We start from the raw sequence: 72089 nt of genomic DNA, 5'->3' as shown, positions 1-72089 counted from the left end.
ACAAGTCTACTGACAGATGGTCAGGGGTTGAAAGACAAGTCTACTGGAGGATGGTCGGGGTTAAAAGACAAGTCTACTGACAGATGGTCAGGGGTTAAAAGACAAGTCTACTGACAGATGGTCGGGGGTTAAAAGACAAGTCTACTGACAGATGGTCAGGGGTTTGAAAGACAAGTCTACTGACAGATGGTCAGGGGTTAAAAGACAAGTCTACTGGCAGATGGTGAGGGGGTTAAAAGACAAGTCTACTGACAGATGGTCGGGGGTTAAAAGACAAGTCTACTGACAGATGGTCAGGGGTTTGAAAGACAAGTCTACTGACAGATGGTCAGGGGTTAAAAGACAAGTCTACTGGCAGATGGTGAGGGGGTTAAAAGACAAGTCTACTGACAGATGGTCGGGGGTTTAAAGACAAGTCTACTGACAGATGGTCAGGGGTTAAAAGACAAGTCTACTGACAGATGGTCGGGGGTTAAAAGACAAGTCTACTGACAGGTGGTCGGGGGTTTAAAGACAAGTCTACTGGCAGATTGTCGGGGCTTAAAAGACAAGTCTAATGGCAGATGGTCGGGGCTTAAAAGACAAGTCTACTGACAGATGGTCGGGGTTTAAAGACAAGTCTACTGACAGATGGTCAGGGGTTGAAAGACAAGTCTAATGGCAGATGGTGAGGGGGTTAAAAGACAAGTCTAATGACAGATGGTGAGGGGGTTAACAGACAAGTCTACTGACAGATGGTGAGGGGGTTAAAAGACAAGTCTACTGACAGATGGTCGAGGGTTAAAAGACAAGTCTACTGACATATGGTCAGGGGTTAAAAGACAAGTCTACTGACAGATGGTCAGGGGTTGAAAGACAAGTCTACTGGCAGATGGTCGGGGGTTAAAAGACAAGTCTACTGGCAGATGGTCAGGGGTTAAAAGACAAGTCTACTGACAGATGGTCGGGGGTTAAAAGACAAGTCTACTGACAGATGGTCAGGGGGTTGAAAGACAAGTCTACTGACAGATGGTCAGGGGTTAAAAGATAAGTCTACTGACAGATGGTCGGGGGTTAAAAGACAAGTCTACTGACAGATGGCCGGGGGTTGAAAGACAAGTCTAATGGCAGATGGTCAGGGGTTAAAAGACAAGTCTACTGACAGATGGTCGGGGGTTAAAAGACAAGTCTACTGACAGATGGTCAGGGGTTAAAAGACAAGTCTACTGGCTAATGGTCGGGGGTTAAATGACAAGTCTACTGGCAGATGGTGAGGGGGTTAAAAGACAAGTCTACTGGCAGATGGTCGGGGGTTAAAAGACAAGTCTAATGGCAGATGGCCGGGGGTTAAAAGACAAGTCTAATGGCAGATGGTCTGGGGTTAAAAGACAAGTCTAATGGCAGATGGTCAAGGGTTAAAAGACAAGTCTACTGACAGATGGTCGGGGGTTAAAATATAAGTCTAATGGCAGATGGTCAGGGGTTAAAAGATCGGTCTACTGACAGATGGTCGGAGGTTAAAAGACAAGTCTACTGGCAGATGGTCAGGGGTTAAAAGACAAGTCTACTGGCAGATGGTCAGGGGTTAAAAGACAAGTCTACTGGCAGATGGTCAGGGGTTAAAAGACAAGTCTACTGGCAGATGGTCAGGGGTTAAAAGACAAGTCTACTGACAGATGGTCAGGGGTTAAAAGACAAGTCTACTGACAGATGGTCAGGGGTTGAAAGACAAGTCTACTGACAGATGGTCGGGGGTTAAAAGACAAGTCTAATGGCAGATGGTGAGGGGGTTAAAAGACAAGTCTACTGACAGATGGTCAGGGGGTTAAAAGACAAGTCTACTGACAGATGGTGAGGGGGTTAAAAGACAAGTCTACTGACAGATGGTGAGGGGGTTAAAAGACAAGTCTACTGACAGATGGTGAGGGGGTTAAAAGACAAGTAAACTGACAGATGGTCGGGGGTTAAAAGACAAGTCTACTTACAGATGGCCGGGGGTTAAAAGACAAGTCTACTGACAGATGGTCAGGGGTTAAAAGACAAGTCTACTGACAGATGGTCAGGGGTTAAAAGACAAGTCTACCGTCAGATGGTCAGGGGTTGAAAGACAAGTCTAATGACAGATGGTCGGGGGTTAAAAGACAAGTCTAATGACAGATGGTCGGGGGTTAAAAGACAAGTCTAATGACAGATGGTCGGGGGTTAAAAGACAAGTCTACTGACAGATGGTCAGGGGTTAAAAGACAAGTCTACTGACAGATGGTCGGGGGTTAAAAGACAAGTCTACTGACAGATGGTCAGGGGTTAAAAGACAAGTCTACTGACAGATGGTCGGGGGTTTAAAGACAAGTCTACTGACAGATGGTCTGGGGTTAAAAGACAAGTCTACTGACAGATGGTCGGGGGTTAAAAGACAAGTCTACTGGCAGATGGTCAGGGGTTAAAAGACAAGTCTAATGGCAGATGGTCGGGGGTTAAAAGACAAGTCTACTGGCAGATGGTCAGGGGTTAAAAGAGAAGTCTACTGACAGATGGTCGGGGGTTTAAAGACAAGTCTACTGGCAGATTGTCGGGGCTTAAAGGACAAGTCTAATGGCAGATGGTCGGGGCTTAAAATACAAGTCTACTGACAGATGGTCGGGGTTTAAAGACAAGTCTACTGACAGATGGTCGGGGGTTTAAAGACAAGTCTACTGACAGATGGTCAGGGGTTGAAAGACAAGTCTAATGGCAGATGGTGAGGGGGTTAAAAGACAAGTCTAATGACAGATGGTGAGGGGGTTAACAGACAAGTCTACTGACAGATGGTGAGGGGGTTAAAAGACAAGTCTACTGACAGATGGTCGGGGGTTAAAAGACAAGTCTACTGACAGATGGCCGGGGGTTAAAAGACAAGTCTACTGAAAGATGGTCGGGGTTAAAAGACAAGTCTACTGACATATGGTCAGGGGTTAAAAGACAAGTCTACTGACAGATGGTCAGGGGTTGAAAGACAAGTCTACTGGCAGATGGTCGGGGGTTAAAAGACAAGTCTACTGGCAGATGGTCAGGGGTTAAAAGACAAGTCTACTGACAGATGGTCGGGGGTTAAAAGACAAGTCTACTGACAGATGGTCAGGGGGTTGAAAGACAAGTCTACTGACAGATGGTCAGGGGTTAAAAGATAAGTCTACTGACAGATGGTCGGGGGTTAAAAGACAAGTCTACTGACAGATGGCCGGGGGTTGAAAGACAAGTCTAATGGCAGATGGTCAGGGGTTAAAAGACAAGTCTACTGACAGATGGTCGGGGGTTAAAAGACAAGTCTACTGACAGATGGTCAGGGGTTAAAAGACAAGTCTACTGGCTAATGGTCGGGGGTTAAATGACAAGTCTACTGGCAGATGGTGAGGGGGTTAAAAGACAAGTCTACTGGCAGATGGTCGGGGGTTAAAAGACAAGTCTAATGGCAGATGGCCGGGGGTTAAAAGACAAGTCTAATGGCAGATGGTCTGGGGTTAAAAGACAAGTCTAATGGCAGATGGTCAGGGGTTAAAAGACAAGTCTACTGACAGATGGTCGGGGGTTAAAATATAAGTCTAATGGCAGATGGTCAGGGGTTAAAAGACAAGTCTAATGGCAGATGGTCAGGGGTTAAAAGACAAGTCTAATGGCAGATGGTAAGGGGTTAAAAGACAAGTCTAATGGCAGATGGTCAGGGGTTAAAAGACAAGTCTACTGACAGATGGTCAGGGGTTAAAAGACAAGTCTACTGGCAGATGGTGTGGAGTTAAAAGACAAGTCTACTGACAGATGGTCGGGGGTTTAAAGACAAGTCTACTGGCAGATTGTCGGGGGTTAAAAGACAAGTCTAATGGCAGATGGTCGGGGCTTAAAAGACAAGTCTAATGGCAGATGGTCGGGGGTTAAAAGACAAGTCTAATGGCAGATGGTCGAGGGTTAAAAGACAAGTCTACTGACAGATGGTCGGGGGTTATAAGACAAGTCTACTGACAGATGGTCGGGGGTTAAAACACAAGTCTACTGACAGATGGTCAGGGGTTAAAAGACAAGTCTACTGACAGATGGTCAGGGGTTAAAAGACAAGTCTACTGGCAGATGGTCAGGGGTTGAAAGACAAGTCTAATGACAGATGGTCGGGGGTTAAAAGACAAGTCTAATGACAGATGGTCGGGGGTTAAAAGACAAGTCTAATGACAGATGGTCGGGGGTTAAAAGACAAGTCTACTGACAGATGGTCAGGGGTTAAAAGACAAGTCTACTGACAGATGGTCGGGGGTTAAAAGACAAGTCTACTGACAGATGGTCAGGGGTTAAAAGACAAGTCTACTGACAGATGGTCGGGGGTTAAAAGACAAGTCTACTGGCAGATGGTCAGGGGTTAAAAGACAAGTCTACTGACAGATGGTCGGGGGTTAAAAGACAAGTCTACTGACAGATGGTCAGGGGGTTGAAAGACAAGTCTACTGACAGATGGTCAGGGGTTAAAAGATAAGTCTACTGAAAGATGGTCGGGGGTTAAAAGACAAGTCTACTGACAGATGGTCGGGGGTTAAAAGACAAGTCTAATGACAGATGGTCGGGGGTTAAAAGACAAGTCTACTGACAGATGGTCGGGGGTTAAAAGACAAGTCTACTGACAGATGGTCGGGGGTTAAAAGACAAGTCTACTGACAGATGGTCGGGGTTAAAAGACAAGTCTACTGACAGATGGTCGGGGGTTAAAAGACAAGTCTACTGACAGATGGTCAGGGGTTAAAAGACAAGTCTACTGACAGATGGTCGGGGGTTTAAAGACAAGTCTACTGACAGATGGTCTGGGGTTAAAAGACAAGTCTACTGACAGATGGTCGGGGGTTAAAAGACAATTCTACTGGCAGATGGTCGGGGGTTAAAAGACAAGTCTAATGGCAGATGGTCGGGGGTTAAAAGACAAGTCTACTGGCAGATGGTCAGGGGTTAAAAGAGAAGTCTACTGACAGATGGTCGGGGGTTAAAAGACAAGTCTAATGGCAGATGGTCTGGGGTTAAAAGACAAGTCTACTGACAGATGGTCGGGGGTTAAAAGACAAGTCTACCGACAGATGGTCGGGGGTTAAAAGACAAGTCTAATGGCAGATGGTCGGGGCTTAAAAGACAAGTCTAATGGCAGATGGTCGGGGGTTAAAAGACAAGTCTAATCAGATGGTCTGGGGTTAAAAGACAAGTCTACTGGCAGATGGTCTGGGGTTAAAAGACAAGTCTACTGACAGATGGTCAGGGGTTAAAAGACAAGTCTACTGGCAGAAGGTGTGGAGTTAAAAGACAAGTCTACTGACAGATGGTCGGGGGTTTAAAGACAAGTCTACTGGCAGATGGTCGGGGGTTAAAAGACAAGTCTAATGGCAGATGGTCGGGGCTTAAAAGACAAGTCTAATGGCAGATGGTCGGGGGTTAAAAGACAAGTCTAATGGCAGATGGTCGGGGGTTAAAAGACAAGTCTTCTGACAGATGGTCGGGGGTTAAAAGACAAGTCTACTGACAGATGGTCGGGGGTTAAAAGACAAGTCTACTGACAGATGGTCGGGGGTTAAAACACAAGTCTACTGACAGATGGTCAGGGGTTAAAAGACAAGTCTACTGGCAGATGGTCAGGGGTTAAAAGACAAGTCTACTGGGAGATGGTCGGGGGTTAAAAGACAAGTCTACTGACCTTTTGGTCAGGGGTTAAAAGACAAGTCTACTGGCAGATGGTCGTGGGTTAAAAGACAAGTCTAATGGCAGATGGTCGGGGGTTAAAAGACAAGTGTACTGGCAGATGGTCGGGGGTTAAAAGACAAGTCTACTGACAGATGGCCGGGGGTTAAAAGACAAGTCTACTGAAAGATGGTCGGGGTTAAAAGACAAGTCTACTGACATATGGTCAGGGGTTAAAAGACAAGTCTACTGACAGATGGTCAGGGGTTGAAAGACAAGTCTACTGGCTGATGGTCGGGGGTTAAAAGACAAGTCTACTGGCAGATGGTCAGGGGTTAAAAGACAAGTCTACTGACAGATGGTCGGGGGTTAAAAGACAAGTCTACTGACAGATGGTCAGGGGGTTGAAAGACAAGTCTACTGACAGATGGTCAGGGGTTAAAAGATAAGTCTACTGACAGATGGTCGGGGGTTAAAAGACAAGTCTAATGGCAGATGGCCGGGGGTTAAAAGACAAGTCTAATGGCAGATGGTCTGGGGTTAAAAGACAAGTCTAATGGCAGATGGTCAGGGGTTAAAAGACAAGTCTACTGACAGATGGTCGGGGGTTAAAATATAAGTCTAATGGCAGATGGTCAGGGGTTAAAAGACAAGTCTAATGGCAGATGGTCAGGGGTTAAAAGACAAGTCTAATGGCAGATGGTAAGGGGTTAAAAGACAAGTCTAATGGCAGATGGTCAGGGGTTAAAAGACAAGTCTACTGACAGATGGTCGGAGGTTAAAAAACAAGTCTACTGGCAGATGGTCAGGGGTTAAAAGACAAGTCTACTGGCAGATGGTCAGGGGTTAAAAGACAAGTCTACTGACAGATGGTCAGGGGTTAAAAGACAAGTCTACTGGCAGATGGTCAGGGGTTAAAAGACAAGTCTACTGACAGATGGTCGGGGGTTAAAAGACAAGTCTACTGACAGATGGTCGGGGGTTAAAAGACAAGTCTAATGACAGATGGTCGGGGGTTAAAAGACAAGTCTACTGACAGATGGTCAGGGGTTAAAAGACAAGTCTACTGACAGATGGTCGGGGGTTAAAAGACAAGTCTACTGACAGATGGTCAGGGGTTAAAAGACAAGTCTACTGACAGATGGTCGGGGGTTTAAAGACAAGTCTACTGACAGATGGTCTGGGGTTAAAAGACAAGTCTACTGACAGATGGTCGGGGGTTAAAAGACAAGTCTACTGGCAGATGGTCGGGGGTTAAAAGACAAGTCTAATGGCAGATGGTCGGGGGTTAAAAGACAAGTCTACTGGCAGATGGTCAAGGGGTTAAAAGAGAAGTCTACTGACAGATGGTCGGGGGTTAAAAGACAAGTCTAATGGCAGATGGTCTGGGGTTAAAAGACAAGTCTAATGGCAGATGGTCTGGGGTTAAAAGACAAGTCTACTGACAGATGGTCGGGGGTTAAAAGACAAGTCTACCGACAGATGGTCTGGGGTTAAAAGACAAGTCTACTGGCAGATGGTCTGGGGTTAAAAGACAAGTCTAATGGCAGATGGTCAGGGGTTAAAAGACAAGTCTACTGACAGATGGTCAGGGGTTAAAAGACAAGTCTACTGGCAGAAGGTGTGGAGTTAAAAGACAAGTCTACTGACAGATGGTCGGGGGTTTAAAGACAAGTCTACTGGCAGATGGTCGGGGGTTAAAAGACAAGTCTAATGGCAGATGGTCGGGGCTTAAAAGACAAGTCTAATGGCAGATGGTCGGGGGTTAAAAGACAAGTCTGATGGCAGATGGTCGGGGGTTAAAAGACAAGTCTTCTGACCTTTTGGTCAGGGGTTAAAAGACAAGTCTACTGGCAGATGGTCAGGGGTTAAAAGACAAGTCTACTGACAGATGGTCAGGGGTTAAAAGACAAGTCTACTGACAGATGGTCAGGGGTTGAAAGACAAGTCTACTGACAGATGGTGAGGGGGTTAAAAGACAAGTCTACTGGCAGATGGTGAGGGGGTTAAAAGACAAGTCTACTGGCAGATGGTGAGGGGGTTAAAAGACAAGTCTACTGACAGATGGCCGGGGGTTAAAAGACAAGTCTACTGACAGATGGTCGGGGGTTAAAAGACAAGTCTACTGACAGATGGTCGGGGGTTAAAAGACAAGTCTACTGACAGATGGTCGGGGGTTAAAAGACAAGTCTACTGACAGATGGCCGGGGGTTAAAAGACAAGTCTACTGACAGATGGTCGGGGGTTAAAAGACAAGTCTACTGACAGATGGTCGGGGGTTAAAAGACAAGTCTACTGACAGATGGTCAGGGGTTTAAAGACAAGTCTACTCACAGATGGTCGGGGGTTTAAAGACAAGTCTACTGACAGATGGTCTGGGGTTAAAAGACAAGTCTACTGACAGATGGTCGGGGGTTAAAAGACAAGTCTACTGACAGATGGTCAGGGGTTAAAAGACAAGTCTACTGACAGATGGTCAGGGGTTAAAAGACAAGTCTACTGACAGATGGTCTGGGGTTAAAAGACAAGTCTAATGGCAGATGGTCGGGGGTTAAAAGACATGTCTACTGGCAGATGGTCGGGGGTTAAAAGACAAGTCTACTGGCAAATGGTCGGGGGTTAAAAGACAAGTCTACTGGCAGATGGTCAGGGGTTAAAAGAGAAGTCTACTGACAGATGGTCGGGGGTTAAAAGACAAGTCTAATGGCAGATGGTCTGGGGTAAAAAGACAAGTCTAATGGCAGATGGTCTGGGGTTAAAAGATCGGTCTACTGACAGATGGTCGGGGGTTAAAAGACAAGTCTACTGGCAGATGGTGAGGGGGTTAAAAGACAAGTCTACTGGCAGATGGTCTGGGGTTAAAAGACAAGTCTAATGGCAGATGGTCAGGGGTTAAAAGACAAGTCTAATGGCAGATGGTCAGGGGTTAAAAGACAAGTCTACTGACAGATGGTCAGGGGTTAAAAGACCAGTCTACTGGCAGATGGTCTGGGGTTAAAAGACAAGTCTACTGACAGATGGTCGGGGGTTTAAAGACAAGTCTACTGGCAGATGGTCGGGGCTTAAAAGACAAGTCTACTGGCAGATGGTCGGGGCTTAAAAGACAAGTCTACTGACAGATGGTCGGGGGTTTAAAGACAAGTCTACTGACAGATGGTCAGGGGTTGAAAGACAAGTCTACTGACAGATGGTCAGGGGTTGAAAGACAAGTCTAATGGCAGATGGTGAGGGGGTTAAAAGACAAGTCTAATGACAGATGATGAGGGGGTTAAAAGACAAGTCTACTGGCAAATGGTCGGGGGTTAAAAGACAAGTCTACTGGCAGATGGTCAGGGGTTAAAAGAGAAGTCTACTGACAGATGGTCGGGGGTTAAAAGACAAGTCTAATGGCAGATGGTCTGGGGTAAAAAGACAAGTCTAATGGCAGATGGTCTGGGGTTAAAAGATCGGTCTACTGACAGATGGTCGGGGGTTAAAAGACAAGTCTACTGGCAGATGGTGAGGGGGTTAAAAGACAAGTCTACTGGCAGATGGTCTGGGGTTAAAAGACAAGTCTAATGGCAGATGGTCAGGGGTTAAAAGACAAGTCTAATGGCAGATGGTCAGGGGTTAAAAGACAAGTCTACTGACAGATGGTCAGGGGTTAAAAGACCAGTCTACTGGCAGATGGTCTGGGGTTAAAAGACAAGTCTACTGACAGATGGTCGGGGGTTTAAAGACAAGTCTACTGGCAGATGGTCGGGGCTTAAAAGACAAGTCTAATGGCAGATGGTCGGGGCTTAAAAGACAAGTCTACTGACAGATGGTCGGGGGTTTAAAGACAAGTCTACTGACAGATGGTCAGGGGTTGAAAGACAAGTCTACTGACAGATGGTCAGGGGTTGAAAGACAAGTCTAATGGCAGATGGTGAGGGGGTTAAAAGACAAGTCTAATGACAGATGATGAGGGGGTTAAAAGACAAGTCTACTGACAGATGGTGAGGAGGTTAAAAGACAAGTCTACTGACAGATGGTGAGGGGGTTAACAGACAAGTCTACTGACAGATGGTGAGGGGGTTAAAAGACAAGTCTACTGACAGATGGTCGGGGGTTAAAAGACAAGTCTACTGACAGATGGCCGGGGGTTAAAAGACAAGTCTACTGAAAGATGGCCGGGGGTTAAAAGACAAGTCTACTGACATATGGTCGGGGGTTAAAAGACAAGTCTACTGACATATGGTCAGGGGTTAAAAGACAAATCTACTGACAGATGGTCAGGGGTTGAAAGACAAGTCTACTGGCAGATGGTCGGGGGTTAAAAGACAAGTCTACTGGCAGATGGTCAGGGGTTAAAAGACAAGTCTACTGACAGATGGTCGGGGGTTAAAAGACAAGTCTACTGACAGATGGTCAGGGGGTTGAAAGACAAGTCTACTGACAGATGGCCGGGGGTTGAAAGACAAGTCTAATGGCAGATGGTCAGGGGTTAAAAGACAAGTCTACTGGCAGATGGTCGGGGGTTAAAAGACAAGTCTAATGGCAGATGGCCGGGGGTTAAAAGACAAGTCTAATGGCAGATGGTCTGGGGTTAAAAGACAAGTGTAATGGCAGATGGTCAGGGGTTAAAAGACAAGTCTACTGACAGATGGTCGGGGGTTAAAATATAAGTCTAATGGCAGATGGTCAGGGGTTAAAAGACAAGTCTAATGGCAGATGGTCAGGGGTTAAAAGACAAGTCTAATGGCAGATGGTCAGGGGTTAAAAGACAAGTCTAATGGCAGATGGTCAGGGGTTAAAAGACAAGTCTACTGACAGATGGTCGGAGGTTAAAAGACAAGTCTACTGACAGATGGTCGGAGGTTAAAAGACAAGTCTACTGGCAGATGGTCAGGGGTTAAAAGACAAGTCTACTGGCAGATGGTCAGGGGTTAAAAGACAAGTCTACTGGCAGATGGTCAGGGGTTAAAAGACAAGTCTACTGGCAGATGGTCAGGGGTTAAAAGACAAGTCTACTGGCAGATGGTCAGGGGTTAAAAGACAAGTCTACTGACAGATGGTCAGGGGTTAAAAGACAAGTCTACTGACAGATGGTCAGGGGTTGAAAGACAAGTCTACTGACAGATGGTCGGGGGTTAAAGGACAAGTCTAATGGCAGATGGTGAGGGGGTTAAAAGACAAGTCTACTGACAGATGGTCAGGGGGTTAAAAGACAAGTCTACTGACAGATGGTGAGGGGGTTAAAAGACAAGTCTACTGACAGATGGTGAGGGGGTTAAAAGACAAGTCTACTGACAGATGGTGAGGGGGTTAAAAGACAAGTAAACTGACAGATGGTCGGGGGTTAAAAGACAAGTCTACTTACAGATGGCCGGGGGTTAAAAGACAAGTCTACTGACAGATGGTCAGGGGTTAAAAGACAAGTGTACTGACAGATGGTCAGGGGTTAAAAGACAAGTCTACTGACAGATGGTCTGGGGTTAAAAGACAAGTCTAATGACAGATGGTCGGGGGTTAAAAGACAAGTCTACTGGCAGATGGTCAGGGGTTAAAAGAGAAGTCTACTGACAGATGGTCGGGGGTTAAAAGACAAGTCTAATGGCAGATGGTCTGGGGTTAAAAGACAAGTCTAATGGCAGATGGTCTGGGGTTAAAAGACAAGTCTACTGACAGATGGTCGGGGGTTAAAAGACAAGTCTACCGACAGATGGTCGGGGGTTAAAAGACAAGTCTACTGGCAGATGGTCTGGGGTTAAAAGACAAGTGTACTGGCAGATGGTCTGGGGTTAAAAGACAAGTCTAATGGCAGATGGTCAGGGGTTAAAAGACAAGTCTACTGACAGATGGTCAGGGGTTAAAAGACAAGTCTACTGGCAGATGGTGTGGAGTTAAAAGACAAGTCTACTGACAGATGGTCGGGGGTTTAAAGACAAGTCTACTGGCAGATTGTCGGGGGTTAAAAGACAAGTCTAATGGCAGATGGTCGGGGCTTAAAAGACAAGTCTAATGGCAGATGGTCGGGGGTTAAAAGACAAGTCTAATGGCAGATGGTCGGGGGTTATAAGACAAGTCTACTGACAGATGGTCGGGGGTTAAAACACAAGTCTACTGACAGATGGTCAGGGGTTAAAAGACAAGTCTACTGGCAGATGGTCAGGGGTTAAAAGACAAGTCTACTGGGAGATGGTCGGGGGTTAAAAGACAAGTCTACTGACCTTTTGGTCAGGGGTTAAAAGACAAGTCTACTGGCAGATGGTCAGGGGTTAAAAGACAAGTCTACTGACAGATGGTCAGGGGTTAAAAGACAAGTCTACTGACAGATGGTCAGGGGTTGAAAGACAAGTCTACTGACAGATGGTCGGGGGTTAAAAGACAAGTCTACTGGCAGATGGTGAGGGGGTTAAAAGACAAGTCTACTGACAGATGGTGAGGGGGTTAAAAGACAAGTCTACTGACAGATGGACGGGGGTTAAAAGACAAGTCTACTGACAGATGGCCGGGGGTTAAAAGACAAGTCTACTGACAGATGGTCGGGGGTTAAAAGACAAGTCTACTGACAGATGGTCAGGGGTTAAAAGACAAGTCTACTGACAGATGGCCGGGGGTTAAAAGACAAGTCTACTGACAGATGGCCGGGGGTTAAAAGACAAGTCTACTGACAGATGGTCGGGGGTTAAAAGACAAGTCTACTGACGGATTGTCAGGGGTTGAAAGACAAGTCTACTGGAGGATGGTCGGGGTTAAAAGACAAGTCTACTGACAGATGGTCAGGGGTTAAAAGACAAGTCTACTGACAGATGGTCGGGGGTTAAAAGACAAGTCTACTGACAGATGGTCAGGGGTTTGAAAGACAAGTCTACTGACAGATGGTCGGGGGTTAAAAGACAAGTCTAATGGCAGATGGCCGGGGGTTAAAAGACAAGTCTAATGGCAGATGGTCAGGGGTTAAAAGACAAGTCTAATGGCAGATGGTCAGGGGTTAAAAGACAAGTCTACTGACAGATGGTCGGGGGTTAAAAGATAAGTCTAATGGCAGATGGTCAGGGGTTAAAAGACAAGTCTAATGGCAGATGGTCAGGGGTTAAAAGACAAGTCTAATGGCAGATGGTCGGGGGTTAAAAGACAAGTCTAATGGCAGATGGCCGGGGGTTAAAAGACAAGTCTACTGACAGATGGTCGGGGGTTAAAAGACAAGTCTACTGGCAGATGGTCAGGGGTTAAAAGACAAGTCTACTGACAGATGGTCAGGGGCTAAAAGACAAGTCTACTGACAGATGGTCAGGGGTTGAAAGACAAGTCTACTGACAGATGGTCAGGGGTTGAAAGACAAGTCTAATGGCAGATGGTGAGGGGGTTAAAAGACAAGTCTACTGACAGATGGTCTGGGGTTAAAAGACAAGTCTACTGACAGATGGTGAGGGGGTTAAAAGACAAGTCTACTGACAGATGGTGAGGGGGTTAAAAGACAAGTCTACTGACAGATGGTCGGGGGTTAAAAGACAAGTCTACTGACAGATGTCCGGGGGTTAAAAGACAAGTCTACTGACAGATGGCCGGGGGTTAAAAGACAAGTCTACTGACAGATGGTCGGGGGTTAAAAGACAAATCTACTGACAGATGGTCGGGGGTTAAAAGACAAGTCTACTGACAGATGGTCGGGGGTTGAAAGACAAGTCTACTGGCAGATGGTCGGGGGTTAAAAGACAAGTCTACTGGCAGATGGTCAGGTGTTAAAAGACAAGTCTACTGACAGATGGTCTGGGGTTAAAAGACAAGTCTACTGACAGATGGTCAGGGGGTTGAAAGACAAGTTTACTGACAGATGGTCAGGGGGTTGAAAGACAAGTCTACTGACAGATGGTCAGGGGTTAAAAGACAAGTCTACTGACAGATGGTCAGGGGTTAAAAGACAAGTCTACTGACAGATGGTCAGGGGTTAAAAGACAAGTCTAATGGCAGATGGTCAGGGGTTAAAAGACAAGTCTACTGACAGATGGTCGGGGGTTAAAAGACAAGTCTACTGGCAGATGGTCAGGGGTTAAAAGACAAGTCTAATGGCAGATGGTCAGGGGTTGAAAGACAAGTCTACTGACAGATGGTCGGGGGTTAAAAGACAAGTCTACTGACAGATGGTCGGGGGTTAAAAGACAAGTCTAATGGCAGATGGTCAGGGGTTAAAAGACAAGTCTAATGGCAGATGGTCAGGGGTTAAAAGACAAGTCTAATGGCAGATGGTCAGGGGTTAAAAGACAAGTCTACTGACAGATGGTCAGGGGTTAAAAGACAAGTCTACTGACAGATGATCAGGGGTTAAAAGACAAGTCTACTGACAGATGGTCGGGGGTTAAAAGACAAGTCTAATGGCAGATGGTCAGGGGTTAAAAGACAAGTCTAATGGCAGATGGTCAGGGGTTAAAAGACAAGTCTAATGGCAGATGGTCAGGGGTTAAAAGACAAGTCTACTGGCAGATGGTCGGGGGGTTAAAAGATCAAGGTCAGGGTCAAATTCATGAAATCCCAGAAACATATTGACAGAACAAAAGTTGATGTCAATACTCTTAATGATGTGATGCCCTTTTTTCCTTCAAATGAGAACCTTAATTAATGCCATGTTATTGCTTACTAACTAATGTACATTAGTATTAGCTGTATGACTGGAGACAGCCTAAATGACCAATCAGGTTGGAATCCCTGTCCTTATAACTTTCTCCGTACTTAGGCTAGGGAACTAAGTGGTAACTACTTCTTCTACAGCCAGGCAACCCCCTATACACTGACTACAGTAGAAACCGCTCCATCTGTTAACACAGGGCTCTATTCTGGTCTGGTTGTTTACACTACCGTTATTTCTGTCTCTTTTGTAAAGTCTGTTTGCTCTTCTGCTAAGTCTATGCATGACAGACCACTATGATAGCCTACTTGAGGTTACTCATAGAGATGGATAGAGGACTCGCTTGGCCCAAAACCTGTTATAGCATGGGCAGGGCTAATCGTCATTGAGCGCTTTCACCATTTCGAAGTAGTCAACTTCCAATAGGTTAGGAAAAGGACACAGAGAGCCTATACAATGTGTAATATGTTGTAATATATTCTAAACGTTCTATGTAAATCTATGTGGAAGGGTCACAGAAGCGTCCATTTTGAAGATAGAAGAGCTCTCTAGTCTATCTCTATGAGGTTAGCTTCACAAAGGAGTACGCCCATCTAAGTGCCTGTGGCCAAGCAGCAGCATTAGGAGGCTCAGATGGTGCTCAGGTCTAATCTGGGATTAACGGTGGCCGGCTCTATCTCTATCTGCAGATTGGCCAGGGATTTCTCAGGTCTCGCTCAGCTAACTGGGGGCGCTTGGCTTATGTCAGGTCAGGTGTTACTTTGTGTAACGGGCCGTGTGTCCTGTGTCCTAATCACCTGGATCGCTGGTTCATCAAATATCAGGCTGCCGACCCAGAACTGTTGTGATAGTTACAGGAATGTTGAGAGTTTACAACGTATACAGATGACCCTATTGACAGAGCGCATGTCAGATGTTACAGTAGAGGGGCTGTCGTCCATCTATACAGCTGAAGCGTTACAGACTCAGCTATAGACATTTAAAGGTAATTTCTGATTGAGCTGACATAAGCAGTGTTTACTGTGAATGCAGTCTCCGCTAAAGAAGGAAACATTACCTTTAAATTCAATCACGCTGTAAAGCTGAACTTCCGTGATGTGGATTGAATAGAGCCCGAGGTCTAGAGATGTCCAGTATTTAGTTATGTACAGTGTAGCGTGGTTTCTTCTTTTGGCTCTATACTCCAAAAGTTTGGATGTTAAATCAAACAATGACTATGACGTTAAAGTGCAGACTATCAGCTTTAATTTGAGGGTATTTTGTGAACCGTTTAGAAATTACAGCACTTTTTGTACAAAGTGCCTCCATTTTAGGGAACCAAAAGTATTGGGACAAATTCACACGTGTATTAAAGTAGTAAAAGTGAAGTATTTGGTCCCATATTCATAGCATGGAATGACTACATCAAGCTTGTGACTACAAATTTGTTGGAAGCATTTTCTGTTTGTTTTGGTTGTTTCAGATTATTTTGTGCCCAATAGAAATTCATGGTAAATAATGTACTGTGTCATTTTGGAGTCCCTTTATTTGTAAATAAGAACACAATATGTTTGTAAACACTTCCACATTCATGTGGACGCTACCATGGTAACGGATCATCTTGAATGAATCTGAAACACAACCAAAACAAACAGCAAATGCATCCAACAAATCTGTAGTCACAAGCTTGATCTAGTGTCACGCCCTGACCATAGAGAGCCATTGTTTCTCTATGGTGTAGTAGATCAGGGCGTGACTACGGGTGTTCTAGTCTATTATTTCTATGTGGTGTTCTAGTTTATTATTTCTATGTGGCATTCTAGTTTTCATATTTCTATGTTGGTGTGCTTGATATGGTTCCCAATTAGAGGCAGCTGGTAATCGTTGTCTCTAATTGGGGATCATATTTAGGTAACCTTTTTTCACATGTGTTTTGTGGGATATTGAATTTTGTGTTTTGAGTTAGTGCACGCAGCACCTCTGTAGTCACGTTTCGTTTTATTGTTTTGTTAAGTTTCACTTTCTAATAAATTATGTGGAACTCAACATCCGCTGCGCCTTGGTCCGATAATTATTCCAGCGAACGTGACATGTAGTCATTTCATGCTTTGAATAGGGGACCAAATACTTCACTATTTATTACTTTAAAACACATACAGTACCAGTCAAACGTTTGGACACACCTACTCATTCAAGGTTTTTTCTTTATTTTTACTATTTTCTACATTGTAGAATAATAGTGAAGTCATCAAAACTATGAAATAACACATATGGAATCATGTAGTAACCAAAAAAGTGTTAATCAAAATATATTTTAGATTCTTCAAAGTAGCCACCCTTTGCCTTGATGACAGCTTTGCAAACTCTTGGTGTTCTCTCAACCAGTTTCACCTGGAATGTTTTTCCAATAGTCTTGAAGGAGTTCCCACATATGCTGAGCACTTGTTGGCTACTTTTCCTTCACTCTGCGGTCCAACTCATCCCAAACCATCTTAATTGGGTTGAGGTCGGGTGATCGTGGAGGCCAGGTCATCTTTTTTTTATTTTTTTATTTTACCTTTATTTAACCATGCAAGTAAGTTAAGAACACATTCTTATTTACAACTGTGACCTGGCCAAGATAAAGCAAAGCATTGTGACACAAACAACACAGAGTTACATGCGGGATAAACAAACGTACAGTCAATAACACAATGGAAAAATATATATACAGTGTTTGCAAATGTAGTGAGATTAGGGAGGTAAGGCAATAAATAGGCCATAGTGGTGAAATAATTACAATTTAGCAATTTAACACTGGAGTGATAGATGTGCAGAAGATGAATATGCAAGTAGAGATACTGGGGTGCAAAGGAGAAAAAAATGAATAACAATATGGGAATGAGGTAGTTGGGTGGGCTATTTACAGATGGGCTATGTACAGGTGCAATGATCTGTGAGCTGCTCTGACAGCTGATGCTGTCACGCCCTGACCATAGAGAGCCATTGTTTCTCTATGGTGTAGTAGATCAGGGCGTGCCTGGGGGTGATCTAGTATATCTATGTCTATGTTGTGTTCTAGTTTCTTTTTCTATGTTGGTGTTTTGTATGATTCCCAATTAGAGGCAGCTGGTAATCGTTGTCTCTTATTGGGGATCATATTTAACTAGTTATTTTTCCCACCTGTGTTTGTGGGATCTTGTTTATGTGTAGGTGCCTGTGAGCACTCCATTGTCGTCACGTTTCGCTCATTCTTTATTGTTTTTGTGCATTTCAGTCATTAAACATGTGGAAACTATAGCACACTGCACCTTGGTCCGATAATTCTTACGACGAACGTGACAGATGCTTAAAGTTAGAGAGGGAGATATAAGACTCCAGCTTCAGTGATTTCTGCAATTCATTCCAGTCATTGGCAGCAGAGAACTGGAAGGAAAGGCGGCCAAAGGAGGAGTTGGCTTTGGGGATGATCAGTGAAATATACCTGCTGGAGAGCGCGCTGCGGGTGGGTGCTGCTATGGTGACCAGTCAGCTGAGATAAGGCGGGGCTTTACCTAGCAAAGACTTATAGATGACCTGGAGCCAGTGGGTTTTGCGACGGCTATGAAGCGAGGACCAGCTTCATTAAAGTACTTTAGCAAGCGTCAATGACAAATCAGGACAGGTCATTTCACTGAGCAGCCATTATGAACACAGGCTATAAAACAGTGATCACTAAGGTCATTACAGAAAACACCAGACTGATACCTATCAGGATTATTTGTGAGGATAACATCAAGGAGAGTAGCCTTTTCTGGGTGTTTGGAGTCATACCTTGTGGGATTGGTGATAATCTGAGAAAGATTTAGGGAGTCCCATTGCTTTAGGACTTGGTCAGGTGGTTTAAGCATGTCCCAGTTTAGGTCACCTAGCAGGACAAATTCAGACTTATTGTAAGGGGCCAGGAGAGCGATTAGGGCAGGCAGGGTACAGGCCGGTGCTGATGGAGGACGATAGCACCCAGCAGTCAACAAAGAGCTATTTGAAGGTTTAATGCTTAAAACCAGCAAATCAAATTGTTTGGGGACAGACTTGGAGACAACCGAGCACTGATGGTGATCCTTCGTAAAGATAGCCACTCCCCCACCTTTGGAAGATGCGTCTTTCCGAAAAACGTTATATCCAGAAAGGTTAACATCAGTATTCAAAACACTCTTTCTTAACCACGTCTCAGTAATGACCAACACATCTGGATTGGAGCTGTGAACCCACACTTTCAATTGATCTATTTTAGGTAATAAGCTTCTAGTGTTAACGTGCAGAGAACCCAGGGTTTTACAAGAGCAGAAATCAGTGAAGCAGATATCAGAGCACAAGTCAGAATTGGGGCTAGCAACAGTAGGTGGGCCAGGGTGTACATGCACATTTCCAGATATCATCAACAGTAATACAATCAGGGCACGGCAGAGGACAGGGAGAGCTCTGCAGTGCTGCTTTATGACATCTGAATGTGCATCAGATGGCAACAAGATCATATTGTACAGCAATTTCATCAGCTAACATGAATACAAAGCCGGCGAGAGGTGGTTAAAATGGGATGGGAGGCCAAAAGTCTGTGTAACAAATAGAGAGTCAGAGTCATGAGTGTGGGAACAAACAGTCTGTCTCACAGTTGGGTAAACAAGAAAATTCATAGTCAACAAAGCACGCAGGAGTCATAAGGCAAATAGCAAAATGCACAAGAAAAAATATATAACGACTTGGGGCTAGCCATTGTAAAGTCAGAGTCACTCGCTCCAACAGTGCCTGTCTGCTGGAGGCGAGCAAAAGCTCAGGAGAGAGGGGGGAGGGTGGTGGGGGTACCTGTACCAGACAAGGAGAGACAGGCCAGGGCAGACGGTGAACAGAGAGGGGGGGGCTGTGGTGGGGGTACCTGTACAAGACAGGGGGAGACAGGGCAGGGAGAGAGGGGGGGAGTGTGGTGGGGGTACCTGTACAAGACAAGGAGAGACAGGCCAGGGCAGACGGTGAACAGAGAGGGGGGGAGTGTGGTGGGGGTACCTGTACCAGACAGGGGGAGACAGGCCAGGGCAGACGGTGAACAGAGAGGGGGGGAGTGTGGTGGGGGTACCTGTACCAGACAGGGGGAGACAGGCCAGGGCAGACGGTGAACAGAGAGGGGGGGAGTGTGGTGGGGGTACCTGTACAAGACAGGGGGAGACAGGGCAGGGAGAGAGGGGGGATTGTGGTGGGGGTACCTGTACAAGACAGGGAGAGACAGGCCAGGGAGAGAGAGGGGAGTGTGGTGGGGGGATTGTCTCTGAACAGTAGGAGGTGGCTTCTTTGGATTTGGGTGGGGTAGCCTGCCATTTGCTGGGCTCAAAGGCTTTGACACGTCTCACTTCACACCTCAGTGCTAATTGACGTTGAATCTGGTCTGTCTCAGTTCCAGGTTGGATCGTGTATTAATCCTTCCAGGTAGTTTTGTCCAGAATTAGGTTGTAGGTTTGTAGTTTTGATCTGGAGTGAAGGTTATGCTGTGGATGGTATCATCCTGTACGTGTCCCTGACACACAAAAACAAAAGTTTATCTCACTCTAAATCTATATTTTTGTAAAAACATGCTGAAAAACACAGAAGCTCATCTGCTCATGACCTCTCTCTCCAGCAGCACTCTGATGCAGCCAGCTCTCCCCAGCAGCACTCTGATGCAGCCAGCTCTCTCCAGCAGCACTCTGATGCAGCCAGCTCTCTCCAGCAGCACTCTGATGCAGCCAGCTCTCTCCAGCAGCCAGCTCTATCCAGTGGCACTCTGATGCAGCCAGCTCTCTCCAGCAGCCAGCTCTCTCCAGCAGCACTCTGATGCAGCCAGCTCTTTCCAGCAGCCAGCTCTCTCCATGCAGCCAGCTCTCTCCAGCAGCCAGCTCTCTCCATGCAGCCAGCTCTCTCCATGCAGCCAGCTCTCTCCAGCAGCCAGCTCTCTCCAGCAGCCAGCTCTCTCCATGCAGCCAGCTCTCTCCATGCAGCCAGCTCTCTCCAGCAGCCAGCTCTCTCCATGCAGCCAGCTCTCTCCATGCAGCCAGCTCTCTCCATGCAGCCAGCTCTCTCCAGCAGCCAGCTCTCTCCAGCAGCCAGCTCTCTCCAGCAGCACTCTGATGCAGCCAGCTCTCTCCAGCAGCACTCTGATGCAGCCAGCTCTCTCCAGCAGCACTCTGATGCAGCCAGCTCTCTCCATGCAGCCAGCTCTCTCCAGCAGCCAGCTCTCTCCAGCAGCCAGCTCTCTCCATGCAGCCAGCTCTCTCCATGCAGCCAGCTCTCTCCATGCAGCACTCTGATGCAGCCAGCTCTCTCCATGCAGCCAGCTCTCTCCAGCAGCCAGCTCTCTCCAGCAGCCAGCTCTCTCCATGCAGCCAGCTCTGTCCATGCAGCCAGCTCTCTCCAGCAGCACTCTGATGCAGCCAGCTCTCTCCAGCAGCACTCTGATGCAGCCAGCTCTCTCCAGCAGCACTCTGATGCAGCCAGCGCTCTCCAGCAGCCAGCTCTCTCCAGCAGCACTCTGATGCAGCCAGCTCTCTCCAGCAGCCAGCTCTCTCCATGCAGCCAGCTCTCTCCAGCAGCCAGCTCTCTCCATGCAGCCAGCTCTCTCCATGCAGCCAGCTCTCTCCAGCAGCCAGCTCTCTCCAGCAGCCAGCTCTCTCCATGCAGCCAGCTCTCTCCATGCAGCCAGCTCTCTCCAGCAGCCAGCTCTCTCCATGCAGCCAGCTCTCTCCATGCAGCCAGCTCTCTCCATGCAGCCAGCTCTCTCCAGCAGCCAGCTCTCTCCAGCAGCCAGCTCTCTCCAGCAGCACTCTGATGCAGCCAGCTCTCTCCAGCAGCACTCTGATGCAGCCAGCTCTCTCCAGCAGCACTCTGATGCAGCCAGCTCTCTCCATGCAGCCAGCTCTCTCCAGCAGCCAGCTCTCTCCATGCAGCCAGCTCTCTCCATGCAGCCAGCTCTCTCCATGCAGCCAGCTCTCTCCATGCAGCCAGCTCTCTCCAGCAGCACTCTGATGCAGCCAGCTCTCTCCATGCAGCCAGCTCTCTCCAGCAGCCAGCTCTCTCCAGCAGCCAGCTCTCTCCATGCAGCCAGCTCTCTCCATGCAGCCAGCTCTCTCCAGCAGCACTCTGATGCAGCCAGCTCTCTCCAGCAGCACTCTGATGCAGCCAGCTCTCTCCAGCAGCACTCTGATGCAGCCAGCTCTCTCCAGCAGCACTCTGATGCAGCCAGCTCTCTCCAGCAGCCAGCTCTCTCCAGCAGCACTCTGATGCAGCCAGCTCTCTCCAGCAGCACTCTGATGCAGCCAGCTCTCTCCATGCAGCCAGCTCTCTCCATGCAGTCAGCTCTCTCCAGCAGCCAGCTCTCTCCATGCAGCCAGCTCTCTCCAGCAGCCAGCTCTCTCCATGCAGCCAGCTCTCGCCATGCAGCCAGCTCTCGCCATGCAGCCAGCTCTCTCCAGCAGCCAGCTCTCTCCAGCAGCCAGCTCTCTCCATGCAGCCAGCTCTCTCCATGCAGCCAGCTCTCTCCATCAGCCAGCTCTCTCCATGCAGCCAGCTCACTCCATCAGCCAGCTCTCTCCATGCAGCCAGCTCTCTCCATGCAGCCAGCTCTCTCCATGCAGCCAGCTCTCTCCATGCAGCCAGCTCTCTCCAGCAGCCAGCTCTCTCCATCAGCCAGCTCTCTCCATGCAGCCAGTTCTCTCCAGCAGCCAGCTCTCTCCAGCAGCCAGCTCTCTCCATGCAGCCAGCTCTCTCAAGCAGCCAGCTCTCTCCAGCAGCCAGCTCTCTCCATGCAGCCAGTTCTCTCCATCAGCCAGCTCTCTCCATCAGCCAGCTCTCTCCATCAGCCAGCTCTCTCCATCAGCCAGCTCTCTCCATGCAGCCAGCTCTCTCCAGCAGCCAGCTCTCGCCATGCAGCCAGCTCTCTCCAGCAGCCAGCTCTCTCCATGCAGCCAGTTCTCTCCAGCAGCCAGCTCTCTCCAGCAGCCAGCTCTCTCCAGCAGCCAGCTCTCTCCATCAGCCAGCTCTCTCCAGCAGCCAGCTCTCTCCAGCAGCCAGCTCTCTCCATGCAGCCAGCTCTCTCCATGCAGCCAGCTCTCTCCATGCAGCCAGCTCTCTCCATGCAGCCAGCTCTCTCCATGCAGCACTCCATCTCTCTCCTTGGTCAAATAGCCCTTACACAGCCTGGAGGTGTGTTGGGACATTGTCCTGTTGAAAAACAAATGATAGTCCCACTAAGCCCAAACCAGTTGGGATGGCGTATCGCTGCAGAATGCTGTGGTAACCATGCTGGTGAAGTGTACCAAAGCAGGCACCACTTGCCACCATGTGTGGGTGGTTAAGTTACTTTACAGGAGGGGATTTTGGGAGGCATTCTCCTTTAAATGACCCCAAAATGGTATTCTTTCTAATCTATCCTACAGAAGGAACTGCTGTTCCAGTTTCAACTGTTCTGCCTGCGGCTATGGAACCCTGACCTGTTCACCGGACGTGCTACCTGTCCCAGACCTGCTGTTTTCAACTCTCTAGAGACAGCAGGAGCGGTAGAGATACTCTGAATGATCGGCTATGAAAAGCCAACTGACATTTACTCCTGAGGTGCTGACTTGCTGCACCCTCGACAACTACTGTGATTATTATTATTTGACCATGCTGGTCATTTATGAACATTTGAACATCTTGGCCATGTTCTGTTATAATCTCCACCCGGCACAGCCAGAAGAGGACTGGCCACCCCTCATAGCCTGGTTCCTCTCTAGGTTTCTTCCTAGGTTTTGGCCTTTCTAGGGAGTTTTTCCTAGCCACCGTGCTTCTACACCTGCATTGCTTGCTGTTTGGGGTTTTAGGCTGGGTTTCTGTACAGCACTTCGAGATATTAGCTGATGTACGAAGGGCTATATAAAATAAAATTGATTTGAAGGACAGTTACTAAGTCAAGTCAAATACTCACATTTCTGAGGCAAATGCCCACTGTCCCAAAATGAATCTATTTTCTTGTTACTAGGGGACGTTCCCCCAGACGTACCAACGTATATGAACCTTGTAGAATAAACTTCTGTTAGGTGACATGACACTGGAGAGGGACAGACAAACAGATTGCAGATGGTCAGGTTAGGACCGCAACGAGTCAATTACCAACTAATCCTACCACCTGCATGGCTTGGCATTGCTTCCTTCGTCACTATTTCCCCAGTGTACTTTGTAGTGTGATTCCCTCCACCCTCAGTGTACTTTGTAGTGTGATTCCCCCCCAGTGTACTTTGTAGTGTGATTCCCCCCAGTGTACTTTGTAGTGTGATTCCCCCCAGTGTACTTTGTAGTGTGATTCCCCCCAGTGTACTTTGTAGTGTGATTCCCCCCAGTGTACTTTGTAGTGTGATTTCCCCCAGTGTACTTTGTAGTGTGATTTCCCCCAGTGTACTTTGTAGTGTGATTCCCCCCAGTGTACTTTGTAGTGTGATTTCCCCCAGTGTAGTTTGTAGTGTGATTTCCCCCAGTGTACTTTGTAGTGTGATTCCCCCCAGTGTACTTTGTAGTGTGATTTTCCCCCAGTGTACTTTGTAGTGTAATTTCCCCCCGGTGTACTTTGTAGTGTGATTTTCCCCCAGTGTACTTTGTAGTGTAATTTCCCCCCGGTGTACTTTGTAGTGTGATTCCCCCAGTGTACTTTGTAGTGTGATTCCCTCCCCCCAGTGTACTTTGTAGTGTGATTTCCCCCAGTGTACTTTGTAGTGTGATTTCCCCCAGTATACTTTGTAGTGTGATTTTCCCCCAGTGTACTTTGTAGTGTAATTTTCCCCCCAGTGTACTTTGTAGTGTGATTCCCCCAGTGTACTTTGTAGTGTGATTTTCCCCCCAGTGTACTTTGTAGTGTGATTTTTCCCCCAGTGTACTTTGTAGTGTGATCTCCCCCCAGTGTACTTTGTAGTGTGATTTCCCCCCAGTGTACTTTGTAGTGTGATTTTCCCCCCAGTGTACTTTGTAGTGTGATTCCCCCAGTGTACTTTGTAGTGTGATTCCCTCCCCCCAGTGTACTTTGTAGTGTGATTCCCTCCCCCCAGTGTACTTTGTAGTGTGATTCCCCCCCACTATTGTACATTTCTTCTGAGGCATCTGAAACAGAATAACAACAGAATAGAAGAAGGAGGAAGAGGAAGAGGAGGCCTACCAAGAAGAGGAGGAGTATGAAATAGAAGAGGAACTAGAGAAGCTTGTCTTCTCCTCTGATACCAGTACTAGAGAAGCTTGTATTCTCCTCTGATACCAGTATAGAGAAGCTTGTCTTCTCCTCTGATACCAGTACTAGAGAAGCTTGTCTTCTCCTCTGATACCAGTACTAGAGAAGCTTGTCTTCTCCTCTGATACCAGTACTAGATAAGCTTGTCTTCTCCTCTGATACCAGTATAGAGAAGCTTGTCTTCTCCTCTGATAATAGAACTAGAGAAGCTTGTCTTCTCCTCTGATACCAGTACTAGAGAAGCTTGTATTCTCCTCTGATACCAGTACTAGAGAAGCTTGTCTTCTCCTCTGATACCAGTACTAGAGAAGCTTGTCTTCTCCTCTGATACCAGTACTAGAGAAGCTTGTATTCTCCTCTGATACCAGAACTAGAGAAGCTTGTCTTCTCCTCTGATACCAGTACTAGAGAAGCTTGTATTCTCCTCTGATACCAGTACTAGAGAAGCTTGTATTCTCCTCTGATACCAGTACTAGAGAAGCTTGTATTCCCCTCTGATACCAGTACTAGAGAAGCTTGTCTTCTCCTCTGATACCAGTACTAGATAAGCTTGTATTCTCCTCTGATACCAGTACTAGAGAAGCTTGTATTCTCCTCTGATACCAGTACTAGAGAAGCTTGTATTCTCCTCTGATACCAGTATAGAGAAGCTTGTCTTCTCCTCTGATACCAGAACTAGAGAAGCTTGTCTTCTCCTCTGATACCAGTACTAGAGAAGCTTGTATTCTCCTCTGATACCAGTACTAGAGAAGCTTGTATTCTCCTCTGATACCAGTACTAGAGAAGCTTGTATTCCCCTCTGATACCAGTACTAGAGAAGCTTGTCTTCTCCTCTGATACCAGTACTAGAGAAGCTTGTATTCTCCTCTGATACCAGTACTAGAGAAGCTTGTATTCCCCTCTGATACCAGTACTAGAGAAGCTTGTCTTCTCCTCTGATACCAGTACTAGAGAAGCTTGTATTCTCCTCTGATACCAGTACTAGAGAAGCTTGTCTTCTCCTCTGATACCAGTACTAGAGAAGCGTGTCTTCTCCTCTGATACCAGTACTAGAGAAGCTTGTCTTCTCCTCTGATACCAGTACTAGAGAAGCTTGTCTTCTCCTCTGATACCAGTACTAGAGAAGCTTGTATTCTCCTCTGATACCAGTACTAGAGAAGCTTGTCTTCTCCTCTGATACCAGTACTAGAGAAGCTTGTCTTCTCCTCTGATACCAGTACTAGAGAAGCTTGTATTCCCCTCTGATACCAGTACTAGAGAAGCTTGTATTCCCCTCTGATACCAGAACTAGAGAAGCTTGTCTTCCCCTCTGATACCAGTACTAGAGAAGCTTGTCTTCTCCTCTGATACCAGTACTAGAGAAGCTTGTATTCTCCTCTGATACCAGTACTAGAGAAGCTTGTCTTCTCCTCTGATACCAGTACTAGAGAAGCTTGTATTCTCCTCTGATACCAGTACTAGAGAAGCTTGTCTTCTCCTCTGATACCAGTACTAGAGAAGCTTGTATTCTCCTCTGATACCAGAACTAGAGAAGCTTGTCTTCTCCTCTGATACCAGTACTAGAGAAGCTTGTCTTCTCCTCTGATACCAGTACTAGAGAAGCTTGTCTTCTCCTCTGATACCAGAACTAGAGAAGCTTGTCTTCTCCTCTGATACCAGTACTAGAGAAGCTTGTCTTCTCCTCTGATACCAGTACTAGAGAAGCTTGTCTTCTCCTCTGATACCAGTACTAGAGAAGCTTGTCTTCTCCTCTGATACCAGTACTAGAGAAGCTTGTCTTCTCCTCTGATACCAGTACTAGAGAAGCTTGTATTCCCCTCTGATACCAGTACTAGAGAAGCTTGTATTCCCCTCTGATACCAGTACTAGAGAAGTTTGTATTCTCCTCTGATACCAGTTCCTCAGGTTTGAGCCAGTAGCTCATCAATGTCAAACCCATTCGGAAAGTATTCAGACCCCTTCACTTTTTGTCACGTTACAGCCTTATCCTAAAATTTATGAAATTTATTTTTTTCCCCTCATTAATCTTCACACAATACCCCATAATGACAAACAGGACAATCCTGTCTCAGCGCTCTATGGACAATTCCTTCGATCTCATGACTTGGTTTTTGGTCTGACATGTACTGTCAACTGTGGGACCTTATATAGACAGGTGTGTGCCTTTCCAAATCATGTCCAATCAATTGAATTTACCACAGGTGGACTCCAATCAAGTTGTAGAAACATTTCAATGATGATCAATGGAAACAGGATGCACCTGAGCTCAATTTCAAGTCTCATAGCAAAGGGTCTGAATACTTATGTAAATATGGTATTTCTGTTTTTTATTTGTAATAAATTAGAAACAACGATTAAAAACCTGTTTTCGCTTTGTGATTATGGGGTATTGAGTGTAGATTGATAAGGGAATTAAAAATAAAAAAAACATACATTTTAGAATAAGGATTTAACTTAACAAAATGTGGAAAAAGTGAAGGGGTCTGAATAATTTCACCATCAAACCCATGTACAGACTGTTTTCCCTTGATATACAACAACATTTATAGGTTGCCATGAACACCATGTGAGCATGGCAACCAAATCGAAAAGATCAGAATACATCCCATGCTTGGCGTATTAGAGTACATTCACAAACCATGAGTAGAGGGACAGGGAAAAGGGGATACCTAGTCAGTTGTAAAGGGAAAAGGGGATACCTAGTCAGTTGTAAAGGGAAAAGGGGATACCTAGTCATTTACATTTACATTTAAGTCATTTAGCAGACGCTCTTATCCAGAGCGACTTACAAATTGGTGCATTCACCTTATGATATCCAGTGGAACAACCACTTTACAATAGTGCATCTAACTCTTTTAAGGGGGAGGGGGGGGGGTTAGAAGGATTACTTTATCCTATCCTAGGTATTCCTTAAAGAGGTGGGGTTTCAGGTGTCTCCGGAAGGTGGTGATTGACTCCGCTGACCTGGCGTCGTGAGGGAGTTTGTTCCACCATTGGGGTGCCAGAGCAGCGAACAGTTTTGACTGGGCTGAGCGGGAACTGTACTTCCTCAGAGGTAGGGAGGCGAGCAGGCCAGAGGTGGATGAACGCAGTGCCCTTGTTTGGGTGTAGGGCCTGATCAGAGCCTGAAGGTACGGAGGTGCCGTTCCCCTCACAGCTCCGTAGGCAAGCACCATGGTCTTGTAGCGGATGCGAGCTTCAACTGGAAGCCAGTGGAGAGAGCGGAGGAGCGGGGTGACGTGAGAGAACTTGGGAAGGTTGAACACCAGACGGGCTGCGGCGTTCTGGATGAGTTGTAGGGGTTTAATGGCACAGGCAGGGAGCCCAGCCAACAGCGAGTTGCAGTAATCCAGACGGGAGATGACAAGTGCCTGGATTAGGACCTGCGCCGCTTCCTGTGTGAGGCAGGGTCGTACTCTGCGAATGTTGTAGAGCATGAACCTACAGGAACGGGTCACCGCCTTGATGTTAGTTGAGAACGACAGGGTGTTGTCCAGGATCACGCCAAGGTTCTTAGCACTCTGCGAGGAGGACACAATGGAGTTGTCAACCGTGATGGCGAGATCATGGAACGGACAGTCCTTCTCCGGGAGGAAGAGCAGCTCCGTCTTGCCGAGGTTCAGCTTGAGGTGGTGATCCGTCATCCACACTGATATGTCTGCCAGACATGCAGAGATGCGATTCGCCACCTGTTTATCAGAAGGGGGAAAGGAGAAGATTAATTGTGTGTCGTCTGCATAGCAATGATAGGAGAGACCATGTGAGGATATGACAGAGCCAAGTAACTTGGTGTATAGCGAGAATAGGAGAGGGCCTAGAACAGAGCCCTGGGGGACACCAGTGGTGAGAGCACGTGGTGCGGAGACAGATTCTCGCCACGCCACCTGGTAGGAGCGACCTGTCAGGTAGGACGCAATCCAAGCGTGGGCCGCGCCGGAGATGCCCAACTCGGAGAGGGTGGAGAGGTCAGTTGAAAAGGGGATACCTAGTCAGTACAACTGAATGCATTCTACTGAAATGTGTCTTCCGCATTTAAACCGGTACCAATAATAACACATATACTTAATTTAAGACTCTTAAATTGAAAATAAATGAAAAAATAAATAATTAGAATAATTAGAAAAAAACGTTAATTTCGTTTCTTGAGGAACAGTGCGAAGCTTAATGTTTTACATTTTGACATTTACATGAAGCTTTCAGGCCAAGAACGCTCACTAATGAAATGATGTAATGATGTGGAAATAAAATCATTACTCTGTTGAATCTGGAAGCATTGTTTTTGTCGACTTATTTCTACTAATTACCTGAGAGGAAAATACAAATCGGGATCAACCTTTTTTTTAATGTTGAACCTTTTTTATGACTTAATAAATGATACATTAATAGCAGAGCATCTGTAACAGTTTTACTTTAGTCCGACCCCTCGCCCCGGGCGTCCCCTCGCCCCGGGCGCGAACCAGGGACACTCTGCACACATCAACAACAGTCACCCACGAAGCATCGTTACCCATCGCTCCACAAAAGCCACGGCCCTTGCAGAGCAAGGGGAACCACTACTTCAAGGTCTCAAAGCGAGTGACGTCACCGATTGAAACGCTATTAGCGCGCACCACCGCTAACTAGCTAGCCATTTCACATCGGTTACACATCCATAGAGATCCTATTAAATCACGTTCATGTCCATTCTAGTATTGTAATTATATGGCAGCATCTTTGATAAAAAAAAAAAAAAGCCAGATTCTTTGCCTGTTGAATATTGATGAATTGGAGCACCAAGAGGCTCCACCCCTACCATTAAAAAAAGCCAGAGTCTTTGCCTGTTGAATATTGATGAATTGGAGCACCAAGAGGCTCCGCCCCTACCATTAAAAAAAAGCCAGAGTCTTTGCCTGTTGAATATTGATGAATTGGAGCACCAAGAGGCTCCGCCCCTACCATTAAAAAAAGCCAGAGTCTTTGCCTGTTGAATATTGATGAATTGGAGCACCAAGAGGCTCCGCCCCTACCATTAAAAAAAGCCAGATTCTTTGCCTGTTGAATATTGATGAATTGGAGCACCAAGAGGCTCCGCCCCTACCATTAAAAAAAAGGCAGATTCTTTGCCTGTTGAATATTGATGAATTGGAGCACCAAGAGGCTCCGCCCCTACCATTAAAAAAAGCCAGATTCTTTGCCTGTTGAATATTGATGAATTGGAGCACCAAGAGGCTCTGCCCCTACCATAAACAAAAGCCAGAGACTTTGCCTGTTGAATATTGATGAATTGGAGCACCAAGAGACTCCGCCCCTACCATTAAAAAAAGGCAGAGTCTTTGTCTGTTGAATATTGATGAATTGGAGCACCAAGAGACTCCGCCCCTATCATTAAAAAAAGGCAGATTCTTTGCCTGTTGAATATTGATGAATTGGAGCACCGAGAGGCTCCGCCCCTATCATTAAAAAAAGCCTGATTCTTTGCATATTGATGAATTGGAGCACCAAGAGGCTCCGCCCCTACCATAAACAAAAGGCAGATTCTTTGCCTGTTGAATATTGATGACTTGGAGCACCGAGAGGCTCCGCCCTACCAGACCGCTCAGTGATCTCCTATTAGCGCGCTGTCCGTGATGCTGAATGTACCACAGAAAGGCTTCTCTGAAAGGCACTCACTAAATTCTCTACTTTCTGGATTACAATTGGGATTATGATTTTTTTTCCTCACAGGACAACAACTAACAACCAAACGACGTAGGATTACAATTATTTCTGAAAAATGGAATTATCCAATGTCAATTTGAGAGGAATTATGTGCAACACAGCGTGAGGAGAGGACCAGGCTACTTTCAGGTGAGCTACGGTTGTTTTAGCCGACGACACAGGACAGTCTAGATGCTGTTTGAACGTCTGTAACTATATACCTATCAGTGTTTGATAAACGACTACCAGGTTATTGTGTAAAGAGAGCACCCCATCATAGGCTACATGTTTTGTCAGTTTAACAACAACGTTACTTTGAACAAACAACGTTAATTGGCTATCATAGAGATACGTTAGGGACTGTAATTATGTTACAGGCTATTTGAAGATGCTGAAATGTTTAAGACCGATAGTACTGCTATATGCGTATATATGTATATTCAGAGCTTACCTAACTGGGATCTGCTTGAGCAGAGTTTAAAGCCATGGTATTATCTATCATTAATCCGTGGGTACACGTGTTAACAGCAGTGGTCTTCACACCACAGATCACTCCATCACGAAATAAATAAACATCAGGGTTGAGGTCAATTATATTTCAATTCCAATCAAATCTGGAAGTAAACTGAAATTCATATTCTCTCCAATGTTTTTCAATGAGGAAAATAAAGGATTTGGAAATGGGTTTACGTTCTGAATTTAAATGGAAAATACCCCCGAACCCTGAAAAGACCGTGTCACTTGAGGTCAACAGAAATGTTGATCTCAGTAAATTAATTACGACCTACCTATACTATCGCCTATATACAGACATAACCATGTAGGACTAGATATTTTTGATCATAGCATTGATTTTCGTGACTTTTTGACTTTGAAGTTATTTCAGTGACGTTTACATTCAGGAGTTGAATGACTTTTTATAAATCCGTTTTGAAATGAGAAAGACAATCAAAACGTAAACTCTCTTAGCCACTGTACAGATTATAGTCAATAAATAAACATGGAATCAAATATTAGCCACGTGAGGTCAAAACCAACCTAACCATGGTCTCTGACTCTCTGTCCACACCACAGGTCTGTGGTCTCTGACTCTATTCATAACCGTGCTATTATTAGCGTAGGCTACCATTGATTGCTATCAATAATTAGGAATATTTTCAATTTTACAGCACTTTGAACAAACAGCCGATTTACTTGAAGAGGACATTCTTTCGGTGAAATGTAAATTCACAGGGAAATAAACACAATGGCCTCTTCTTTTACTATCCACACCACAGGTCAGTAGTCTCTGACTCTCTGTCTACACCACAGGTCAGTAGTCTCTGACTCTCTGTCCATACCACAGGTCAGTAGTCTCTGACTCTCTGTCTACACCACAGGTCAGTTGTCTGACTCTCTGTCTACACCACAGGCCAGTGGTCTCTGACTCTCTGTCTACACCACAGGCCAGTAGTCTCTGACTCTGTCCACACCACAGGTAAATGGTCTCTGACTCTCTGTCTACACCACAGGTCAGTAGTCTCTGACTCTCTGTCCATACCACAGGTCAGTAGTCTCTGACTCTCTGTCTACACCACAGGTCAGTAGTCTCTGACTCTCTGTCCATACCGCAGGTCAGTAGTCTCTGACTCTCTGTCTACACCACAGGTCAGTAGTCTCTGACTCTCTGTCTACACCACAGGTCAGTAGTCTCTGACTCTCTGTCCATACCAGAGGTCAATAGTCTCTGACTCTCTGTCCATACCAGAGGTCAATAGTCTCTGACTCTCTGTCCACACCACAGGTAAATGGTCTCTGACTCTCTGTCTACACCACAGGTCAGTTGTCTGACTCTGTCTACACCACAGGTCAGTGGTCTCTGACTCTCTGTCTACACCACAGGTCAGTAGTCTCTGACTCTCTGTCTACACCACAGGTCAGTGGTCTCTGACTCTCTGTCCACACCACAGGTCAGTGGTCTCTGACTCTCTGTCCACACCACAGGTCAGTGGTCTCTGACTCTCTGTCCACACCACAGGTCAGTGGTCTCTGACTCTCTGTCCACACCACAGGTCAGTAGTCTCTGACTCTCTGTCCACACCACAGGTCAGTGGTCTGACTCTCTGTCTACACCACAGGCCAGTGGTCTGACTCTCTGTCTACACCACAGGCCAGTGGTCTCTGACTCTCTGTCCACACCACAGGCCAGTAGTCTCTGACTCTCTGTCTACACCACAGGCCAGTAGTCTCTGACTCTCTGTCCACACCACAGGTAAATGGTCTCTGACTCTCTGTCTACACCACAGGTCAGTAGTCTCTGACTCTTTCCATACCACAGGTCAGTAGTCTCTGACTCTCTGTCTACACCACAGGCCAGTGGTCTCTGACTCTCTTTCCACACCACAGGTAAATGGTCTCTGACTCTCTGTCTACACCACAGGTCAGTAGTCTCTGACTCTCTGTCCATACCACAGGTCAGTAGTCTCTGACTCTCTGTCTACACCACAGGTCAGTAGTCTCTGACTCTCTGTCCATACCAGAGGTCAATAGTCTCTGACTCTCTGTCCATACCAGAGGTCAATAGTCTCTGACTCTCTGTCCACACCACAGGTCAATAGTCTCTGACTCTCTGTCTACACCACAGGCCAGTAGTCTCTGACTCTCTGTCCATACCACAGGTCAGTAGTCTCTGACTCTCTGTCCATACCACAGGTCAGTAGTCTCTGACTCTCTGTCCACACCACAGGTCAGTAGTCTCTGACTCTCTGTCTACACCACAGGCCAGTGGTCTCTGACTCTCTGTCCACACCACAGGTCAGTGGTCTCTGACTCTCTGTCCACACCACAGGTCAGTGGTCTCTGACTCTCTGTCCACACCACAGGTCAGTAGTCTCTGACTCTCTGTCCACACCACAGGTCAGTGGTCTCTGACTCTCTGTCCACACCACAGGTCAGTAGTCTCTGACTCTCTGTCTACACCACAGGTCAGTTGTCTGACTCTCTGTCTACACCACAGGCCAGTGGTCTCTGACTCTCTGTCCACACCACAGGCCAGTAGTCTCTGACTCTCTGTCTACACCACAGGCCAGTAGTCTCTGACTCTCTGTCCACACCACAGGTAAATGGTCTCTGACTCTCTGTCTACACCACAGGTCAGTTGTCTGACTCTCTGTCTACACCACAGGTCATAAAATAAAAAAACAAACATTGATTATAATTTCAACATTAAACCTTTATCCCGTATTAATGAACAGTTGATCACTTTCTATTCAGGGACTTGGATATTCACAATTTGACTGATTAATGTAAATCAGTGTTCTGATTGTTCTCTTTTCTTTTAATGTTGTTTTACTTTATAAGGCATGTCACTTTATTTTAATTCAAGGTTCTCCATTCAGCTACATTTGATCCAAGGTTCTCCATTCAGCTACATTTGATCCATGGTTCTCCATTCAGCTACATTTGATCCATGGTTCTCCATTCAGTTACCTTTGATCCAAGGTTCTCCAATCAGCTACTTTTGATCCAAGGTTCTCCATTCAGCTACTTTTGATCCAAGGTTCTCCATTCAGCTACATTTGATCCATGGTTCTCCATTCAGTTACCTTTGATCCAAGGTTCTCCATTCAGCTACATTTGATCCAAGGTTCTCCATTCAGCTACATTTGATCCATGGTTCTCCATTCAGCTACATTTGATCCATGGTTCTCCATTCAGTTACCTTTGATCCAAGGTTCTCCATTCAGCTACATTTGATCCAAGGTTCTCCATTCAGCTACATTTGATCCATGGTTCTCCATTCAGCTACATTTGATCCATGGTTCTCCATTCAGTTACCTTTGATCCAAGGTTCTCCATTCAGCTACATTTGATCCAAGGTTCTCCATTCAGCTACTTTTGATCCAAGGTTCTCCATTCAGCTACATTTGATCCATGGTTCTCCATTCAGCTACATTTGATCCAAGGTTCTCCATTCAGTTACCTTTGATCCAAGGTTTTCCATTCAGTTACCTTTGATCCAAGGTTCTCCATTCAGTTACCTTTGATCCAAGGTTCTCCATTCAGTTACCTTTGATCCAAGGTTCTCCATTCAGCTACATTTGATCCAAGGTTCTCCATTCAGCTACTTTTGATCCAAGGTTCTCCATTCAACTACTTTTGATCCAAGGTTCTCCATTCAGCTACTTTTGATCCAAGGTTCTCCATTCAGCTACATTTGATCCAAGGTTCTCCATTCAGCTACATTTGATCCATACTTTTGATCCAAGGTTCTCCATTCAGCTACATTTGATCCATACTTTTGATCCAAGGTTCTCCATTCAGCTACTTTTGATCCAAGGTTCTCCATTCAGCTACATTTGATCCAAGGTTCTCCATTCAACTACATTTGATCCATGGTTCTCCATTCAGTTACCTTTGATCCAAGGTTCTCCATTCAGTTACCTTTGATCCAAGGTTTTCCATTCAGTTACCTTTGATCCAAGGTTCTCCATTCAGTTACCTTTGATCCAAGGTTCTCCATTCAGTTACCTTTGATCCAAGGTTCTCCATTCAGCTACATTTGATCCATGGTTCTCCATTCAGTTACCTTTGATCCAAGGTTCTCCATTCAGTTACCTTTGATCCAAGGTTCTCCATTCAGCTACATTTGATCCATGGTTCTCCATTCAGTTACCTTTGATCCAAGGTTCTCCATTCAGTTACCTTTGATCCAAGGTTCTCCATTCAGTTACCTTTGATCCAAGGTTCTCCATTCAGCTACATTTGATCCATGGTTCTCCATTCAGTTACCTTTGATCCAAGGTTCTCCATTCAGTTACCTTTGATCCAAGGTTCTCCATTCAGTTACCTTTGATCCAAGGTTCTCCATTCAGTTACCTTAACGCTTTTAATAAGAGCAGAATGATGCAGTTATTATGCAGTGTGGTGTATTCTCAATATGTAACACCACCAGTGTAATCTCAATATGTAACACCACCAGTGTAATCTCAATATGTAACACCACCAGTGTATTCTCAATATGTAACACCACCAGTGTATTCTCAATATGTAACACCACCAGTGTATTCTCAATATGTAACACCACCAGTGTAATCTCAATATGTAACACCACCAGTGTAATCTCAATATGTAACACCACCAGTGTATTCTCAATATGTAACACCACCAGTGTAATCTCAATATGTAACACCACCAGTGTAATCTCAATATGTAACACCACCTGTGTATTCTCAATATGTAACACCACCTGTGTATTCTCAATATGTAACACCACCAGTGTATTCTCAATATGTAACACCACCAGTGTATTCTCAATATGTAACACCACCAGTGTATTCTCAATATGTAACACCACCAGTGTATTCTCAATATGTAACACCACCAGTGTATTCTCAATATGTAACACCACCAGTGTATTCTCAATATGTAACACCACCTGTGTATTCTCAATATGTAACACCACCAGTGTATTCTCAATATGTAACACCACCAGTGTATTCTCAATATGTAACACCACCAGTGTAATCTCAATATGTAACACCACCAGTGTATTCTCAATATGTAACACCACCAGTGTATTCTCAATATGTAACACCACCAGTGTATTCTCAATATGTAACACCACCAGTGTATTCTCAATATGTAACACCACCAGTGTATTCTCAATATGTAACACCACCAGTGTATTCTCAATATGTAACACCACCAGTGTAATCTCAATATGTAACACCACCAGTGTATTCTCAATATGTAACACCACCAGTGTATTCTCAATATGTAACACCACCAGTGTATTCTCAATATGTAACACCACCAGTGTATTCTCAATATGTAACACCACCAGTGTATTCTCAATATGTAACACCACCTGTGTATTTTCAATATGTAACACCACCAGTGTATTCTCAATATGTAACACCAGCAGTGTATTCTCAATATGTAACACCACCAGTGTAATCTCAATATGTAACACCACCAGTGTATTCTCAATATGTAACACCACCAGTGTATTCTCAATATGTAACACCACCAGTGTATTCTCAATATGTAACACCAGCAGTGTATTCTCAATATGTAACACCACCAGTGTAATCTCAATATGTAACACCACCAGTGTATTCTCAATATGTAACACCACCAGTGTATTCTCAATATGTAACACCACCAGTGTGGTGTATTCTCAATATGTAACACCACCAGTGTATTCTCAATATGTAACACCACCAGTGTATTCTCAATATGTAACACCACCAGTGTATTCTCAATATGTAACACCACCAGTGTATTCTCAATATGTAACACCACCAGTGTATTCTCAATATGTAACACCACCAGTGTATTCTCAATATGTAACACCAGCAGTGTATTCTCAATATGTAACACCACCAGTGTATTCTCAATATGTAACACCACCAGTGTATTCTCAATATGTAACACCACCAGTGTATTCTCAATATGTAACACCACCAGTGTATTCTCAATATGTAACACCACCAGTGTATTCTCAATATGTAACACCACCAGTGTATTCTCAATATGTAACACCACCAGTGTATTCTCAATATGTAACACCAGCAGTGTATTCTCAATATGTAACACCACCAGTGTAATCTCAATATGTAACACCAGCAGTGTATTCTCAATATGTAACACCAGCAGTGTATTCTCAATATGTAACACCAGCAGTGTATTCTCAATATGTAACACCACCAGTGTATTCTCAATATGTAACACCACCAGTGTATTCTCAATATGTAACACCACCAGTGTATTCTCAATATGTAACACCACCAGTGTATTCTCAATATGTAACACCACCAGTGTATTCTCAATATGTAACACCACCAGTGTATTCTCAATATGTAACACCACCAGTGTAATCTCAATATGTAACACCAGCAGTGTATTCTCAATATGTAACACCAGCAGTGTAATCTCAATATGTAACACCAGCAGTGTATTCTCAATATGTAACACCAGCAGTGTATTCTCAATATGTAACACCAGCAGTGTATTCTCAATATGTAACACCAGCAGTGTATTCTCAATATGTAACACCACCAGTGTAATCTCAATATGTAACACCACCAGTGTATTCTCAATATGTAACACCACCAGTGTATTCTCAATATGTAACACCACCAGTGTATTCTCAATATGTAACACCACCAGTGTATTCTCAATATGTAACACCACCAGTGTATTCTCAATATGTAACACCACCAGTGTAATCTCAATATGTAACACCACCAGTGTAATCTCAATATGTAACACCACCAGTGTATTCTCAATATGTAACACCACCTGTGTATTCTCAATATGTAACACCACCTGTGTATTCTCAATATGTAACACCACCAGTGTAATCTCAATATGTAACACCACCAGTGTATTCTCAATATGTAACACCACCAGTGTAATCTCAATATGTAACACCACCTGTGTATTCTCAATATGTAACACCACCAGTGTATTCTCAATATGTAACACCACCAGTGTATTCTCAATATGTAACACCACCAGTGTATTCTCAATATGTAACACCACCAGTGTATTCCCAATATGTAACACCACCAGTGTATTCTCAATATGTAACACCACCAGTGTATTCTCAATATGTAACACCACCAGTGTATTCTCAATATGTAACACCACCAGTGTATTCTCAATATGTAACACCACCAGTGTATTCTCAATATGTAACACCACCAGTGTATTCTCAATATGTAACACCACCAGTGTATTCTCAATATGTAACACCACCAGTGTATTCTCAATATGTAACACCACCAGTGTATTCTCAATATGTAACACCACCAGTGTAATCTCAATATGTAACACCACCAGTGTATTCTCAATATGTAACACCACCAGTGTATTCTCAATATGTAACACCACCAGTGTATTCTCAATATGTAACACCACCAGTGTATTCTCAATATGTAACACCACCAGTGTATTCTCAATATGTAACACCACCAGTGTATTCTCAATATGTAACACCACCAGTGTATTCTCAATATGTAACACCACCTGTGTAATCTCAATATGTAACACCACCAGTGTATTCTCAATATGTAACACCACCAGTGTATTCTCAATATGTAACACCACCAGTGTATTCTCAATATGTAACACCACCAGTGTATTCTCAATATGTAACACCACCAGTGTATTCTCAATATGTAACACCACCAGTGTAATCTCAATATGTAACACCACCAGTGTATTCTCAATATGTAACACCACCAGTGTATTCTCAATATGTAACACCACCAGTGTATTCTCAATATGTAACACCACCAGTGGCAGCAGTCAGAATGTCCTGTGTTTAGACAGAAAAGCTCCGTCTCAGCCAGTGCATTTTGGATACATTACAAAGTGTCCAAGGACAGGCTAAGTACGCTAATCTCTTCCCAGAAGCCAATGTCTAATGAACTGTTCCTCGAAATCGCCATTAACAAAAAAATGTCTTAAAATATCTTACTCACCCATACTAGAGGTCTTTCAGGGTGCTTCTGTAAAATGTCTTAAAATATCTTACTCACCCATACTAGAGGTCCTTAAAATGAGGTCCTTCACATAGTCTATACGTGACCATAGACCTAGAATGGTTCTATTTTTATGGACCTGTAGACCTGATAAAACACAGGGCCTAGCCACAGGGCCTAGCCACAAGGCCTAGCCACAAGGCCTAGCCACAGGGCCTAGCCACAGGGCCCAGCTACAGGGCCCAGCTACAGGGCCTAGCCACAGGTAGCTACAGGGCCCAGCTACAGGGCCTAGCTACAAGGCCTAGCCACAGGGCCCAGCTACAGGGCCTAGCCTCAGGTAGCTACAGGGCCCAGCTACAAGGCCTACCTATAGGGCCTAACCACAGGTAGCTACAGGGCCCAGCTACAGGGCCCAGCTACAGGGCCTAGCTACAGGGCCTAACCACAGGTAGCTACAGGGCCCAGCTACAGGGCCTAGCTACAAGGCCTAGCCACAGGGCCTAGCTACAGGGCCTAACCACAGGTAGCTACAGGGCCCAGCTACAAGGCCTACCTATAGGGCCCAGCTACAAGGCCTACCTACAGGGCCCAGCTACAGGGCCTACCTATAGGGCCCAGCTACAGGGCCTACCTATAGGGCCCAGCTACAGGGCCCAGCTACAGGGCCCAGCTACAGGGCCTACCTATAGGGCCCAGCTACAGGGCCCAGCTACAGGGCCCAGCTACAGGGCCTAGCCACAGGTAGCTACAGGGCCTACCTATAGGGCCCAGCTACAGGGCCCAGCTACAGGGCCCAGCTACAGGGCCCAGCTACAGGGCCTACCTATAGGGCCCAGCTACAGGGCCCAGCTACAGGGCCTAGCCACAGGTAGCTACAGGGCCTACCTATAGGGCCCAGCTACAGGGCCTAGCTACAGGGCCCAGCTACAGGGCCTAGCTACAGGGCCCACCTACAGGGCCCAGCTACAGGGCCCAGCTACAGGGCCTACCTACAGGGCCCAGCTACAGGGCCTAGCCACAGGTAGCTACAGGGCCCAGCTACAAGGCCTACCTACAGGGCCCAGCTACAGGGCCTAGCCACAGGTAGCTACAGGGCCCAGCTACAGGGCCTGTAGCAGGGCCTACCTACAGGGCCCAGCTACAGGGCCTACCTACAGGGCCCAGCTACAGGGCCTAGCCACAGGTAGCTACAGGGCCCAGCTACAGGGCCTACCTACAGGGCCCAGCTACAGGGCCGACCTACAGGGCATGGTTCTTCTAAAGCTGTGGCAGGTGATCTTTTAGAGGGCCAGGACACTGATCCTGTTTAGTGTTTAAGACTTAATCAGGATGTATTTTTAGGAGCCTCCTGAAGTCCCGCTCCACTCTCAGATCGCTCGCCTGCCTTGATTGTCACTTTGAAAATTGTTTTTCAGTCAGCCAGAATAACCCTCGTCATGACAACAACATGTGTGCTTTCCAAATGACATCCTGTTCCTTTTAAACTGCATTACTTTTGACCAGAGCCCTGTGGGTAGAAACCCTGTGGGTAGAAACTCTGTAGGTAGAACCCCTGTGGGTAGAAACCCTGTGGGTAGAAACCCTGTGGGTAGAAACTCTGTAGGTAGAACCCCTGTGGGTAGAAACCCTGTGGGTAGAAACCCTGTAGGTAGAACCCCCACCCCTGTGGGTAGAAACACTGTGGGTAGAAACCTGTGGGTAGAAACCCTGTGGGTAGAGCCCTGTGGGTAGAAGCCCTGTGGGTAGAAACCCTGTGGATAGAGCCCTGTGGGTAGAAACCCTGTGGGTAGAAACCCTGTGGGTAGAGCCCTGTGGGTAGAAACCCTGTGGATAGAGCCCTGTGGGTAGAAACCCTGTGGATAGAGCCCTGTGGGTAGAAACCCTGTGGATAGAGCCCTGTGGGTAGAAACACTGTGGGTAGAAACCCTGTGGGTAGAAGCCCTGTGGGTAGAAGCCCTGTGGGTAGAAACACTGTGGGTAGAAACCCTGTGGGTAGAAACCCTGTGGGTAGAAACACTGTGGGTAGAAACCCTGTGGGTAGAAACACTGTGGGTAGAAACCCTGTGGGTAGAGCCCTATGGGTAGCAACCCTGTGGGTAGAGCCCTATGGGTAGCAACCCTGTGGGTAGAGCCCTATGGGTAGAAACCCTGTGGGTAGAGTCCTATGGGTAGAAACCCTATGGGTAGAGTCCTATGGGTAGAGTCCTGTGGGTTTCCCTATGGGTAGAGTCCTATGGGTAGAGTCCTGTGGGTTTCCCTATGGGTAGAGTCCTATGGGTAGAGTCCTATGGGTAGAGTCCTATGGGTAGAGTCCTATGGGTAGAGTCCTATGGGTAGAGTCCTATGGGTTTCCCTATGGGTTTCCCTATGGGTTTCCCTATGGGTAGAGTCCTATGGGTAGAGTCCTATGGGTTTCCCTATGGGTAGAGTCCTATGGGTAGAGCCCTATGGGTTTCCCTATGGGTAGAGTCCTATGGGTAGAGCCCTATGGGTTTCCCTATGGGTAGAGTCCTATGGGTAGAGCCCTATGGGTTTCCCTATGGGTAGAGTCCTATGGGTAGAGTCCTATGGGTTTCCCTATGGGTAGAGTCCTATGCTTTGGCTCTGGTCATAAGTAATGCACTATGAAGGTAAGAGCGCGCCACATGGGACAGATACTGAGCCTCCTCTAATCTGTCATCTCCAATCTCACTGGTGTTTATCACATCTACAGCCTAGCATCTGATTGAACGATGGAGAGGATCCTAATGTCATGTGATTGGATGTACCAGGCGGTGATTACACACTGTCACAACCGTACAGACCTGCGTTTCTTTACGACTAGCAGTTATAGTCAGACATACTGTAGTCTGACTTTCCTAAATGTTTCATGGGGATTTACGAAAACAACGACTCAGCCGTATGCCCCCAGTGTAAATTGCTCTGGATAAGAGCTGCTAAATGACTCATGTAATGTAAAAATGTAAAGGAAAGACCATTGAAAGACTGAGAATGAATGGAACCATACACAGATATAAGACGAAGGCCTATTTTCTAGCTGTCCACACACCCAGTTATTTTTTAAATAGATGCAGGGTACACGTTTTGTCATGTCCGAGCAGGTTTTGACCTGTGAACTGATCATTGATTGGCTGACCTCTTAAAATCTCCACCCGGCACAGCCGGAAAAGGACTGGCCACCTCTCAGAGCCTGGTTCCGCTCTAGGTTTCTTCCTAGGTTCCTGCCTTCTAGGGAGTTTTTCCCTAGCCACCGTGCTTCTGCTTGCTCTTTGTGGTTTTAGGCTGGGTATCTGTAAAACACTGTGTGGTTTTAGGCTGGGTATCTGTAAAGCACTGTGTTGTTTTAGGCTGGGTATCTGTAAAGCTCTTTGGGGGGTTTTAGGCTGGGTATCTGTAAAGCTCTTTGGGGGGTTTTAGGCTGGGTATCTGTAAAGCTCTTTGTGGGTTTTAGGCTGGGTATCGGTAAAGCTCTTTGTGGGTTTTAGGCTGGGTATCTGTAAAGCACTGTGTTGTTTTAGGCTGGGTATCTGTAAAGCTCTTTGTGGGTTTTAGGCTGGGTATCTGTAAAGCACTGTGTGGTTTTAGGCTGGGTATCTGTAAAGCACTGTGTGGTTTTAGACTGGGTATCTGTAAAACACTGTGTGGTTTTAGGCTGGGTATCTGTAAAGCAGTGTGTGGTTTTAGACTGGGTATCTGTAAAGCACTGTGTGGTTTTAGACTGGGTATCTGTAAAGCTCTGTGTGGTTTTAGGCTGGGTATCTGTAAAGCTCTGTGTGGTTTTAGGCTGGGTATCTGTAAAGCACTGTGTGGTTTTAGGCTGGGTATCTGTAAAACACTGTGTGGTTTTAGGCTGGGTATCTGTAAAGCACTGTGTGGTTTTAGGCTGGGTATCTGTAAAACACTGTGTGGTTTTAGGCTGGGTATCTGTAAAACACTGTGTGGTTTTAGACTGGGTATCTGTAAAACACTGTGTGGTTTTAGACTGGGTATCTGTAAAACACTGTGTGGTTTTAGACCGGGTATCTGTAAAACACTGTGTGGTTTTAGGCCGGGTATCTGTAAAACACTGTGTGGTTTTAGGCCGGGTATCTGTAAAACACTGTGTGGTTTTAGGCCGGGTATCTGTAAAACACTGTGTGGTTTTAGGCTGGGTATCTGTAAAACACTGTGTGGTTTTAGGCTGGGTATCTGTAAAACACTGTGTGGTTTTAGACTGGGTATCTGTAAAACACTGTGTGGTTTTAGGCTGGGTATCTGTAAAACACTGTGTGGTTTTAGGCTGGGTATCTGTAAAACACTGTGTGGTTTTAGACTGGGTATCTGTAAAACACTGTGTGGTTTTAGACTGGGTATCTGTAAAACACTGTGTGGTTTTAGGCTGGGTATCTGTAAAACACTGTGTGGTTTTAGGCTGGGTATCTGTAAAACACTGTGTGGTTTTAGGCTGGGTATCTGTAAAACACTGTGTGGTTTTAGGCTGGGTATCTGTAAAACACTGTGTGGTTTTAGACTGGGTATCTGTAAAACACTGTGTGGTTTTAGGCTGGGTATCTGTAAAACACTGTGTGGTTTTAGACTGGGTATCTGTAAAACACTGTGTGGTTTTAGGCCGGGTATCTGTAAAACACTGTGTGGTTTTAGGCCGGGTATCTGTAAAGCACTGTGTGGTTTTAGACTGGGTATCTGTAAAGCACGGTGTGGTTTTAGGCTGGGTATCTGTAAAACACTGTGTGGTTTTAGGCCGGGTATCTGTAAAACACTGTGTGGTTTTAGGCCGGTTATCTGTAAAACACTGTGTGGTTTTAGACTGGGTATCTGTAAAACACTGTGTGGTTTTAGGCCGGTTATCTGTAAAACACTGTGTGGTTTTAGACTGGGTATCTGTAAAGCACTGTGTTACACAACTGCTGATGTTAAAAGGGCTTCATAAAATACATGTCATTGATTGATTGTGGTCTATGACCCCTTGACCTCTACAGTGTCTTGTTGGATGGCTGGAGGCCCCTGGCCAGCAGAACCTTAGGAGTCAGCATGGCAAAGATCTGCACAGACCAGTCCTACCCGGCAACGACCCGGCAACGGCCATCTCTCTGCACACCAAATGACAATCTGGACTCCATTGAGAACGGAACCCCCAGGTCAGAGGTCGCTACAGAACGCTTGAGAGCCAATGAGCTTCTGCCTTCTAAATGGCACGCTAGTCCCTATATAGTTCTCTACTTCTGATCAAGGCCCAAAGGATTCTGGGAATAGGGTGCCATTTAGGACGTGCCGAATCAAAAACGTTTAGGTTGAGCTCCATGAATTCAGGATGTGGTGCATGAACATTTAGGCTGTGTCTCAATCCAAACACTACCTTGTGGATTGAGACACGTGGACAGTGTACTGTACGTGTAGGGGAGACTGGGGTAAATTTAGCAATGTTTTGCCTCCAGCATCACTCCATAAAGGGAAATACAGGATTCTTTCTAACAAAGATATCTACATATATTTCAGGATAATGTGTATCCCTAGAAATAATAATCAGAATTCATGTCAACATTACACTTTTGAAAACAGCTTGTCCCACCCCCCCCCCCCCCCAAAAAAAGTGGTCTCTTGGCACAACTTACCCGGGTGTGGGGTAAATCCTACACATTTCAGTACTGAAGGAAATATTACCACTACCTTTTAAAACCATGTCTATCTTTATTTCCCAAACACTGTTTTTAAACACTTTTAACACAGGCCCTGCTGTGACCTCATATCCCAGCGATAACGCCTTGAATTACGCCTGGGAAGAAAACATTTCAATTGGCTCAACTTTCCTCTAAGCAAACATTTAGTCTATATTAGGTCACACAGAGCTACAATAATGCCCTTTCATGCTAGGTATAAGACCTTTAAGACCTTAAAGCAGATAGAGACCCCAACTGATGTATAGAACAAATTTTAAAAAGTATCTACTTTGGTTTAGAGAAAAGCATAATGAAATCTATAACACAATAAATACATTTTGACTTGGTGAAAAGCAGTTTTTTTCCCCCCATGTGGTTTCTTCTTGAAAATGATGACCTCGTCCTACATATTTGGTCAAATGATTCATTTTGTGTCTTAGAAACAAGGGTGGCTCAACTTACCCCTTTTGGTTCAACTTACCCCTTTTGGTTCAACTTACCCCTTTTGGTTCAACTTACCCCTTTTGGTTCAACTTACCCCACTGATCCCTACAGTAGTAATCCCAAATGGCACCCCATTCCCTATATAGCGTACTGCTGTTGAGTCCTCTGGTCAACAGTACACAATACTGTATGTCACTGCTGTCATGTTCTCTCTCTCTAACGACCACTCTCCATCTCCTCTTTCTTTAAGGTCCAACTCAGAGTGTGAGGACACCTCGTCAGAGATTCAGGGTTCTGTCTCCGTGTTAACCAGCAGACAGCCAGAGTCTCACAGAGATTCCTTCACAGGGTCAGGAGCGCTGGCCAGGTATCCCCCACCTCGCAGTGTCGCACCCTCTCACTAGTGTGGTCATGAGCCCTGCTGGTCTGCTATTGCATAGCAACCTAGCGGTGCCAAAAGCCCTGGTCTGCTGTTGCATAGCAACCTAGCGGTGCCAAAAGCCCTGGTCTGCTATTGCATAGCAACCTAGCGGTGCCAAAGGCACTGGTCTGCTATTGCATAGCAACCTAGCGGTGCCAAAAGCCCTGGTCTGCTATTGCATAGCAACCTAGCGGTGCCAAACGCCCTAGTCTGCTATTGCATAGCAACCTAGCGGTGCCAAACGCCCTGGTCTGCTATTGCATAGCAACCTAGCGGTGCCAAAAGCCCTGGTCTGCTATTGCATAGCAACCTAGCGGTGCCAAAAGCCCTGGTCTGCTATTGCATAGCAACCTAGCGGTGCCAAAAGCCCTGGTCTGCTATTGCATAGCAACCTAGCGGTGCCAAAAGCCCTGGTCTGCTATTGCATAGCAACCTAGCGGTGCCAAAAGCCCTGGTCTGCTATTGCATAGCAACCTAGCGGTGCCAAAAGCCCTGGTCTGCTATTGCATAGCAACCTAGCGGTGCCAAAAGCCCTGGTCTGCTATTGCATAGCAACCTAGCGGTGCCAAACGCCCTGGTCTGCTATTGCATAGCAACCTAGCGGTGCCAAAAGCCCTGGTCTGCTATTGCATAGCAACCTAGCGCTGCCAAAAGCCCTGGTCTGCTATTGCATAGCAACCTAGCGGTGCCAAAAGCCCTGGTCTGCTATTGCATAGCAACCTAGCGGTGCCAAAAGCCCTGGTCTGCCCTAGAAAGCATATGTAAATTACGATCGCCAAAATGGCCAAACCCAAAAATGTAGACCCCTGTTTTGGGCTCTAAATGTGGTTTATTATGATCAAGTTCGATCCCCACGGTGAATTCTTGACCAATGGAGATATTTAATGAAATAGTGAGCCATTCTGACTACTACATTTGTCGTCACACAGGACCATCTTCTGACACAGACCAATCACAGGCCTGTTAGACTCAGGCAGGATGAAAACGACTACACCGACCATGATCCTTTGCTAGTTACAGCCACATTCACCATGATCCTTAGTGATTTTCTTATGCAATTCAGTCCCTTTCATATTGAAATACTTCTGGCTTCATGAGCCACCAGGAGTTTTCCAGAGGATTCTTTTTAAACTTTTAAATTTTACCTTTATTTAACTAGGCAAGTCAGTTAAGAACAAATTCTTATTTTCAATGACGGCCTAGGAACCTTTATTTAACTTGCCTAGTTAAATAAAGGTAAAATTTGCCTTGTTCAGGGGCAGAACGACACATTTTTACCTTGTCAGCTCAGGGATTTGATCCACCAACCTTTCGGTTACTAGTCCAACGCTCTAACCACTAGGCTACGCTGCCGCCCCTCCACTCTAACCACTAGGCTACGCTGCCGCCCCTCCACTCTAACCACTAGGCTACGCTGCCGCCCCTCCACTCTAACCACTAGGCTACGCTGCCGCCCCTCCACTCTAACCACTAGGCTACGCTGCCGCCCCTCCACTCTAACCACTAGGCTACGCTGCCGCCCCTCCACTCTAACCACTAGGCTACGCTGCCGCCCCTCCACTCTAACCACTAGGCTACGCTGCCGCCCCTCCACTCTAACCACGAGGCTACGCTGCCGCCCCTCCACTCTACCCGCTACGCTGCCGCCCCTCCACTCTAACCACTAGGCTACGCTGCCGCCCCTCCACTCTAACCACTAGGCTACGCTGCCGCCCCTCCACTCTAACCGCTACGCTGCCGCCCCACCACTCTAACCGCTACGCTGCCGCCCCACCACTCTAACCGCTACGCTGCCGCCCCTCCACTCTAACCACTAGGCTACGCTGCCGCCCCTCCACTCTAACCGCTACGCTGCCGCCCCTCCACTCTAACCGCTACGCTGCCGCCCCTCCACTCTAACCGCTACGCTGCCGCCCCTCCACTCTAACCGCTACGCTGCCGCCCCTCCACTCTAACCACTAGGCTACGCTGCCGCCCCTCCACTCTAACCACTAGGCTACGCTGCCGCCCCTCCACTCTAACCGCTACGCTGCCGCCCCTCCACTCTAACCGCTACGCTGCCGCCCCTCCACTCTAACCGCTACGCTGCCGCCCCTCCACTCTAACCGCTACGCTGCCGCCCCTCCACTCTAACCTCTACGCTGCCGCCCCTCCACTCTAACCACTACGCTGCCGCCCCTCCACTCTAACCACTAGGCTACGCTGCCGCCCCTCCACTCTAACCGCTACGCTGCCGCCCCTCCACTCTAACCGCTACGCTGCCGCCCCTCCACTCTAACCGCTACGCTGCCGCTCCTCCACTCTAACCACTAGGCTACGCTGCCGCCCCTCCACTCTAACCGCTACGCTGCCGCCCCTCCACTCTAACCGCTACGCTGCCGCCCCTCCACTCTAACCGCTACGCTGCCGCTCCTCCACTCTAACCACTAGGCTACGCTGCCGCCCCTCCACTCTAACCACTAGGCTACGCTGCCGCCCCTCCACTCTAACCGCTACGCTGCCGCCCCTCCACTCTAACCGCTACGCTGCCGCCCCTCCACTCTAACCGCTACGCTGCCGCCCCTCCACTCTAACCACAACGCTGCCGCCCCTCCACTCTAACCACTACGCTGCCGCCCCTCCACTCTAACCGCTACGCTGCCGCCCCTCCACTCTAACCACTAGGCTACGCTGCCGCCCCTCCACTCTAACCACTACGCTGCCGCCGCTACGCTGCCGCCCCTCCACTCTAACCGTTACGCTGCCGCCCCTCCACTCTAAGCGCTACGCTGCCGCCCCTCCACTCTAACCGCTAGGCTACGCTGCTGCCCCTCCACTCTAACCGCTACGCTGCCGCCCCTCCACTCTAACCACTACGCTGCCGCCCCTCCACTCTAACCACTAGGCTACGCTGCCGCCCCTCCACTCTAACCACTAGGCTGCTGCCCCTCCACTCTAACCACTAGGCTACGCTGCCGCCCCCCCACTCTAACCACTACGCTGCTGCCCCTCCACTCTAACCGCCCCTCCACTCTAACCGCTACGCTGCTGCCCCATACGTGGATGACGTCAGTGCTATCAGTATCTACTGGTTTAATGTCTCTGCATCTCACCCATATCATTCAGTCATTCGTGTTCATGCAGTGTTTCATAGGGAGACATTTGGGACGTAGCCAGCGGCAGCGTAGACACAGTGTGTGTTATGTTGTTGTTTTACCTGATCGTCTAGGCTCTCTCACTTCCTGTTCATGCTGCGGACCTGGGCCTCTCACAGGATGCACCGCGAGGTGGAGAGACCGGACTCCTTCCTGGAACGCTTCAGGACCCCTGAGCTCAAAGAGGTCTCCAGCAGAGAGAGCAACGCACGGTCACAGGGATACCCCGACAGAGTCCGCAAGAGGAAGTAAGTCTGGACTAGAGATGGGGATGGTGAACTAGGATTGCAAAATGATGCTGATTTTTTGTTGTTGTGGAGGATTCACAGATTTTCTGCTTTCTTCTGTCCTCATTCCGGGAATCTTCCAACCCAACCTGGGATTTATGGAAAACCTGTTACCAGAATTTAGCAGTTTTATGCTCAACGAAAAAAAGCTGTCTTGATGAGTGAACCCTAAAAACAGATTGGACAGGTCTCTCTTCTTTTAAAAGAGATTTTCTGATCTCAGCGGGTCTAACCTTTATAAAAAAAGTTAAATGAAAACAAACCTAAAATCTCTAACTTGGAATATCCTTTAATAGACCCGTGATTTAATATCTTAATTTAAGATTACTCAGCAGCATTCTAATACATCAGCAGAGAAAACTGTAATTAAATTATGCTCAATTTGAGTAATTATTTAACTAACACTGCCAATCTGTCTCTGTCTTTCCCTCTCAAGCCAAGTCAGTCAATGGCCGCTGGCTATGTACAATATGAACAACTGCAACAACACAGATGAGTAAGTGGAGCGTAGCTCTTTAGAGAGGAAGTAGAATGTAGCTCTTTAGAGAGGAAGTAGAATGTAGCTCTTTAGAGAGGAAGTAGAATGTAGCTCTTTAGAGAGGAAGTAGAATGTAGCTCTTTAGAGAGGAAGTAGAAAGTAGCCCTCGACACTAGTTTATAGAGGACACTGGAAGGTCTTAACCTATTGGTACACTGTAAATCCTGGTATGTATATAGTGTAGTTGTTGATCCATATAAGCCTGCATGACCGTAGACGGTAAGATCCTCTGTCGATTGTGTTCGTCCGTGGTAGACATTTGTCCTGTAGTTCGGTGTGATCGGTGTAAATCCTGAGTGTTGCAAAGATACTATAGGTGTACCTATTGTTCTCTGGTTCTGTAATAGTTCTTTAGACATAATAGTTCTTTAGACATAATAGTTCTATAGACATAATAGTTCTATAGACATAATAGTTCTATAGACATAATAGTTCTATAGACATAATAGTTATATAGACATAATAGTTATATAGTTCTATAGACATAATAGTTCTATAGACATACTAGTTCTATAGTTCTATAGACATAGTTCTATAGACATAATAGTTCTATAGACATAATAGTTCTATAGACATAATAGTTCTATAGACATAATAGTTCTATAGTTCTATAGACATAAGTTCTATAGACATAATAGTTCTATAGACATAATAGTTCTATAGACATAGTTCTATAGACATAATAGTTCTATAGACATAATAGTTATATAGACATAATAGTTCTATAGACATAATAGTTCTATAGACATAATAGTTATATAGTTCTATAGACATAATAGTTCTATAGACATACTAGTTCTATAGTTCTATAGACATAATAGTTCTATAGACATAGTTCTATAGACATAATAGTTCTATAGACATAATAGTTCTATAGACATAATAGTTCTATAGTTCTATAGACATAAGTTCTATAGACATAATAGTTCTATAGACATAGTTCTATAGACATAATAGTTCTATAGACATAATAGTTATATAGACATAATAGTTATATAGACATAATAGTTATATTGTTCTATAGACATAATAGTTCTATAGACATAATAGTTCTATAGACATAGTTCTATAGTTCTATAGACATAATAGTTCTATAGACATAATAGTTCTATAGACATAATAGTTCTATAGTTCTATAGACATAATAGTTATATAGACATAATAGTTCTATAGTTCTATAGACATAATAGTTATATAGACATAATAGTTCTATAGACATAATAGTTCTATAGACATAATAGTTCTATAGTTCTATAGACATAATAGTTCTATAGTTCTATAGACATAATAGTTATATAGACATAATAGTTCTATAGACATAATAGTTCTATAGTTCTATAGACATAATAGTTCTATAGACATAATAGTTATATAGACATAATAGTTCTATAGTTTTATAGACATAATAGTTCTATAGACATAATAGTTCTATAGACATAATAGTTCTATAGACATAATAGTTCTATAGACATAATAGTTCTATAGACATAATAGTTCTATAGACATAATAGTTCTATAGACATAATAGTTATATAGACATAATAGTTATATAGACATAATAGTTCTATAGACATAGATAAGATTGTATGACTATGGATAATAAAGATCTGCTATGTCAATAGCAGCCTTGGTATGTATTTTGCTCCAGTTGTATTTTAGTTGCAACTATAGAATGAGAAGACACTTTATCATTGTTTGTACTGTAATAGCTCTATAGACAGTCCTGATCTTGATTATACTGGTTAGGCTACTGGTTATATTGTATGTCAAAAAGATACATCTAAAATTAAGTATAAACTCTTCTACTCCTTATTCAACATTCAGTGAATGGTTGAACTATACCATTTTATATTTATGTCAATATAAAGTTATTCTCATGAGGAGTGAACTAACTGTATGGTGAACATAAACAGTAGTGGTGCTGCCACCTACAGGGCACATACGGTAATGCCCTCAAACACTGGGACTGTTTCAGCCTGGATATGATAGACCTGTCACTGTTTCTGTAGAACAGGGGTCCACAATTACATTCAGGCATATGCCGATTTTCCTTGAGTAGGATGGTCGGGGGGACCAGAACATAGTTATAAATAAATATATAGTACACTGCAAATTGACCACAAGAATCCCAATCAGATATAGTATTTGACGATAACAGAATAATCTGCTACCTTGATTACATTGGGATACGATCACATATGGCTTAATTTATGCGTGGGACTACATGGGAACAGATTTTCTAAATTAAAATAACTTTGAGCTGATTTCCTAGTGATTTTACATTCTTTCATGTCCAACAACAAAATGATTAATTTAAATAAAAATGATCTGAAAACTTGGGGGGGGGAAAATAAAATCAGATTTGGCCTGCGGGCCGACTATTGGGGAACCCTGCTGTAGAGTATCAATGCCCCCGAGGCAAGTAACGACCTTTCCTCGACCTTTGGCTCATATTGTAGTATGATAGTCCACCAATAGTCCACCAATAGTCTGTCAATAGTCTGTCAATAGTCTGTCAATAGTCTGTCAATAGTCTGCCAAAAAGACCCTAGAAAGTCACCTATAGATCACCTTAGTCCTTAACAACAACATGAAAAATAAACATCCATTATCCATAGCAAAAAAGATGACAAGGACGAAATAAAGAAAGAGGAGAAAAAACAGGATGCGCAAGAAGAAGAGAAGAAAGAGGAGGAGAAGGAGAAAGAGGAGAAGGAGAAAGAGGAGGAGCCTAAGAAGGAGGAGCCTAAGAAGGAAGAGCCTAAGAAGGAGGAGCCTAAGAAGGAGGAGAAGAAGAAGGAGGAGCCACCGTAAGTATGACTGTAGTCTGATGGGTCGTCTGCCCCAAGACGTGAAGGATAAGGCACGCCTGGCAGCATGCTACACGAACATAAAAAATAATAACCCCTTTGTGATTGAGGCCACCCCTCAGAGCCTGGTTCCTCTCTAGGTTTCTTCCTAGGTTTTGGCCTTTCTAGGGAGTTTTTCCTAGCCACCGTGGTTCTACAGAAGAGGACTGGCCACCCCTCAGAGCCTGGTTCCTCTCTAGGTTTCTTCCTAGGTTTTGGCCTTTCTAGGGAGTTTTTCCTAGCCACCGTGCTTCTACAGAAGAGGACTGGCCACCCCTCAGAGCCTGGTTCCTCTCTAGGTTTCTTCCTAGGTTTTGGCCTTTCTAGGGAGTTTTTCCTAGCCACCGTGCTTCTACAGAAGAGGACTGGCCACCCCTCAGAGCCTGGTTCCTCTCTAGGTTTCTTCCTAGGTTTTGGCCTTTCTAGGGAGTTTTTCCTAGCCACCGTGCTTCTACAGAAGAGGACTGGCCACCCCTCAGAGCCTGGTTCCTCTCTAGGTTTCTTCCTAGGTTTTGGCCTTTCTAGGGAGTTTTTCCTAGCCACCGTGCTTCTACAGAAGAGGACTGGCCACCCCTCATAGCCTGGTTCCTCTCTAGGTTTCTTCCTAGGTTTTGGCCTTTCTAGGGAGTTTTTCCTAGCCACCGTGCTTCTACAGAAGAGGACTGGCCACCCCTCAGAGCCTGGTTCCTCTCTAGGTTTCTTCCTAGGTTTTGGCCTTTCTAGGGAGTTTTTCCTAGCCACCGTGCTTCTACAGAAGAGGACTGGCCACCCCTCAGAGCCTGGTTCCTCTCTAGGTTTCTTCCTAGGTTTTGGCCTTTCTAGGGAGTTTTTCCTAGCCACCGTGCTTCTACAGAAGAGGACTGGCCACCCCTCAGAGCCTGGTTCCTCTCTAGGTTTCTTCCTAGGTTTTGGCCTTTCTAGGGAGTTTTTCCTAGCCACCGTGCTTCTACAGAAGAGGACTGGCCACCCCTCAGAGCCTGGTTCCTCTCTAGGTTTCTTCCTAGGTTTTGGCCTTTCTAGGGAGTTTTTCCTAGCCACCGTGCTTCTACAGAAGAGGACTGGCCACCCCTCATAGCCTGGTTCCTCTCTAGGTTTCTTCCTAGGTTTTGGCCTTTCTAGGGAGTTTTTCCTAGCCACCGTGCTTCTACATCTGCATTGCTTGCTGTTTGGGGTTTTAGGCTGGGTTTCTGTACAGCACTTTGAGATATCAGCTGATGTAAGAAGGGCTTTATAAATACATTTGATTTGATTTGATTGAAAACCGTGCGGTCATGTTTCAGGAAAGAGATTTGGATCATGGACCCGTCAACAGACAAATACTACACGTGGCTCACCATCATCGCTGCACCATGTTTCTACAACCTGATGATGCTAGTGACCAGGTTTGTTCTCATACAGTACAGTTCGTTTGATTTTTGTTGTTGAACGTTTGTTGAACGTTTGTCGTATATTGTTGTTGACTGTTGTTCTGTCGTCCCACAGGGCATGTTTTAACGAACTCCAGAACACATTCACAATGCTGTGGATTGTCCTGGACTACACCTCAGACGTAGTCTACTACGCAGACACATTCGTCAGGTCTAGAACAGGTGAGGTTCTTCTTCTAAAAACACACATGAGGTATTTTTCCAGTTTGATAGACCGGGATGAGCAGGGAGACAGATAGAGGGAACGTAGTGTGAAGACGAGTGGGGCTGGGATGTGAAGACGGGCGGGGCTGGGATGTGAAGACGGGCGGGGCTGGGATGTGAAGACGGGCGGGGCTGGGATGTGAAGACGGGCGGGGCTGGGATGTGAAGACGGGCGGGGCTGGGATGTGAAGACGGGCGGGGCTGGGATGTGAAGACGAGCGGGGCTGGGATGTGAAGACGAGCGGGGCTGGGATGTAAAGACGAGCCGGGCTGGGATGTGAAGACGAGCGGGGCTGGGATGTGAAGACGAGCGGGGCTGGGATGTGAAGACGAGCGGGGCTGGGTTGTGAAGACGAGCGGGGCTGGGATGTGAAGACGAGCGGGGCTGGGATGTGAAGACGAGCGGGGCTGGGATGTGAAGACGAGCGGGGCTGGGATGTGAAGACGAGCGGGGCTGGGATGTGAAGACGAGCGGGGCTGGGATGTGAAGACGGGCGGGGCTGGGATGTGAAGACGAGCGGGGCTGGGATGTGAAGACGGGCGGGGCTGGGATGTGAAGACGGGCGGGGCTGGGATGTGAAGACGGGCGGGGCTGGGATGTGAAGACGAGCGGGGCTGGGATGTGAAGACGGGCGGGGCTGGGATGTGAAGACGGGCGGGGCTGGGATGTGAAGACGGGCGGGGCTGGGATGTGAAGACGAGCGGGGCTGGGGTGTGAAGACGGCTGGGGCTGGGATGTGAAGACGAGCGGGGCTGGGATGTGAAGACGAGCGGGGCTGGGATGTGAAGACGAGCGGGGCTGGGATGTGAAGACGAGCGGGGCTGGGATGTGAAGACGGCTGGGGCTGGGATGTGAAGACGAGCGTGGCTGGGATGTGAAGACGAGCGGGGCTGGGATGTGAAGACGGGCGGGGCTGGGATGTGAAGACGGGCGGGGCTGGGATGTGAAGACGGGCGGGGCTGGGATGTGAAGGCGGGTGGGACTGGGATGTGAAGGCTGGTGGGACTGGGATGTGAAGACGAGTGGGGCTGGGATGTGAAGGCGGGTGGGACTGGGATGTGAAGGCGGGTGGGACTGGGATGTGAAGGCTGGTGGGACTGGGATGTGAAGATGGCTGGGACTGGGATGTGAAGATGGCTGGGACTGGGATGTGAAGATGGCTGGGACTGGGATGTGAAGATGGCTGGGACTGGGATGTGAAGATGGCTGGGACTGGGATGTGAAGACGGCTGGGACTGGGATGTGAAGACGGCTGGGACTGGGATGTGAAGACGGCTGGGACTGGGATGTGAAGGCTGGTGGGACTGGGATGTGAAGACGGCTGGGACTGGGATGTGAAGACGAGTGGGACTGGGATGTGAAGGCTGGTGGGACTGGGATGTGAAGACGGCTGGGACTGGGATGTGAAGACGAGTGGGACTGGGATGTGAAGGCTGGTGGGACTGGGATGTGAAGACGGCTGGGACTGGGATGTGAAGACGAGTGGGATTGGGATGTGAAGGCTGGTGGGACTGGGATGTGAAGACGGCTGGGACTGGGATGTGAAGACGAGTGGGACTGGGATGTGAAGGCTGGTGGGACTGGGATGTGAAGACGGCTGGGACTGGGATGTGAAGACGAGTGGGACTGGGATGTGAAGGCTGGTGGGACTGGGATGTGAAGACGGCTGGGACTGGGATGTGAAGACGAGTGGGACTGGGATGTGAAGGCTGGTGGGACTGGGATGTGAAGACGGCTGGGACTGGGATGTGAAGACGAGTGGGACTGGGATGTGAAGGCTGGTGGGACTGGGATGTGAAGACCGGTGTGGATTTGAACCAACGCAAGTAGGGGTTTCTTTGATCATTTGTGATTTGTCAAGCAAGAGAGGCAGTAGACACTTCCATGCAGTCAAAATGAATTAACTTTTGTTTGTGATTATTTGATTTCTTTTTGATTATCACTAATTACATTTTCTCTTCATTATCTTAACAGGTTATTTGGAACAGGGGCTGCTTGTGAAAGACAAACAAAAGCTTCTGGACAAATACAGACAAACGGAACAGTTCAAATGGGACGTCATTTCAATGATACCCACAGACCTGCTTTTTCTGAAAGTGGGCATCAACAACCCCGAGCTCCGAGTGAACCGGCTCGCAAAGATGAACCGCCTCTTTGAGTTCTTCGACCGCACTGAAACCAGAACCAGCTTCCCCAACGTTTTCAGAATCAGTAACCTGGTACTTTACATCCTGATCATCATCCACTGGAACGCCTGCATCTTCTTCGCCATCTCCAAGACCATCGGGTTCGGGTCCGACACCTGGGTGTACCCCAACATCAGTCACCCTGAGCACGGCCGCCTTTCCAGGAAGTACATCTACTGTCTCTATTGGTCGACTCTGACCTTGACCACCATCGGAGAAACCCCGCCCCCCGTCAGGGACTTTGAGTACCTCTTCGTGGTCGCCGACTTCCTCATCGGCGTGCTGATTTTCGCCACCATTGTCGGTAATGTTGGCGCCATGATCTCCAACATGAACAAAAACCGTGCGGACTTCCAGGCTAAGATCGACTCCATCAAGCAATACATGCAGTTCCGTAAGGTCTCCAAGGATCTGGAGGCCAGGGTCATTAAGTGGTTCGACTACCTCTGGACGGAGAAGAAGACCTGCGATGAGAAGGAGGTGCTGAAGAACTTGCCGGACAAGCTGAAGGCCGAGATCGCCATCGACGTCCATCTGGATACCCTGAAGAAAGTGAAAATCTTCCAGGAATGCGAGGCTGGGCTGCTTATTGAGTTGGTGATGAAGCTGCAGCCTCAGGTGTTCTCCCCAGGAGATTACATCTGTAAGAAGGGAGACATCGGCAGAGAGATGTACATCATCAAGGAGGGGAAGCTAGCTGTGGTTGCGGAAGACGGGGTCACACAGTGGTGTGTGCTCAGCGACGGAGCGTACTTCGGAGATATCAGTATCCTAGGCATCAAGGGTTCCAAGGCTGGCAACAGGAGAACGGCCAACATCAGGAGCGTGGGTTACTCTGACCTCTTCGCCCTGTCGAAAGACGACCTTATGGAGGCTCTCACCGAGTATCCCGAAGCCAAGAAGATCCTGGAAGAGAAGGGAAAGGCTACGTTGATGAAGGACAACATGATCGATGAGGAAATCGCTAATGCAGGTGCCGACCCCAAGGACATGGAGGAGAAGATCCTCAGGCTGGAGAGTAATATGGAAATCATGACGTCCAAGTTGGCCAAGATCATGGCTGAGTTCACATCCAGCCAGGGCAAGATCAAACAGAGGATCACCAACATGGAGTCAACAGTCAAGTCGGTCCGGCCCGAGGATATATCTGAGGTGGTGGCCGACAAGTAGACCAAATAGTCCCACGACACAATGTATTTACCCAGAGACGTTAGGAACCTTTCACACTGAGCAATGCAGAGTCAAAGGACGAAGCCAGCTCGACACGTTTCAGTAGGGAAGGTGCGTCGGCGTGGTAGAGGTGCAGGCGTGAAGCTGTACCAAAACCAGGCACTCCTCCGTTAGCTCTGCGTGGGAGCCCTTACAGTTATAACACAGAGATGGTTTTTTTTGGTTTTCAAAAACAATACATAAAACGGTAGATAGTTTGATACTTTTTGACTGTTCGTATTTATACGTCATATGTACATTATCAACAACCACGTATTACGTACCTTCTTATTGAGTAAAAATGCACCTCTAAATATGTGTCAAATGTCAATATGTTCATATGCAGTGACTGCAGTGGATTCACCTTTCCATATGCAGTGACTGCAGTGGATTCACCTTTCCATATGCAGTGACTGCAGTGGATTCACCTTTCCATATGCAGTGACTGCAGTGGACACACCTTTCCATATGCAGTGACTGCAGTTGATTCAACTTTCCATATGCAGTGACTGCAGTGGACACACCTTTCCATATGCAGTGACTGCAGTGGATTCAACTTTTCATATGCAGTGACTGCAGTGGATTCACCTTTCCATATGCAGTGACTGCAGTGGAATCACCTTTCCATATGCAGTGACTGCAGTGGATTCAACTTTCCATATGCAGTGACTGCAGTGGACACACCTTTCCATATGCAGTGACTGCAGTGAATTCACCTTTCCATATGCAGTGACTGCAGTGGATACAACTTTCCATATGCAGTGACTGAGAAGTTACGGACTTGTGCATCTCCAAAATCAGAATCATGGCATGGAACTGGTTTCGAGACACTCGTTGGGGCAGTAGAGAGCCGGGTCGATTCAATTCCAGTCCATTCAGAGATTGTACACAGACATTTATATTCCAATACTCTTCAAAATGCTTTACAATGAGTACCATTTTTAAATTGTAATTTGGTTTACTTTCTGAATTGACTGGAATTTAAATGGAATCGACCCCAACCCTGGTAAAGAGACAAACTCTTTGTACAGGACAATTTTCATAATATAGCCTTTAGTGGTTTTGGAAATGTATTCTGTATTTTTCAAATGTTATGAGTCTAGTTGAATGAAGTGCTTCACAGAGAATAATATAATTTAGTATTATTGATCATCTGTCAATGCATTAGTATGTGTATGAATGTGGCATGTATGAAACATGTTCTATTTGATTCTATTTCTATGGCGACTACAGTCCATAACGGTGTATTTTACAACGGAGGTATCATTTGATATCTTCAGCTATACAATTTAAGTTATGTAAACTTGACCAAAACATTAGTGTACCTCAAATATGCACAAATCACAAGACCAGACTGTCATCAAAAGCGTGTATTTGATCTGCCGTGATCTACATTTATAAATATGAAATGTGCAATGGTATGTATTAGCAAGTGTTCAATTCCAACCAAAATATTAAATTAATAATAAAAACAAATTGTTATTGTGTGTGTTTCTATGTTGTCTTTATAGTGACCGGCACATGTTCCTGTAGTTCATCACTTATGTTATATTTGATTGTATAACATCCTCTAGCTTTGGCTCATATAGTCAAACAATAACCCATCAATAGCCCACCAATAGCCCACCAATAACCTACCAATAGTCTACCAATAGTCCACCAATAACCTACCAATAGTCTACCAATAGCCCACCAATAACCTACCAATAGTCTACCAGTAGTCTACCAGTAGTCTACCAATAGTCTACCAATAGCCCACCAATAACCTACCAATAGTCTACCAATAGCCCACCAATAGCCCACCAGTAGTCTACCAATAGTCTACCAATAGTCTACCAATAGCCCACCAATAGTCTACCAGTAGTCTACCAGTAGTCTACCAATAGCCCACCAATAGCCTACCAGTAGTCTACCAGTAGTCTACCAATAGTCTACCAATAACCCACCAATAGTCTACCAGTAGTCTACCAATAGTCTACCAATAACCCACCAATAGTCTACCAGTAGTCTACCAGTAGTCTACCAATAGTCTACCAATAACCCACCAATAGTCTACCAGTAGTCTACCAATAGTCTACCAATAACCCACCAATAGTCTACCAATAGTCTACCAGTAGTCTACCAATAGTCTACCAGTAGTCTACCAATAGTCTACCAATAACCCACCAATAGTCTACCAATAACCCACCAATAGTCTACCAGTAGTCTACCAATAGTCTACCAATAACCCACCAATAGTCTACCAATAGTCTACCAGTAGCCTATCTATAGTCCACCAATAGTCTACCAGTAGTCCACCAATAGCCTACCAATAGTCTACCAGTAGTCTATTAATAGCCCACCAATATCCCACCAATAGTTTATCAATAGTCCACCAATAGTCTATTGCTAATCCACCAATAGTCCCTCTTAAGCCACCCATAAATCAAATCAAATCTTATTTGTCACATGCACCAAATACAACAGGTGTAGTAGACATTACAGTGAAATGCTGAATACAACAGGTGTAGTAGACCTCACAGTGAAATGTTGAATACAACAGGTGTAGTAGACCTTACATTGAAATGCTTACTTACAATGCTTACAAAGTGTTCAGTAAAAAATAGATAAGTAAACATTAAGGAAACATAGCCATTTGATTAGCTATTCAGGAGTCTTATGGCTTGGGGTTAGAAGCTGTTAAGAAGCCTCTTGGACCTAGACTTGGCGCTCCGGTACCGCTTGCCGTGCGGTAGCAGAGAGAACAGTCTATGACTAGGGTGGCTGGAGTCTGACAATTTTTAGGGCCTTCCTCTGACACCGTCTGGTACAGAGGTCCTGAATGGCAGGAAGCTTGGCCCCATTGATGTACTGGGCTGTACGCACAACCCTCTATGTGCCTTGCAGTCGGAGGTCGAGCAGTTGCCGTACCAGGCAGTGATGCAACCAGTCAGGATGCTCTTGATGGTGCAGCTGTAGAACGTTTTGTGGATCTGGGGACCCATGCTAAATCTTTTTAGTCTCCTGAGGGGGAAAGGTGTTGTCGTGCCCTCTTCACGACTGTCTTGGTGTGTTTGGACCATGATAGTTTGTTGGTGATGTGGACACCAATCTGCTCCACTACAGCCCTGTCGATGAGAATGGGGGCGTGCTCCCTTTTCCTGTAGTCCACAATCATCTCCTTTGTCTCGATCACGTTGAGGGAGAGGTTGTTGTCCTGGCAACACACGGACAGGTCTCTGACCTCCTCCCTTTAGATTGCCTCATTGTTGTCGGTGATCAGGCCTACCACTGTTGTGTCATTGGCAAACTTAATGATGGTGTTGTTTGGCCGTGCAGTTATGAGTGAACAGGAAGTACAAGAGGAGACTGAGCATGCACCCCTGAGGGGCCCCCATGTTGAGGATGTGTTGATACCTACCTTTACCACCTGGTGGCGGCCCGTCAGGAAGTCCAGGATCCAGTTGCAGAGGGAGGTGTTTAGTCCCAGGGTCCTTAGCTTAGTGATGAGCTTTGAGGGCACTATGGTGTTGAACACTGAGCTGTAGTACATGAACAGCATTCTCACATAGGTGTTCCTTTTGTCCAGGTGGGAAAGGACAGTGTGGAGTGTAATAGAGATTGCATCATCAGTGGATCTGTTGTCTGTATGCAAATTGGAGTAGGTCTAGGGTTTCTGGGATGATGGTGTTGATGTGAGCCATGACCAGCCTTTCAATGCACTTCATGGCTACCGACGTGAGTGCTACGTTGCGTTAGTCATTTAGGCAGGTTGCCTTTGTGTTCTTGGGCACGGGGACTATGGTGGTCTGCTTGAAACATGTAGGTATTACAGATTCAATCAGGGACAGGTTGAAAATGTCAGTGAAGACACTTGCCATTTGGTCCGCGCATGCTCGGAGTACACGTCCTGGTAATCCATCTGGCCCTGCGACCTTGTGAATGTTGACCTGTTTAATTCTATCCTCCTGATTCCTGCTTACAAGCAAAAACTAAAGCAGGCAGTACCAGTGACTCGAGCTAATAAAGAAGTGGTCTGATGACCAGGACTGTTTTGGTTAAAACTAAAGCAGGAAGTACCAATCTCTCACTCAATACGAACCTGGTCAGATGACGCGGATGCTACACTACAGGACTGTTTTGGTTAGCACAGACTGGAACATGTTCAGGGATTCTTCTAATGGCATTGAGGAGTACACCACCTCAGTCACTGTCTTTATCAATAAGTGCATCGATGACTTCGTCCCCACAGTGACTATACGTACATACCCCAACCAGAAGCCATGGATTACAGGCAACATTCGCACTGAGCTAAAGGGTAGAGCTGCTGATTTCAATGAGCGGGACTCTAACCTGGACGCTATGCCCTCCGACAAACCATCAAAACAGGCAAAGCGTCAATTCAGGACTAAGATTGACTCGTACTACACCGGCTCCGACGCTCGTCGGATGTCGCAGGGTTTGCGTACTATTACAGACTACAAAGGAAGAGCTGCCCAGTGACACGAGCCTACCAGACGAGCTAAATTACTTCTATGCTCGCTTCGAGGCAAGCAACACTGAAGCATGCATGAGAGCATCAGCTGTTCAGGACGACTGTGTGATCACGCTCTCCGTAGCCGATGTGAGTAAGACCTTTATTAACTGGCTTGCCCGGTAAAATAGAAAAAGCCACAGAGCTGACTGCAGTTGTTACGCAGCCATTGTCAACGGATGGATGTCGGCTTCAATACCCTGATGGCATATCTCCAGATGGAGAAATTGTAGCATGATTGCTCTGCAAGTACAAAGCGCGAGCTCTCAAACATCATACGTGGCGTTAACAACAGATTGTTGGACGTCTATGAACACGTTGTCATACATTACTGCAACGACCCGTTACGTTGATGAGAAGTGGGACACGAAGTCCCGTGAGAACATGGGGGAAAGGAACACAGCAGAGAAACCTTGTTGCTGAGTGGGTCGGGGACAGCAGTAAGGGGGGCGCCGTCTAGCTGGTAGGTAGTCAAGACTGCGGTACATTGAAATGCATTGTCCCCTAGTGGTCATAGGCGATCATATCTGAATTTTGTAGTGGTCATAGGCGATCATTTCTGAATTTTGAATTCAAGTTATTAAAAACGATTCAATGAGAGAAGAAAAAAAAGGCCGGTTAAACCTGAAGGACTTTTTTAAATTTTTTTACATTTGTCACATCCCCTAAAGTAATCGCAAGAGTAGGGGCTGAATATATACAGTACAATCCAGAGAGGAACCTTTGACTGGAAAAACATACCGTTTTCAGTGTCTGAGCCCACTTGCCTTAGAGCCGATCACAACATCAAAAAACGTTTAACTGGATGCATTTTGTCTGGCAGGACCGTACATTTACATTTACATTTAAGTCATTTAGCGGACGCTCTTATCCAGAGCGACTTACAAATTGGTGCATTCACCTTATGATATCCAGTGGAACAACCACTTTACAATAGTGCATCTAACTCTTTTAAGGGGGGGGGTTAGAAGGATTACTTTATCCTATCCTAGGTATTCCTTAGAGCACAGCACTGAATGAGGGCACAGCACTGAATGAGGGCACATTTAACATGGAAAGCTGTCTATAGAACAGCTACCATGAATATTCATAGTTGATATTTCTCACTATTGTATCTGTGTGTATACGGTTCTATATTTCTAAGATGCATTCAGATCCCCAAATCTTGTTGGTTTGTGTATGTAGGGCAGACAACGGACTACTTGTATTCCACATTTTTGTAACTATCAGAGCTTGCAATTTTGGATTACATGAGTTTAGGTGGACCCAACCCCCTCCGCCCAGGCATTATTCTGCGCTTGTTGAGTTTGGGGAGGTGTTTTTCTTAGAGCCGATGACAATAGCCACAACATCAGAAAACATGTAACTGGGGGTATTTTTTATCAGACCATACAACACTGAGTGAGAGCAGATTTGACTTGGAAAGTGGTTGACTGACCAGTTAACAAAAAATGGTATATTAATAGATAAATATTATCTCTCCCCAGCCCCTCTGGCTGTCCCTGTTCTCTCCCCAGCCCATCTGGGTGTCCCTGTCCTCTCCCCAGCCCATCTGGGTGTCCCTGTCCTCTCCCCAGCCCCTCTCGCTGTCCCTGTCCTCTCCCCAGCCCCTCTGGGTGTCCCTGTCCTCTCCCCAGCTCATCTGGGTGTCCCTGTCCTCTCCCCAGCCCCTCTGGGTGTCCCTGTCCTCTCCCCAGCCCCTCTGGCTGTCCCTGTCCTCTCCCCAGCCCATCTGGGTGTCCCTGTCCTCTCCCCAGCCCCTCTCGCTGTCCCTGTCCTCTCCCCAGCCCCTCTGGGTGTCCCTGTCCTCTCCCCAGCCCCTCTGGGTGTCCCTGTCCTCTCCCCAGCCCCTCTGGCTGTCCCTGTTCTCTCCCCAGCCCCTGTCGGTGTCCCTGTCCTCTCCCCAGCCCCTCTGGCTGTCCCTGTCCTCTCCCCTGTCCAGCCCCGCTGGAGAAAGGCATACTGATGGAGAATTTCTCTGCATGGCTTAATGGGTCACTTAACTCCTGACCTTTGACTAAGCGTGTTCTGAGCCTGAAGCAGCCAGGTCTGTGACACCATGTAAAGCTGCTGCTTAGATCACACAGCCACCGGGGTTGAAAAGGTTATCTGGGGACAGAAGAGGAGCATCATGGGATTTGAACTCTGACCTTGAACAGTTTCTTCTCTGGTGGCTTACAGACTTCAGTCACACATTTGTATTTATGAAGGATCCCCATTAGCTGCTACTCATCCTGATGAAGGCAGTTACAGTATGTCACAAAAAAATACAAATTAAACAATACATCACATAGCACATTATTACACCACTACATCACCTACAATACAACACATTATTACACCACTACATCACCTACAATACAACACATTATTACACCACTACATATCTACAATACAACACATTATTACACCACTACATCACCCACAATACAACACATTATTACACCACTACATCATCTATAATACAACACATTATTACACCACTACATCATCTATAATACAACACATTATTACACCACTACATCACCCACAATACAACACATTATTACACCACTACATCACCTACAATACAACACATTATTACACCACTACATATCTACAATACAACACATTATTACACCACTACATCACCCACAATACAACACATTATTACACCACTACATCACCCACAATACAACACATTATTACACCACTACATCACCTATAATACAACACATTATTACACCACTACATCACCTATAATACAACACATTATTACACCACTACATCACCTATAATACAACACATTATTACACCACTACATCACCTATAATACAACACATTATTACACCACTACATCACCTACAATACAACACATTATTACACCACTACATCATCTATAATACAACACATTATTACACCACTACATCACCTATAATACAACACATTAATACACCACTACATCATCTATAATACAACACATTATTACACCACTACATCACCTATAATACAACACATTATTACACCACTACATCACCTATAATACAACACATTAATACACCACTACATCATCTATAATACAACACATTAATACACCACTACATCACCTATAATACAACACATTATTACACCACTACATCACCTATAATACAACACATTAATACACCACTACATCATCTATAATACAACACATTAATACACCACTACATCACCTATAATACAACACATTATTACACCACTACATCACCTATAATACAACACATTATTACACCACTACATATCTACAATACAACACATTATTACACCACTACATCACCTATAATACAACACATTAATACACCACTACATCATCTATAATACAACACATTATTACACCACTACATCACCTATAATACAACACATTATTACACCACTACATCACCTACAATACAACACATTATTACACCACTACATCACCTACACTATAACACATTATTACACCACTACATCATCTATAATACAACACATTATTACACCACTACATCACCTATAATACAACACTCCCTAAGTGTGTTGAGTCATCAGCATACTTACAGGGCATTCGGAAAGTATTCCTCACTGTAGTAGCTGACGTGTATAGTGTTGAGTCATCAGTGATTTCACTAGCTGTAGTAGCTGACGTGTTGAGTCATCAGCATACTTACAGGGCATTCGGAAAGTATTCCTCACTGTAGTAGCTGACGTGTATAGTGTTGAGTCATCAGTGATTTCACTAGCTGTAGTAGCTGACGTGTTGAGTCATCAGCATACTTACAGGGCATTCAGAAAGTATTCAGCCCCTTTGACTTTTATTCCTGCTCCCTCCCTCCAGAGCTTGACCTTGCTGGTCTACTAATCACCGGTCCTGGCAACCTACATTGCGTACACCTGGCAACCTACATTGCGTACACCTGGCAACCTACATTGCGTACACCTGGCAACCTACATTGCGTACACCTGGCAACCTACATTGCGTACACCTGCTCCCCATCGTTAAGTATACCGGGACCTTCTTTCCCGCACCCTGTGGTCCCACGTCAGCGGAGGGTCCTGTGAGTGTCCTCCAGCCCATCATGTGGTCCTCCTGTATCGTTGGTGTTTTGGGATGTAGACGTCTGGAGGGGACTCTGTCATGCCTATTCCTGCAACCTCCCTCCAGCGCTCAAACGTCGTGGTCTACTAACCATCGGTACTGGCAACCCACATTGCGAAACAGCTGGCAACCATCATTGTGCACACCTGCTCCCCATCGTTAAACACACCTGAACTTCATCACCACCCTGATTACTCTCCCTTCATATAGCCCTCACCAACCTCAGTCATCAGGCAGTATTGGTTCTGTTTTCAAGTCCAAACGCTTCTCTTGTTTTGTAACTCTCCATGGGCCGTTATTTTAAACTCACCATCTGCTCCCCGACTCCCTGCGTCTTCGTTACAGAAAACTGCCTCAGAAATGATGGAAGCCACCATCTGCTTCCTGCCTCCCTGCGTCTTCGTTACAGAATACTGCCTCAGGAATGATGGAAGCCACCATCTGCTTCCTGCCTCCCTGCGTCTTCGTTACAGAATACTGCCTCAGAAATGATGGAAGCCACCATCTGCTCCCCGACTCCCTGCGTCTTCGTTACAGAATACTGCCTCAGGAATGATGGAAGCCACCATCTGCTCCCCGACTCCCTGCGTCTTCGTTACAGAATACTGCCTCAGGAATGATGGAAGCCACCATCTGCTTCCTGCCTCCCTGCGTCTTCGTTACAGAATACTGCCTCAGAAATGATGGAAGCCACCATCTGCTCCCCGACTCCCTGCGTCTTCGTTACAGAATACTGCCTCAGGAATGATGGAAGCCACCATCTGCTTCCTGCCTCCCTGCGTCTTCGTTACAGAATACTGCCTCAGGAATGATGGAAGCCACCATCTGCTTCCTGCCTCCCTGCGTCTTCGTTACAGAATACTGCCTCAGGAATGATGGAAGCAGCAGTAGATTACAGCATCTTCCAGATGGTCATCTACTCCACGACCAGCTGGCTCTACTGGGTACGACCATGAAGGAAGTCCTCCGCGTTCTCCACCGCCTTCGACACCACCAGCAAGGTTCTCCATACCTCAGCTGGAGGGCCTCCTACCATGGGTCGTCACAGTGAGCACGTCCCCCAGACTACCCAGCCGTCCGCCCAGGTCAGTCTCTGCATGTTGACACCCTGGTCTTGAAAGGGGCGGCAGCGTAGCCTAGTGGTTAGAGCGTTGGACTAGTAACCGAAAGGTTGCCAGATTGAATCCCCGAGCTGACGAGGTAAAAATCTGTCGTTCTGCCCCTGAACAAGGCAGTTAACCCACTGTTCCTAGACCGTCATTGAAAATAATAATTTGTTCTTAATTAACTGACTTGCCCAGTTAAAAGTAAAATAAAAATCAAGACACTGATGTTTAAGGAGGTAACTTTGTAGCAACCAGGTTAAATAGGTTCCTTTTTCCTCTTTACCTGCTCTGACCTGATGTAGTCCAGTGATCACTGAATAATCATTCAGGTGACCAGGCGCCGTAGCTGAGAGCAGACATGCACATTTCGTGTCGTTTGTAGTCGCTACTTTTCACTAACTGTCCAGGTAAAAATAGAACTCGTAGAGGGGGAATTCAGGAGAGATGTCATGATAAGAACATGCAGTTTTTAGATCGCTTGAGTGAATTCAATGTTAATATGATGAGAATAGATCCCATGTACTTTCACATGGAGACAAGGTAAAAAAATTAACTTTTATTTTGCATTATGTTGACACATCAAGTGTTTCATTATGTTTGCACATTCCTTCATCTCATGAGATATCATTTTGATCAAATAAACCAGGCAGCAAACTACTAAATACTTCCTTTCTGTCCTTTCCTGTTGCACACATCGGATATTAAACCAAAAACATTCTGTAGGAATTGGGAGGCTTTCAGGTGTACAGCAGTGGAGGCTGGTGAGGGGAGGACGGCTCATAATAATGGCTGAAACGGATCGAATGGCATCAAACCACCATGTGTTTAATACCATTACCACGAGCCCATCCTCCCAAATGAAGGTGCCACCAACCTCCTGTGCTGTACAGCATAATAAACAATTCCCAGTCACACCAAATCAATCCAAAACAACATGAACCAAACACACACTGTTCTGAGCACGGCTGTGGCACATTAACTCTGTGCTATTATTATATTATTATAGTATTACGCAGGAAACATTTCTCCACGCCAATATTTCACAATATCTGGGTCCGATTAACTGTAAAGTGAGCAAAGGGTTCCAAAATTCTGGTAACATTACCCAGATTTAGTTACAAAATATTAACATTGCCCGGCACAATACGCTGCAGCGATGCAAAGCAAACTAGACATTTTAATGTCGAATTATGCGTTAAAATAAAAGATTTAAAACTTAAACACTCCATAAAGGGCAGTGTGTTCGGTTCTGTCTGGGCTGTGACATACAAAATCAACATTGCAAACAATATATATATGTTTAAACAGCAAGCTATTCCAACATATCAGAAAAGGTTTGTGTGCAGAACTACAGCCAAAAGTAGCAGCGTGATTTGTCAAAGTGGTAGACATATAGTCAATCATGCAACTCCATTATATATATATAGGCTGCTTCCCAAATGGCATCCTATGCCCTACATCAGGGCTTTCCAACCCTGTTCCTGGAGAGATACCCTACATCAGGGCTTTCTAACAACCTGTTCCTGGAGAGAGACCCTACATCAGGGCTTTCCAACCCTGTTCCTGGCGAGATACCCTACATCAGGGCTTTCCAACCCTGTTCCCGGAGAGATACCCTACATCAGGGCTTTCCAACCCTGTTCCTGGAGAGAGACCCTACATCAGGGCTTTCTAACCCTGTTCCTGGAGAGAGACCCTACATCAGGGTTGTAACCTACAGGAGGGTATCTCTCCAGGAACAGGGTTGGAGTTAAATCCTACAGGAGGGTATCTCTCCAGGAACAGGGTTAGAGATAAAACCTACAGGAGGGTTTCTCTCCAGGAACAGGGTTGGAGTTAAAACCTACAAGAGGGTATCTCTCCAGGAACAGGGTTAGAGATAAAACCTACAGGAGGGTATCTCTCCAGGAACAGGGTTGGAGTTAAAACCTACAGGAGGGTAGCTCTCCAGGAACAGGGTTGGAGTTAAAACCTCCAGGAGGGTATCTCTCCAGGAACAGGGTTGGAGTTAAAACCTACAGGAGGGCATCTCTCCAAGAACAGGGTTGGAGTTAAAACCTCCAGGAGGGTATCTCTCCAGGAACAGGGTTGGAGACCCTTGCCATACAGAGTGTGTACTCCTATGGACCCTGGTCAAAAGTAGTAACATTATGCAGGGAATAGTGTGCCATTTGCACAGAGGCAGGAACACTATTGGTGTACTTGGTGGGAACAGTCCGGTGCTGGGATCCACCACGGCTACACATTTTGGTTTTTGACCTAGCGGCACACAGCCGATTCAAATAACCAAACTCATTATGCTTTTGGGGGGAGGGGGGGGGGGGCAGGACCGAGTATGGGAAACTCTGCCTTAGACAACTTGCTAACACTTCATATGAACACCCTCTTAATAATGCATTATAGATGCTTATAAGCACCTATGTCAGGTATTAAAATGCCATATGCATAACTCACAAGGTATTAAGAATGCACTTATAATGCATTATGAAGAAGGATTTCAATTTAGTTCGTTTAACCGACAACACTGCTGGCGATGACAGAATACCGACTGGGAAGACTTTTACGATCCCATAAACAAACAAAAATGTCACCGGACGGAAGTATGCAGCCCTGTGTATATACCATTCACTGACATTTCTGAACGTTAAGTTAAGTGCACTTTCACAACAAATCAGACACGATGATAACCTGCTTCAGACCGGATGTTTTTACACGTCAAACATCTTTAATAAACACACGTCGAAGAATCGAGCTCCAGTAAGCATTCTGACTGATTTTAAACTATTTGAAAAAGCTAGAAAATAAGGAGAGGTTGTACACTAGAGAGATTTGAGGTGGGGGGGGGGGGTAGATCAAAGTGTCTTGTCTAATTGATATCTTGGCACACACACCACTCGAACACTTCCTTGTCATAATGCCACTTAAAAAAGAAAAATTGAACTCATGTCTCATTGTATTGTAAAACTCCTTCCTTATCCATTAAAACATTTAAACCATTGAAATGTATTTATTTTTTTAATCAGAGTAGTTGGTTTGTTTCACAACATTCCAAATCCTTTGGCGTAAGTGACGGCTTTGAGAAGTCTCTCCTTCAGCTTCTCCTTTGTGTCGTATTCTGGGAGCAGCAAGGCATTAAAACACGTGTGAGAAGTAGGTAACCTAGAGAGATAGAGAGGGGAGAGAGAGGAGAGATTATAGATCTGTCCAAGTAATCTGGGAGGCCCCATTGAAACAGGCCTCTGGTCCAAATAGCGCACTACTTTTGACCAGTAGCGCACTACTTTTGACCAGTAGCGCACTACTTTTGACCAGTAGCGCACTACTTTTGACCAGTAGCGCACTACTTTTGACCAGTAGCACACTACTTTTGACCAGTAGCACACTACTTTTGACCAGTAGCACACTACTTTTGACCAGTAGCACACTACTTTTGACCAGTAGCACACTACTTTTGACCAGTAGCACACTACTTTTGACCAGTAGCACACTACTTTTGACCAGTAGCACACTACTTTTGACCAGTAGCACACTACTTTTGACCAGTAGCACACTACTTTTGACCAGTAGCACACTACGTAGGGAACAGGATGCAACTTGGGACCCGAGGCCTGGTCTCACCTGTCTGTGTCGGGGCCGTTCTTGGCGATGATCATCTTTAACTTGCCCAGGCCTCCTACGGGTGCTCTGTCAGTCCCCGTCGTAAACTGGAGGAAAAGTCTCTTATCCTCCTCGCCAAACGAATGCACCGTCTCCCAGAAGTCTCTACGAGTGGGAAATAAAGAACAGCATTTCATAAAACATGATATTTAATAACATTACTACAGCAGAATGAGCAGGAGTGTAATGGTTGTCTTTTAAAATACATGTTCAAAAGTCAAGTTATTTTTAAGAGAGACATTTTGGACTAAAACATTATGTCAACATTTTAACATTCTATGTCATTCTGGAGAGAAATTACATGTTTTTACTTGATAATGCGACAGTCTTTGTTGTAGCCTCCGTCATACTCGGTTGTTTCTTCAAGTGCGTGAAAGTCTAAATTCTGAGGAGTTAGAATACAAGACACAGATACATCAGGGGGTGTAGAAGAAGTTAGAATACAAGAGACAGATACATCAGGGGGTGTAGAAGGAGTCAGAATACAAGAGACAGATACATCAGGGGGTGTAGAAGAAGTTAGAATACAAGAGACAGATACATCAGGGGGTGTAGAAGGAGTTAGAATACAAGAGACAGATACATCAGGGGGTGTAGAAGGAGTTAGAATACAAGAGACAGATACATCAGGGGGTGTAGAAGGAGTTAGAATACAAGAGACAGATACATCAGGGGGTGTAGAAGGAGTCAGAATACAAGAGACAGATACATCAGGGGGTGTAGAAGGAGTCAGAATACAAGAGACAGATACATCATGGGGTGTAGAAGAAGTTAGAATACAAGAGACAGATACATCAGGGGGTGTAGAAGAAGTTAGAATACAAGAGACAGATACATCAGGGGGTATAGAAGGAGTTAGAATACAAGAGACAGATACATCAGGGGGTGTAGAAGGAGTTAGAATACAAGAGACAGATACATCAGGGGGTGTAGAAGGAGTTAGAATACAAGAGACAGATACATCAGGGGGTGTAGAAGGAGTTAGAATACAAGAGACAGATACATCAGGGGGTGTAGAAGAAGTTAGAATACAAGAGACAGATACATCAGGGGGTGTAGAAGGAGTTAGAATACAAGAGACAGATACATCAGGGGGTGTAGAAGGAGTTAGAATACAAGAGACAGATACATCAGGGGGTGTAGAAGAAGTTAGAATACAAGAGACAGATACATCAGGGGGTGTAGAAGAAGTTAGAATACAAGAGACAGATACATCAGGGGGTGTAGAAGGAGTTAGAATACAAGAGACAGATACATCAGGGGGTGTAGAAGAAGTTAGAATACAAGAGACAGATACATCAGGGGGTGTAGAAGGAGTTAGAATACAAGAGACAGATACATCAGGGGGTGTAGAAGGAGTTAGAATACAAGAGACAGATACATCAGGGGGTGTAGAAGAAGTTAGAATACAAGAGACAGATACATCAGGGGGTGTAGAAGGAGTTAGAATACAAGAGACAGATACATCAGGGGGTGTAGAAGGAGTTAGAATACAAGAGACAGATACATCAGGGGGTGTAGAAGGAGTTAGAATACAAGAGACTGATACAAGAGACAGATACATCAGGGGGTGTAGAAGGAGTTAGAATACAAGAGACTGATACAAGAGACAGATACATCAGGGGGTGTAGAAGGAGTTAGAATACAAGAGACAGATACAGGAGACAGATACATCAGGTGGTGTAGAAGAAGTTAGAATACATATACAAATATCTACACATGTTAAGTTTGCTGAAAATAAACGCAGTTCACAGTGAGGACGTT

At 45.9% G+C, this 72089-nt stretch overlaps 3 protein-coding genes across 5 annotated transcripts in view; 2 read left to right on the top strand and 1 right to left on the bottom strand.

The window, feature by feature from the left end:
- Window positions 1-20252: 20252 nt before the first annotated feature.
- LOC139540507 (uncharacterized) lies at window positions 20253-23252 on the top strand. The gene is made up of 3 exons (XM_071344392.1): window positions 20253-20810; window positions 20956-22170; window positions 23220-23252. Exons 1-3 carry the CDS (start codon window positions 20253-20255, stop codon window positions 23250-23252), a joined length of 1806 nt encoding a protein of 601 aa, XP_071200493.1.
- Window positions 23253-30059: 6807 nt separating this feature from the next.
- LOC139539383 (cyclic nucleotide-gated channel cone photoreceptor subunit alpha-like) lies at window positions 30060-58444 on the top strand. Of its 2 annotated transcripts, none has more exons than XM_071342266.1 (8): window positions 30060-30278; window positions 43582-43740; window positions 44954-45070; window positions 48378-48506; window positions 51702-51893; window positions 53213-53314; window positions 53415-53521; window positions 55539-58444. In XM_071342266.1, exons 2-8 carry the CDS (start codon window positions 43634-43636, stop codon window positions 56918-56920), a joined length of 2136 nt encoding a protein of 711 aa, XP_071198367.1. In that variant the 5' UTR covers window positions 30060-30278; window positions 43582-43633; the 3' UTR covers window positions 56921-58444. The 2 variants fall into 2 exon arrangements, with proteins under 2 accessions (XP_071198367.1, XP_071198366.1); XM_071342265.1 differs by having other exon boundaries at window positions 48333-48506.
- An 8765-nt stretch (window positions 58445-67209) lies between these two features.
- The window catches only part of LOC139539382 (ubiquitin-protein ligase E3A-like), a gene marked incomplete at its 5' end in the record, with an annotated part of 26876 nt that continues 21996 nt past the window's right edge, over window positions 67210-72089 (bottom strand). For both annotated transcript variants that reach the window (XM_071342263.1, XM_071342264.1), the window contains 3 exon segments: window positions 67210-69827; window positions 70287-70430; window positions 70637-70710. In XM_071342263.1, the coding sequence (XP_071198364.1) occupies window positions 69707-69827; window positions 70287-70430; window positions 70637-70710 (339 nt within the window).

Source organism: Salvelinus alpinus, chromosome 15, assembly GCF_045679555.1.
Source record: "Salvelinus alpinus chromosome 15, SLU_Salpinus.1, whole genome shotgun sequence".
NCBI classification, from domain to species: Eukaryota; Metazoa; Chordata; class Actinopteri; order Salmoniformes; family Salmonidae; genus Salvelinus; species Salvelinus alpinus.
This window is presented reverse-complemented; position numbering and strand designations above follow the sequence as displayed.

What these genes read in the sequence shown, in the direction of transcription:
- LOC139539383 (XM_071342265.1), top strand. Translation starts at nt 43,634, where the DNA reads ATGGCAAAGATCTGCACAGACCAGTCCTACCCGGCAACGACCCGGCAA. An exon ending in ATTGAGAACGGAACCCCCAG is followed by an intron (nt 43,741 to 44,953) that starts GTCAGAGGTCGC and finishes TCTTTCTTTAAG; the next exon opens with GTCCAACTCAGAGTGTGAGG. An exon ending in GGGTCAGGAGCGCTGGCCAG is followed by an intron (nt 45,071 to 48,332) that starts GTATCCCCCACC and finishes CTGATCGTCTAG; the next exon opens with GCTCTCTCACTTCCTGTTCA.
- LOC139540507 (XM_071344392.1), top strand. Translation starts at nt 20,253, where the DNA reads ATGCAGCCAGCTCTCTCCATGCAGCCAGCTCTCTCCAGCAGCCAGCTC. An exon ending in CAGCAGCCAGCTCTCTCCAT is followed by an intron (nt 20,811 to 20,955) that starts GCAGCCAGCTCT and finishes CTCTCCATGCAG; the next exon opens with CCAGCTCTCTCCATGCAGCC. An exon ending in CAGCTCTCTCCATGCAGCCA is followed by an intron (nt 22,171 to 23,219) that starts GTTCTCTCCAGC and finishes TCTTGTTACTAG; the next exon opens with GGGACGTTCCCCCAGACGTA.